The 72,089-nt window shown below is 35.3% G+C and overlaps 5 protein-coding genes across 5 annotated transcripts; 1 reads left to right on the forward strand and 4 right to left on the reverse strand.

Annotated features, from left to right (window-relative positions):
• The first annotated feature begins 8,413 nt into the window (after window positions 1-8,413).
• Window positions 8,414-8,923, forward strand: LOC123530996 (putative uncharacterized protein FLJ46204). The gene has a single exon (XM_045311771.2). The coding sequence runs from the start codon at window positions 8,414-8,416 to the stop codon at window positions 8,921-8,923; it is 510 nt and encodes a 169-aa protein (XP_045167706.2).
• Window positions 8,924-9,975: 1,052 nt separating this feature from the next.
• Window positions 9,976-27,944, reverse strand: LOC123532188 (U-reduvitoxin-Pr11a-like). Its single transcript, XM_045313556.2, has 3 exons — window positions 27,785-27,944; window positions 22,281-22,412; window positions 9,976-10,167 (listed from the first exon to the last, which is right to left on the reverse strand). The coding sequence occupies exons 1-3, from the start codon at window positions 27,828-27,830 to the stop codon at window positions 10,019-10,021; spliced, it is 327 nt and encodes a 108-aa protein (XP_045169491.1). The 5' UTR covers window positions 27,831-27,944; the 3' UTR covers window positions 9,976-10,018.
• Window positions 27,945-42,292: 14,348 nt separating this feature from the next.
• LOC123530997 (uncharacterized protein F54H12.2-like) lies at window positions 42,293-43,228 on the reverse strand. Its single transcript, XM_045311772.2, has one exon. The coding sequence runs from the start codon at window positions 43,226-43,228 to the stop codon at window positions 42,293-42,295; it is 936 nt and encodes a 311-aa protein (XP_045167707.2).
• A 1,267-nt stretch (window positions 43,229-44,495) lies between these two features.
• LOC123530998 (uncharacterized) lies at window positions 44,496-44,963 on the reverse strand. The gene has a single exon (XM_045311773.2). It carries the CDS (start codon window positions 44,961-44,963, stop codon window positions 44,496-44,498), a length of 468 nt encoding a protein of 155 aa, XP_045167708.2.
• Window positions 44,964-45,046: 83 nt separating this feature from the next.
• LOC128546782 (uncharacterized) lies at window positions 45,047-46,159 on the reverse strand. The gene has a single exon (XM_053518110.1). It carries the CDS (start codon window positions 46,157-46,159, stop codon window positions 45,047-45,049), a length of 1,113 nt encoding a protein of 370 aa, XP_053374085.1.
• Window positions 46,160-72,089: the final 25,930 nt, after the last annotated feature.

Consider the following 72,089-nt stretch of genomic DNA (forward strand, 5'->3'; position numbering starts at 1 on the left):
GTTATTCTATTATTCTAAGACCTGGATGCCCAGGTCAAACCTAAGTTATGATTATTTTTTTATATGCTCCAGTATACCAGCATGTACACCTCATTCAAATAATTATTTTTATAATTTGGCTTTAATGATATTTTTTTTATTCTGATGTTACTTTGTTCCCAAAAAATTGCTTTACAATGTGCTGAAAACCGCAATGAAAAATAACCACCGGTTAAGGAACTACACATGGAATAGCATTATTTATTGAACGACCCTCGTATTCCTGAGTGTCAAAAAGTTATCGATGTTTTAATTCCATGTGTATAGTGTGCGCAAATTTTAGCAAATTTCTGATTTCCTGACTTATGTAATGATAGCACATTGTTATGGTACATTACAATTTTAATTACAAATATTAGCGAATTTTTACAATTTGCCAAAATTTCCACCTTGCTAACTTTACCACTTCTACGGTATGTTTCTGTGCATCTAAAACTCTGTCTATTACTTGGATTTTTTTCATTAATTTTCACCATTGTGTGTTTATCACAGGTAACTAAACTACCTTCTGGAAATATATTGGGCAAATAATTCAGTTAATTTATTCCTATTTCATCTATATACATACATATCAAAATAAAATACATGTAATCTTAAAATCTCAGCCAAGTTTGATTCTGGGCTACATCTGTATACTCTAAGTCAAGAGCTGTCGGCCCTTCAGGTTAACACAATTTGTTACATATCACCTTGTTAGATCTAGTGCATTACATGTATCTTGACTTCTTTAGGAATCATAATCATATTTATATACAATACGAAATGATCTTAAGATTTAGATCAGGGGTGATTATAAGGCAAATCAGACCAAAAAAGTCTAGCAGAGTCAGAGTTATAAGGCCTTGATCAATAAAAAAAATGATTCCCACGTTTACACTTTCATTTCTGCATCAATCCAAATGATATTTATGAAGAATTAAAATCTGGTGCAAGTGTGATGGTAAGATCTGTTAAGAAATAGGGCTGTGTCCTAACCATTTATGCTTGTAATGTTTGAAAGAAAATTCTCTTCAAATGGTGACATTGACCTAACGATTCCAATAGCCCTGGGATGCATTTCACAAATAAGAAACATGTATTTTATAAAGTTTCACCTTAACGTCTGTTACTTTTAATTAACAAGAAAAAAAACAACAACAAGAAAAACAACATGTTATCTCCATGTGATGAACATTTAATATATAAATACAAATGCCATTTCAAATTGAAATTATAAATCCAGTGCTACATCATGAAATGCTACAATTTGTTTTATCATTTTTAATTGGAATTGACACCACCATGATAATGCACAACCTTTTTCCTGTCACTTAAAATGAAAATTAATGTAGGCAACAACCATCAAATATACCCTAATTAAACCTTCAAATATCTAATCAACCACATGGTAGATGTTAGAAATACATGGAACTAGAACATAGATTTAGACACTACATTTATTATTTCAGAAATATATTATATATATACTGACTCGCATTTTCTCTAAAGGGCAATAAATCAATATTTTGTTAACAGGAATTTAGATGGAGTTCCACAGGCTTAATACAACATTTCAAAATTTTGACTCAACGATTCCACTCCAAATTTGACTCCACTCCAAAATTTGACTCCACTCCAAATTTGACTCCACTCCATGACTCCACTCCAATTTTGACTCCACTCCACGACTCCACTCCATGACTCCACTCCACGACTCCACTCCATGTTTTGTAGTATGACGGAAAAATAAGGCGACTGTCCTCACCGTAATAACAAGCATTTAAATTTTCCGCATGGACTGTACTCGGGGTGTCTTACTTTAAAGTTTATTAATTTATACTAGATTTTTATCTGGTAGTTATATATTTTTTTCAGAAGATCTTTCTGCAGACATGTCATAATGTGTACGTGAAATGGGTATATACTTGGAAAAATAAATAACTAGCATAAGCATTTATGTATATTGTCCATTTATCGGTTTACAGACTTTATTTGATACTATGATAGCTTAAAATAAGCCTTCTAGGATATTATATTGACATTTCTGGAATCATCATATTCCATATAGTTGGTTGGTGGTCGTTTACCCCTTCAGTTAAAATTACTCAAATACTTATACGAAATTTCAACTCATCAAATAAGTTTGACATGGATTAGATTACAAACAAAAACATCTGATGTAGAAATAACTGTATTTTTTACTTTTATGAAAGTGTGCGTATATGTTTTCGGATGCATGAAATCTATTTGACTTTATATTCTTATCATAGTGAATTCAAAGCTCTATAAATGATTCTTGACCTTTGAAACATAACAGTAATCGAATAAAATTGAATCAAATACATAATGTACATGGTCTAGCTGTGTCGCATAGCACAGATCATAATCAAAACACTCTAGCAATAGAGGGGGTGGGATAATGCATATTTAGTTGTTTCTTTTAGTTTATATATATATTTCTTTATTTCCTCCAATGACGAAGAGCATATGAATCATACAATACAATTAAATACAAATACGAGAACAGTATATACAAAATATATGTACATGTGTACAACAAATGCATTTGAGATATAATATTCCATAATGACATGCTGAAAGAGACCTATATATAACAATTTCGTCAGCAAAATTAAGTTTCTTATTCACTCAGTTTATGAAATTTAGCATACATGAATGGAAAGGGAAAAAAATCTTGTAGAATGGAGAAGACCAATGACCGTAGTCTACGAGCGTATATCACAAACGTAAGGGTATTGCTCATTAATCTCCGCCTCCTGTACCCTCCCCTGAGTTGAGAAATCTTTTTACTAAGGGAGCTATCAAGCTGGACTGCGAAAACAAGTTAACCACGCCTATCAGAACTAATGTCCGAAAGGGCGCATGGGATCTTTCTGCAGCGTTGAAATATGCAAAGTTACCATATCAGTTGAATACAATATAATTATAATGTGACTCAAACAGCATTAATTCATTAGCAGTATTGAAAGAAGTGCGTTTCTAACCATGTAGCTATGCACATGCTCTATTTCGACAGCGGTTTTATTTGTTTTAACATAAAGTGTAATGCCTCATGGAACCTTAAATATAAATTTTACTTAATACACAATTTATTTTCGCTGTTGAACGTGCTATGTAATTCTAAGGGAGAAAGCAAAATAAACGATGTTTACAAACAAGTGTTTTAGAAAATATCAGAAATGGATGTTTGTATAGGTATATCATTATCAGTAAGGAGGTAATATTCATTATTTTGTCATTAATGTGAATTCTTTGCCTTTGATCTCTATTTTTACCGATGATCTGAATGACAGAGCCAAAGTTATCTTAAGAAAAGAAAAGCAAACGCTAATTAATCTGTTGTAAGATGTTGTGTTCAAAGGATTTTCCTTTTAGTGATAGCTGCGCAATGTCACCAAAGTACAATATTACTAAAAACATGTTAAGATTTTTAACCGGTGTATTGAAATCATACATCATTGCCTGTGACTAAAGGTAAAGCGCCAGATTTGAATGAGCACTTTATGGTTCGACACTTATTTATCCCTTAATATGAGTAACCAGTGTTATTTGACTTATATTGAGAACCATCCAAATCTCTGGCATATGTCCAAATAACAAAATTTCAATCATATCTAGTAGAAAAAAGTCGACTACCTGTAAATATGCTCACTTCGCATGACTTTACCTGATAAAACCTTCAACTGCAAAATTCTTTCAAAGTGCATACGAAAGAACTTATTTCATAGGAATAGTATATGACAGTGTCCCACTGAGTAAAAGTCAAAAGTGTTTACCCCAGGTGCCCCTTCGAGCATTATTTCAGGCCCAGATTAGTACCTAGATAGAACCACCGGCATTCCGTAAGCAACCTGGGTTTCTCCAAGCGAGGTTTTAAACACACAGCGGTGAAGACAGAAGCCCTTTTAATCATTTGCCTTTTACTTTTGTTGGGTAGCTGGAACATTACCAAATAACCTTAATGTTAGCGGGTATTATTTCCTTAATCTGATATTTTTGTTTCATCCATATATCTTTTTCTTTTGATATATAAAACAAAACAGGAACACCAATACCATCTAACAAACGCAGAGTGTAGCATTTGAGGTGAACTTAGAGGAAAAGTTTGTGCTAGAATCCATACTAACATGTTTTATTGTATTGGTATATTTCCTCAATTATTGAAATGCAGGACAAACATGAATTATCACAAATGCAGACAAATCACATTTACAAAATATAGATAAAAAAGATAGTGTAAAACATATGTGGATTAAACTAATATACTTTTATATGCAGTGAGTAGATTTTAAAGCAGCATGTCTCCAGATTTGGCTAAAAAAATAATCTTTCTTTCAAATTGAAGTTTTGGTCATATTATGAACATTAGAATATGAATTTTTGTTTCTAAAATATTCTAAAAATTCCAAATCAAGAAAAAAAGATGACCGCGTCGGGAGTCGAACCCCGGACCACCGCGGCAATAAAGACATTTTCCGGTCGGCGTAACCAATAGCGCTATAGCTGAAGTAGTGAATAATGATTTCAAAATATAGATATTTATAATCGAGACAGTTTACCTGGAGTAAAAGCGTGACAAGAGACAGTTTACCTGGAGTAAAAGCGTTACAAACGCTTTTCGATTTTCATCGTAAAAAGTAGTAAAAAACAGCAAATCGTATGTGTTTCCGTAACATAAAGTTTGTTAGTAATTAAGTTTTGAAGCCTTCTTAAAAAATATAGCATTTATTTCAAGATATCTAAAAAATGTGTGTGTGTTTTTTTTTGTTGTCGAACCATCTGGAGGCATGCCGCTTTAAATAGATAAACATGTTGTAAAATGCAAACGTCTAGTCTAGTGCACTCATGCATATATGGAATGCCTAATGAGCTTGAAAAACGATATACATATGCATGAATTTGGGAAAAGTCAGGTGATTATTTTGCATCATTGTGACTCTCTGCTGAAACAAAGTGCAAGGATGAAACTTTTAGAGCACTTCTGATAGAAACAAACTGATAGGAATTTTCAATTAATTCGTAGACTAGCTTTACAACTTTGTTCCCGATCTGCGCAATCTAGTATAAGTAATCCAGTAAAATATCTGCTAGCAAATAAAATGACTTCTACTGTACAAAAATATTTGTTATTTAATAGACATAGTCACGCGCATGTTGCCCAGTCTTGACTGTAAAATCATCGTTAAGTGCAAAAAGATCTATAGATCATTAAGCAGAATTTTTATGATCTATAATATATGAGATATCATTGATAAAAAAATATAATATTTACATGCTTAAACGTACTTTTTTACGTTTACCGAGATGATATCTTGTTGAAAATGAATATTCTTGTTCTTGAAATGATACACATAGTTTCAAATAAAAAATGTTCATTATATACTTAAGAATTATAAAAATAAATCAACTACGAAACATATCGTACACAAAGACGTTAGTGACATAGGCCAGTTTGCGTATCCCTTACTTAGACGACTAACAATTTCAGATTTGGTACATTTGTAGCAGATTCATTATCTTTTAAAATGATATAGATTTAAGACGTAGATGTGTTGGCTAGTTTTAAAATTACGATATCAGTCTACGAATTATATGAACGACCCTCATATATAGCTAGCAATATTGTAAACATAGCGAGTAAGATCAGTTTACAGGTCATAGGCTAGAGTAGGTTATAGAGAATTAACACCTAGAGTAGATTATAGAGAATTAACACCTAGAGTAGATTATAGAGAATTAACACCAATTGTTTGCATAGGCTAGAGTAGATTATAGGGAATTAACTCCAATTGTTTGCAAAACGTCTTGCTACGTTTCGCATCTGATTTATAAAACAAATTTTAGCAATAGACGCCCAAAACGATATTTAGAAGAGTTATGGCCATTGATTTGCTGTAATTCAACTTGTCTACACCAAACTTTACAAAAATGATCATTGCTAAGCCTAGTTGTGCATATCATCGGTATATTCCGGTTCATTGTTTTTCAGCATTATCAGTTATTGCACGTAATTCGTTATTTTTTATGATGTTTAGTCACTTTTTTTTGTATAATCCGGCGGATTTTGACTAAACCTTACTGGAATCATCAGTACCAAGTGGCATTATGCACACTTTCGGCATGTTCTGCTTAATTTACTTTCAACAGATTACACTACTGCTGAATACAGTTAGGCTGAATTTCACCAAAACCTCACGAGTGATTCGTGTGAAGCATAGATGTGCATATTATCTGCTCTGACTAAATGATTTTTAGAGGAGTCTTGGCCCTTAATTTTTCATATACTTTGATCTGTGTTACTTGTCCTATACCACTGATTGGAATTCCACCTAACTTCGCATGAGTTACCACCACCAAGCCTAGTTGTGTATATCATTGAAATGTTATGGCACTTAAGTTAAGTTGTGGCATTCTACAATTTCTGCATGGTGTGTGGTGGGAGACATACGTTTTTCGTGAAAAATAACCTCTAGTTGGTGAATAATGTTTGCGTCATAGACATCTCGCTAAGGTGTTTGAATATTTTCGGTTATTACGAGTAGAAGAAGTCACACTGAATATGTCATTTAGGTTGTCAATATTTAAGCATCGTGAAAAGCTTTGCACCTGCGCATAAAAGTTCAATGGTCTGATTTTTAATCACTACCATGGTTGATAATAGTTTGGTTAACTTGCGTTACTACAGGACCAAGAAACTTTCTACGAAATTAACTTTACTGAATTAACAACTTAAGTCACCCTCAAGATGCAGGAGTATCGAAAGTTACACTCTGAGTTAAAACGTAGCTAGCATATGCTACCTCTTCGCTATGAAACTGACAAATTGTATTACGACACTCGTTCGATATCAAACTAAGAAATTGGCCAAATTACAACATAATTAACAATGAAACTAATAGCTTAAGTTAGCCTCTAACTATGAAACTATAAACTTTTTCAGTTACATTTGAAAGTGGGTGCATGTTATTGGCAGTCATATTTACAACATGCATTTTGTGATACTGTGAATATGTTTATTCTATAAATATATTGATATTACTTTTGTCACAAGAAATAAAAAATATTGACAATACTAGTATCATAATGTGGCACAGATGGGTACCATGGTATTACAAGTTGCATTTAACAGTGTCCTCAAACGGATTATCAATGTTAATCCAACTGAGCTGATAGGTCATGACCCAACCATAAAACTAAACAGAACCGTAAATTCAAAACAGAAACACTAGTAAAATAAATGGTTATTTAACTAGAGCCTATAGTGTCTGCATAGCTGAAAAAAAAATGAAATAAATACTTTGCAAATTCAAATATAAAATCCAGTGAGATCCTTTAAAACAGTTTGTTTTCTATGACATGCCTAAACGAAAGGCATATTAAAGACGTCAGTATAGCTTATTTACAGTGGCATAAATATAAATCAATCAGGTAAATAACATCGGCAGTTTGATGCTTCATGATTTGAGAACGGTTCAAGACCTTTTATTGTCTCAAAATGGTAATAATTAATTAATTCGTTCAACAGTGGGTAATAAAGAATAAAAAACGGCAACCGTTGTTCAGATATGGGCTGAAAAATCAGACAGATCGTTGAAAGTGGCTGTAGGGAAAAGTCTGAGAAAATTTGAGACATTGATCGCGGTGCAAATTAGACCATAATGTTACAATTATTTGAATTTCTTCTTGTTACTGTCGTGCCGAGTCACTGTTGAATAATATTTAGTTATGGAATAGACGTCTATAAACAATAATTTTGAAATTCTGTACTTTTTTCTATTATTTTGAAATAGATTATAAGACATTCAAGACGAAAGTTGATGGTAATTTCGTGAGAATAACAATCTTGGCGATGAGCTTGTTTCAGAAATAATGACGTGTATGAAGGAGAAACAAATTGAAATCAAGTTCATTCTAATACAATCCTAAATATTTTTTCTTTTGTGATTTTATCATAAAACTGTAGAGCTCGTTTTCTGTTTACTGTGAAATTGCAGATGTTTTATAATTCTACTTTTAAGAACTAAAACTCCAGAAGCTATAATTTTCAGATGCCTAAAACGATCAATAACAATTGCAAGTATTTCTCAATTATACACTATGAAATTTAAATGAATTACGAAAGAGCTTTTTCTTTTATAAAACAATGGAAATGCCAAAAGAATAATTTTCCTGATTTCACGTGGCGGAGTGTTTCAAACGTTATACAATTTTGCTTTAATATCTATTATTTTTTCATAACGAAAATGATAAAAGTGTTGTAAGGACTTTTGACGTATATATTTTTTTTTTAAATATAATGCAATGATGGATGTAGTCTTAGCTTTTTGATGCTTACACCGGACCGCTGTGAAATACTGAGACTCAATGGAACAATATGTCAGCGTTTTTATCAGAAAGAAGATCTGCACCAAGTCACGATCTCAGTCATTGTCACCTTGTTAAACCAACTCACGATCTCAGTCACTGTCACCTTGATACACCAAGTCACGATCTCAGTCACTGTCACCTTGATACACCAAGTCACGATCTCAGTCACTGTCACCTTGATACACCAAGTCACGATCTCAGTCACTGTCACCTTGCTACACCAAGTCACGATCTCAGTCACTGTCACCTTGCTACACCAAGTCACAATCTCAGCCACTGTCACCTTGATACACCAAGTCACGATCACAGCCACTGTCACCTTGATACACCAAGTCACGATCTCAGCCACTGTCACCTTGATACACCAAGTCACGATCTCAGTCACTGTCACCTTGATACACCAAGTCACGATCTCAGTCACTGTCAACTTGATAAAATAGAGAGAAGATCTGCACCAAGTCACGATTTCAGTCACTGCCACATTGATAATACACGATCTCAGTCACTGTCACCTTGATAATACACGTTATCGCATAGTGCAGCAGTTTTCCTTTGATCTTTGCAGTATGTTAAACATGGTAACACACATTAATACTACAAAATCTGTGCTGATATTTTACAAAACTGTTACGATATATATCAACACAGAAATCTCTATAGTGTTTCATTGGAAAAAAAAAACTGTTGCGATATATATCAGCACAGTAAAACTGTTCAGATATATATCGCAACACTTTTTCTCTATTGAGGTCCTATCAAGGGAGTATATTTTTTTCCTTTCAAAGAAAAGATTATTTTAGCTCCAATTTACAGTTCACAGAGAAAGAATTATCACAAACACCTACATTTATAAAGTAAAAGAATAAATGAACTAGAATATTTCAAAAACTCGATAGTTCATGAAATATATGAAATTCTGAGATTTCCAAATTTGACTTTTTTTTTTACAAACAAAACAACAAGTTTTACAATGTTTGGCCAATGAAATGCAAAGATTTAAAACCAATGCAGACATCTGTTGGATACTTTTATCTGGGGAACACATTTTCTATAACAGAAGTTTTAGTGTTTCAGTCAGCGAGGCGCAGAAAGGGAATCAAAAGAGTAAAACTAATAATTAACAAATTTAAATGAAAATAATATATAAATTTTAATGATAAAACTTTGTGATAAAACAGTTATAATATGTGATGCTCGTGTGTTACGAGGATATATCAGAGCTAGGGGAACATCTCGGTATTTTTCTCTGCACATATCGTCGAGGCCGGTAGGCCGAGACAGATATGTGCAGAGAAAAATACCGAGATGTACCCCTAGCTCTGATATATCCTGGTAATACACTCTCACACATACTATAACTATTACATATCAGTCTCTGTCACCTTGATAATACACGATCTCAGTCACTGTCACCTTGATAATACACGATCTCAGTCACTGTCACCTTGATAATACACGTTCTCAGTCACTGTAACCTTGATCTACACCAAGTCACGATCTCAGTCACTGTCACCTTGATACAATTAATCAGCCTTACATCGACACAAACGTAAAGATAAGGTACACCGATAGAAGTAGAGTCGTTTATTTTGGTTTTTATTTTCCATATCATTTAAACATTTTCAGGAACTTTTTCCACTGGTAAACAGAACATCTCAGTGCATATTATCATACCCTGATGACACCCACATGTGTTGCAACCGTCTAGTGCCTTGAAAGATTCTCCTTCGTGGTACGTGTGGTTTCCATAGTTACACGTGACTTGAAACAAAAGAATAATGTGGATTCAGCTTTAAAATGACGCTACGGGTAATACTAAAAGAGAAAAGTGTTTTGAAATTATCAAATTACAAGGTCAAAACATGTAAATATGTAAAGTTGTATATTGAGGTAGTTCTGCACGTCTTGATTAAAATCTTTTCTACTAGGTGGAATTTGAATAAACCCTGATTTTCTGAACTTCAGAATATACTTACAAAATTCGCTAAATAAAAAATGGGGTCGCGCGTGTGATGTTCTGCCTGACAGATTTGAAAAAATATGATTGACAATAATATATATATAAAATATTATTTAACGTTTAAATTCAATATTTCATCTTAAGAAAGTTACTAACTGGTTGCCATTTACTCATAAACTTCTTTCTTCTTTTAATTTCTGTATACCAGTTCCAGGCTATGCCATTGCTCCAGTTTATCAAACGCGCAGAACTATCTTAAAACATTGCCTAAAGGCGTCAAACTATTGTTGGAAGAACATAACTTGACATTCAACGTAAACGTAAATCAACATTGAGAAAAAATACATGAAAACCATTCTTATGCAGCAGAATCAAAACATCAGCAATTAAATATGTTAATACAATTAAATCTGTACATAAACTGGAACAACGTTTAAACATGAACTGTCGTTATATAGGCGAGCATGTCCTCAAACCTTAAATAAACCGAGTTAGATGAACGAAGCTATAATGTATATAAAATTGACAAATGAAATGTATAGACATAATAATAGTTAAATGTACACGTGTATTCCAATAGCAAACAACTTTCTGCGAATACATAACTACGTCTTAACGAAAACGTTATAAATGAACATGTTACCATACCACAATCCATACACCATAAACTTTTAGTACATAGAAATCGAATTTCAATACACAGTTTGTAACACGAACACTTCTAAACACTAAAATACAGCTATGGCACCATTTGCACATAACACTGATGTTAAAGCATAGTTGATATTGTTATTATATGTTTAGTTAAGAAGAACCTATTGGAACACTATATATCACTACTGAAATAGTTGTTGACGCGGTCATCAGAACCATTGATATTGTCAACTCATAGATGGAACATCCATATATATATGCTGCAGCATCATTTATACAAAACATTTAATAATATTAATCTTGTCAAAATACCTTTAGGATGGTAGAACTTGAGGGGCAACATTTAAGTACCATTTAAAAAGCTTATTGTTACTGATATTGTTCACTTACATTTAGGCCAACATAGCTCGATGGTACAAACTACAAAATGATTGGTACAAAACATTTGTTAACGACATTGACCACGTACCAACAGGTTCACAGAGCTCGACGGTACAAGCTGCTGTACCATTTGTACAGAAACAGTTGTTGCTGCCGTCACTTGATGGGAAACTTACCTTTTGGTAAGCAGAACCTAAGAGTACAAGCTTCAGTACCATTTGTACAGAAACAATTGTTGCAGCCGTAACTGGATGGGAAATTTACCTTCTGCTTAGCAGAACCTAAGAGTACAAGCTACAGCACAATTTATACAGAAACAGTTTTTGCATCCGTAACTGGATGGGAAATGTACCTTCTGGTAAGCAGAACCTAAGAGTACAAGCTACAGCACAATTTGTACAGAAACAGTTGTTGCAGCCGTCACTGGATGGAAAACTTACCATTTGGTAAGCAGAACTTTAGAGTACAAGCTTCAGCACCATTTGTACAGAAACCGTTGTTGCAACCGTCACTAGATAGGAAACTTACCTTTTTGTAAGCAGAATCTAAGAGTACAAGCTACAGCACCATTTGTACAGAAACAGTTGTTGCCGCCGTCACTGGATAGAACGCTTACCTTTTGGAAAGTAGAACCTAAGAGTACAAGCTATAGCATCATTTGAACAGAAACAGTTGTTGCAGCCATCGCTGGATGGTAAACTTACCTTTTGGTAAGCAGAACCTAAGAGTACAAGCTACAGCAACATTTTACCGAAACAGTTGCTGCAGCCATCACTGGATAGAAAACTTACCTTTTGGTATGCAGAACCTATGAGTTTAAGCTACAGAAAAAATTGTACAGAAACAGTTGTTGCAGTCGTCACTAGATAGAAAACTTACCTTTTGGTAAACAGAACCTAAGAGTACATGCTACAGCACCATTTTACAGAAACAGTTGCATCAGTCGTCACTAGATAGAAAACTTACCTTTTGGTACTGAGAGAACAAGCTACAGCACCATTTGTACAGAAACAGTTGCTGCAGTCATCACTGGACGGGAAGCTTACCATCTTGTATGCAGAAATAAAGAGTACAAGCTACAGCACCATTTTGCAGAAACAGTTGTTGCTCTCGTCACTATATAGGAAACTTACCTTTTTGTAAGCAGAGCCTAAGAGTACATGCTACAGCACCATTTGTACAGAAACAGTTGTTGCAGTCGTCACTGGATGGGAAACTTACCTTTTGGTAAGCAGAACCCAAGAGTACAAGCTACAGCACCATTTGTTCAGAAACAGTTGTTACAGCCGTTACTCGATGGAAAATTTACCTTTTGGTAAGTAGAACCTAAGAGTACAAGCTACAGCACCATTTGTACAGAAACAGTTGTTGCAGTCGTCACTCGATGGGAGACTTACCTTTTTGTAAGCAGAACCTAATAGTACAAACTACAGCACCCGTTGTACACAAACAGTTGTTGCAGCCGTCACTGGATAGAAAACCTGGATGGGATATTTACCATTTGATAAGCAGAACCTAAGGGTTACAGCACCATTTGTTCAGAAATAGTTGTTATACAGCCGTCACAGGAAGGGAAACTTACCTTTTGGTAAGCAGAACTTAAGAGTACAAGCTTCAGCACCATTTGAACAGAAATAGTTGCAACCGTCACTAGATGGGAGACTTACCTTTTTGTAAGCAGAACCTAATAGTACAAACTACAGCACCATTTGTACACAAACAGTTGTTGCTGCCGTCACTGGATAGAAAACCTACCTTTTGGAAAGGAGAACGTAAGAGTACAAGCTATAGCACCATTTGTACAGAAACAGTTGTTGCAGCCATCACTGGATAGGAAACTTACCTTTTTGTATGCAGAACATAGGAGAACAAGCTAGAGCACCATTTGTACAGAAACAGTTGTTGCAGCCATCACTGGATGGGAAACTTACCTTTTGGTAAGCCGAACCTAAGAGTACATGCTACATTGTCATCTATACAGGCCGTCACTGGCTAGGAACTTACATTTTGGTAGGCAGAACCAGTGAGTACAGGCTACAGCACCATTTTACAGAAGCAGTTGTTGTAGCCATCACTGGATAGTAAACTTACCTTTTGGTAAGCAGATTGAGTACAAGCTACAGCAAAATTTGTACAGAAGCAGTTGTTGCAGTCGTCATTAGATAGGAAACTTACCTTTTGGTAAGCAGAACCTAAGAGTACAAGCTACAGCACCATTTTACAGAAACAGCTGTTGTAGCCATCACTGGATAGTAAACTTACCTTTTGCTAAGCAGAATGAGTACAAGCTACAGCAAAATTTGTACAGAAGCAGTTGTTGCAGTCGTCATTAGATAGGAAACTTACCTTTTACAGAAACCGTTGTTGCAGTCTTCACTTGATGGAAAACTTACCCTTTTGGTAAGCAGAACCTAAGAGTACATGTTACAGCACCATTTTACAGAAAAAGAAGTTGCAGTCGTCACTTGATGGAAAACTTACCTTTTCGGTAAGCAGAACCTAGGAGTACATGCTACTGCACCATTTTACAGAAACAGTTGTTGCTGTCGTCACTGAATGGGAAACTTATCTTTTGGTAAGCAGAACCTAAGAGTACATGCTACAGCACCATTTGTACAGAAACAGTTGTTGCAGCCATCACTGGATAGGAAACTTACCTTTTGGTAAGCAGAACCTAAAAGTACAAGCTATAGCACCATTTTACAGAAACAGTTGTTGCAGTCGTCACTAGATAGGAAACTTACATTTTAGTAAGCAGAACCTAAGAGTACAAGCTACAGCACCATTCTACCGAAACAGTTGTTGCAGTCTTCACTGGATAGGAAACTTACCTTTTGGTAAGCAGAACCTAAGAGTACAAGCTAAAGCACCATTTTACAGAAACAGTTGTTGCAGTCTTCACTTGATAGGAAACTTACCTTTTCGTAAGCAGAACCTAAGGGTACAAGCTACAGCAACATTTTACAGAAACAGTTGTTGCAGTCTTCACTAGATAGGAAACTTACCTTTTGGTAGGCAGAACCTAAGAGTACAATCTACAGCAACATTTTACAGAAACAGTTGTTGCTGTCGTCACTGAATGGGAAACTTATCTTTTGGTAAGGAGAACCTAAGAGTACATGCTACAGCACCATTTGTACAGAAACAGTTGTTGCAGTCGTCACTGGATGGGAAACTTACCTTTTGGTAAGCAGAACCTAAGAGTACAAGCTACAGCACCATTTGTTCAGAAACAGTTGTTACAGTCGTCACTGAATGGGAAACTTATCTTTTGGTAAGGAGAACCTAAGAATACATGCTACAGCACCATTTGTACAGAAACAGTTGTTGCAGTCGTCATTGGATGGGAATCTTACCTTTTGGTAAGCAGAACCTAAGAGTATAAGCTTCAGCACCAGTTATACAGAAACAGTTGTTGCAGCGGTCACTCGTTGGGAAATTTAACTTTTGGTCAGCTGAACCTAAGACTACAAGCTACAGCACCATTTGTACAGAAACAGTTGTTGCAGCCGTCACTGGATGGGAAATTTACCATTTGGTAAGCAGAACCTACTGCACCATTTGTTCAGAAACAGTTGTTACAGCCGTCACTGGATGGGAGACTTTCCTTTTGGCAAGCAGAACTTAAGAGTACAAGCTTCAGCACCATTTGTACAGAAACAGTTGTTGCAACCGTCACTAGATGGGAAACATACCTGTTTTTAGCAGAACCTTAGAGTACAAGCTACAGCATCATTTGTACAGAAATATTTGTTGCAGTCGTCACTGGATAGAAAACGTACCTTTTGGAAAGCAGAACGTAAGAGTACAAGCTATAGCACCATTTGTGCAGAAACAGTTGTTGCAGCCATCTCTGGATGGTAAACTTACCTTTTGGTAAGCAGAACCTAAGAGTACAAGCTACAGCACCATTTGTTCAGAAACAGTTGTTACAGTCGTCATTGAATGGGAAACTTATCTTTTGGTAAGGAGAACCTAAGAGTACATGCTACAGCACCATTTGTACAGAAACAGTTGTTGCAGTCGTCACTGGATGGGAATCTTACCTTTTGGTAAGCAGAACCTAAGAGTACAAGCTTCAGCACCAGTAATACAGAAACAGTTGTTGCAGCGGTCACTCGTTGGGAAATTTAACTTTTGGTCAGCTGAACCTAAGACTACAAGCTACAGCACCATTTGTACAGAAACAGTTGTTGCAGCCGTCAGTGGATGGGAAATTTACCATTTGGTAAGCAGAACCTACTGCACCATTTGTTCAGAAACAGTTGTTACAGCCGTCACTGGATGGGAGACTTTCCTTTTGGCAAGCAGAACTTAAGAGTAAAGCTTCGCACCATTTGTACAGAAACAGTTGTTGCAACGTCACTAGATGGGAAAAATACCTGTTTTTTAGCAGAACCTTAGAGTACAAGCTACAGCATCATTTGTACAGAAATATTGTTGCAGTCGTCACTGGATAGAAAACGTACCTTTTGGAAAGCAGAACGTAAGAGTACAAGCTATAGCACCATTTGTGCAGAAACAGTTGTTGCAGCCATCTCTGGATGGTAAACTTACCTTTTGGTAAGCAGAACCTAAGAGTACAAGCTAGAGCATATTTGTACAGAAACAGTTGTTGCAGTCGTCACAAGATAGAAAACTTACCTTTTGGTAGGCAGAACTAAGAGTACAATCTACAGCAACATTTTACAGAAACAGTTGTTGCTGTCGTCACTGATGGGAACTTACTTTTGTAAGCAGAATAAGAGTACATGCTACAGCACCATTTTGTACAGAAACAGTTGTTGCGTCGTCACTGATAGGAAACTTACCTTTTGTAAGCAGAACCTAAGAGTACATGCTACAGCACCATTTGTACAGAAACAGTTGTTGCAGTCGTCACTGGATGGGAAACTTACTTTTGGTAAGGCAGAACCAAGAGTACATGCTACAGCACCATTTGTACAGAAACAGTTGTTACAGTCGTTACTGGATGGAAATTTACCTTTTGGTAAGCAGAACCTAAGAGTACAAGCTACAGCACCATTTGTACAGAACAGTTGTTGCAGCGTCACTCGATGGGAATTTACTTTTTGTAAGCTAGAACCTAAGATACAACTACAGCACCTTTGTACACAAACAGTTGTTGCAGCCGTCTATACCTGGATGGGAATTTACCATTTGTATAGCAGAACCTAGTACAGCACCATTTGTTCAGAAACAGTTGTTACAGCCGTCACGGAGGGAAACTTACCTTTTGGTAAGCAGAACTTAAGAGTACAAGCTTCAGCACCATTTGTACAGAAAAGTGTTGCAACCGTCACTAGATGGGAACTTACCTTTTTGTAGCAGAACCAATAGTACAACTACAGCACCATTTGTACAAAACATTTGTTGCGTCCGTCACTGGATAGAAAACTACCTTTTGGAAAGAGAACGTAAGAGTACAAGCTATAGCACCATTTGTACAGAAACAGTTGTTGCAGCCATCACTGGATAGGAAACTTACCTTTTGTAGCAGAACTAAGAGTACAAGCTAGAGCACATTTGTACAGAAACAGTTGTTGCAGCTCCATGATGAAAACTTACCTTTTGGTAAGCGAACCTAAGAGTACATGCTACATTGACCATTAGAACAGGCGTCACTGGTAGGAAACTTACATTTGGTAAAGGCAGAACCAGAGTAAAGCTACAGCACCATTTTACAGAACAGTTTGTTGTAGCCATCACTGGATAGAAACTTACCTTTTGGTAAAGCAGATATGAGTACAAGCTACAGCAAAATTTGTACAGAAGCAGTTGTTGCGTCGTCATAGATAGAAAACTTACCTTTTGGTAAGCAGAACTAAGAGTACAAGCTACAGCACCATTTTACAGAAAACTGTTGTTAGCCACACTGGATGGAAACTTACCTTTTGCTAAGCAGAATGAGTACAAGCTACAGCAAATTTTACAGAAGCAGTTTTGCGTCGTCATAGATAGGAATACCTTGGTAAGCTTTACAGAAACCGTTGTTGCAAAGTCTTCACTGATGGAAAACTACCCTTTTGGTAAGCAAACCTAAGAGTACATGTACAGCACCATTTTACAGAAAAGATGTTGCAGCGCCACTGATGGAAACTTACCTTTTGGTAAGCAGAACCTAAGAGTACAGCTACTGCACCATTTTACAGAAACAGTTGTTGCAGTCGTCACTGAATAGGAAACTTACCTTTTGGTAACAGAACCTAAGAGTACATGCTACAGCACCATTTTACAGAAAAGTTGTTGCAGCATTCACTAGATAGGAAACTTACCTTTTGGTAAGCAGAACCTAAAAGTACAAGCTAAGCACCATTTTACAGAAACAGTTGTTGCAGTCTCACTAGATAGGAAACTTACCTTTTAGGTAAGCAGAACCTAAAGAGTACAAGCTACAGCACCATTCTACAGAAACAGTTGTTGCGTCTTCACTGGATGGAAACTTACCTTTTGGTAAGCAGAACCTAAGAGTACAATGCTAAGCACCATTTTACAGAAACAGTTGTTGCAGTCTTCACTGATGGAAACTTACCTTTTCGTAAGCAGAACCTAAGGTACAAGCTACAGCACCATTTTACAGAAACAGTTGTTGCAGTCTCACTAGATGGAAACTTACCTTTTGGTAGGCAGAACCTAAGAGTACAATCTACAGCAACATTTTACAGAAACAGTTGTTGCTGTCGTCACTGAATGGGAAACTTATCTTTTGGTAAGAGAACCTAAGAGTACATGCTACAGCACCATTTGTACAGAAACAGTTGTTGCAGTCGTCACTGGATGGGAAACTTACCTTTTGGTAAGCAGAACCTAAGAGTACAAGCTACAGCACCATTTGTTCAGAAACAGTTGTTACAGTCGTCACTGAATGGGAAACTTATCTTTTGGTAAGGACAACCTAAGAATACATGCTACAGCACCATTTGTACAGAAACAGTTGTTGCAGTCGTCATTGGATGGGAATCTTACCTTTTGGTAAGCAGAACCTAAGAGTATAAGCTTCAGCACCAGTTATACAGAAACAGTTGTTGCAGCGGTCACTCGTTGGGAAATTTAACTTTTGGTCAGCTGAACCTAAGACTACAAGCTACAGCACCATTTGTACAGAAACAGTTGTTGCAGCCGTCACTGGATGGGAAATTTACCATTTGGTAAGCAAACCTACTGCACCATTTGTTCAGAAACAGTTGTTACAGCCGTCACTGGATGGGAGACTTTCCTTTTGGCAAGCAGAACTTAAGAGTACAAGCTTCAGCACCATTTGTACAGAAACAGTTGTTGCAACCGTCACTAGATGGGAAACATACCTGTTTTTTAGCAGAACCTTAGAGTACAAGCTACAGCATCATTTGTACAGAAATATTTGTTGCAGTCGTCACTGGATAGAAAACGTACCTTTTGGAAAGCAGAACGTAAGAGTACAAGCTATAGCACCATTTGTGCAGAAACAGTTGTTGCAGCCATCTCTGGATGGTAAACTTACCTTTTGGTAAGCAGAACCTAAGAGTACAAGCTACAGCACCATTTGTTCAGAAACAGTTGTTACAGTCGTCATTGAATGGGAAACTTATCTTTTGGTAAGGAGAACCTAAGAGTACATGCTACAGCACCATTTGTACAGAAACAGTTGTTGCAGTCGTCACTGGATGGGAATCTTACCTTTTGGTAAGCAGAACCTAAGAGTACAAGCTTCAGCACCAGTAATACAGAAACAGTTGTTGCAGCGGTCACTCGTTGGGAAATTTAACTTTTGGTCAGCTGAACCTAAGACTACAAGCTACAGCACCATTTGTACAGAAACAGTTGTTGCAGCCGTCAGTGGATGGGAAATTTACCATTTGGTAAGCAGAACCTACTGCACCATTTGTTCAGAAACAGTTGTTACAGCCGTCACTGGATGGGAGACTTTCCTTTTGGCAAGCAGAACTTAAGAGTATAAGCTTCAGCACCATTTGTACAGAAACAGTTGTTGCAACCGTCACTAGATGGGAAAAATACCTGTTTTTTAGCAGAACCTTAGAGTACAAGCTACAGCATCATTTGTACAGAAATATTTGTTGCAGTCGTCACTGGATAGAAAACGTACCTTTTGGAAAGCAGAACGTAAGAGTACAAGCTATAGCACCATTTGTGCAGAAACAGTTGTTGCAGCCATCTCTGGATGGTAAACTTACCTTTTGGTAAGCAGAACCTAAGAGTACAAGCTAGAGCAATATTTGTACAGAAACAGTTGTTGCAGTCGTCACAAGATAGAAAACTTACCTTTTGGTAGGCAGAACCTAAGAGTACAATCTACAGCAACATTTTACAGAAACAGTTGTTGCTGTCGTCACTGAATGGGAAACTTATCTTTTGGTAAGGAGAACCTAAGAGTACATGCTACAGCACCATTTGTACAGAAACAGTTGTTGCAGTCGTCACTGGATGGGAAACTTACCTTTTGGTAAGCAGAACCTAAGAGTACAAGCTACAGCACCATTTGTTCAGAAACAGTTGTTACAGTCGTCACTGAATGGGAAACTTATCTTTTGGTAAGGAGAACCTAAGAGTACATGCTACAGCACCATTTGTACAGAAACAGTTGTTGCAGTCGTCACTGGATGGGAATCTTACCTTTTGGTAAGCAGAACCTAAGAGTACAAGCTTCAGCACCAGTAATACAGAACAGTTGTTGCAGCGGTCACTCGTTGGGAAATTTAACTTTTGGTCAGCTGAACCTAAGACTACAAGCTACAGCACCATTTGTACAGAAACAGTTGTTGCAGCCGTCACTGGATGGGAAATTTACCATTTGGTAAGCAGAACCTACTGCACCATTTGTTCAGAAACAGTTGTTACAGCCGTCACTGGATGGGAGACTTTCCTTTTGGCAAGCAGAACTTAAGAGTACAAGCTTCAGCACCATTTGTACAGAAACAGTTGTTGCAACCGTCACTAGATGGGAAACATACCTGTTTTTTAGCAGAACATTAGAGTACAAGCTACAGCATCATTTGTACAGAAATATTTGTTGCAGTCGTCACTGGATAGAAAACGTACCTTTTGGAAAGCAGAACGTAAGAGTACAAGCTATAGCACCATTTGTGCAGAAACAGTTGTTGCAGCCATCTCTGGATGGTAAACTTACCTTTTGGTAAGCAGAACCTAAGAGTACAAGCTAGAGCAATATTTGTACAGAAACAGTTGTTGCAGTCGTCACAAGATAGAAAACTTACCTTTTGGTAAGCAGAACCTAAGAGTACATGCTACAGCAGCACCATTTTACCGAAACAATTGTTGCAGCCATAACTGGATAGGAAACTTACCTGCTGGTAAGGAGAACCTAAGAGTACAAGCTACAGCACCATTTTACCGAAACAGTTGTTGCAGTCATCACTGGATGGGAAACTTACCTTTTGGTATGCAGAACCTATGAGTACAAGCTACAGAAAAACTTGTACAAAACAGTTGTTGCTGTCGTCACTAGATAGAAAACATACATTTACCTTTTGGTAAGCAGATCATAAGAGTACAGGCTACAGCACCATTTGTACAGAAATAGTTGTTGCACTGGATGGGAAACGTACCTTTTGGTAAGCAGAACCTGAGAGTATAAGCTACAGCACCATTTTACAGAAACAGTTATTGTAGCCATCACTGGATAGGAAACTTACCTTTTGGTAAGCAAAATGAGTACAAGCTACAGCAAAATTTGTACAGAAGCAATTGTTGCAGTCGTCACTAGATAGGAAACGTACCTTTTGGTAAGCAAAACCTAAGAGTTCATGCTACAGCACCATTCTACCGAAACAGTTGTTGCAGCCATCACTAGATAGGAAACTTACCTTTTGGTAAGCAGAACCTAAGAGTACAAGCTACAGCACCATTTTACAGAAACAGTTGTTGCAGTCGCCACTAGATAGGAAACTTACCTTTTGGTAACCAAGACCTAAGAGTACAATCTACAGCACCATTTTACAGAAATAGTTGTTGCAGTCTTCACTAGATAGGAAACTTACCTTTTGGTAAGCAGAACTAAAGAGTACAAGCTACAGCACCATTTTACAGAAACAGTTGTTGCAGTCTTCACTGGATAGGAAACTTACCTTTTGGTAGGCAGAACTAAAGAGTACAAGCTACAGCACCATTTTACAGAAACAGTTGTTGCTGTCGTCACTGAATGGGAAACTTACCTTTTGGTAAGCAGAACCTAAGAGTACATGCTACAGCACCATTTGTACAGAAACAGTTGTTGCTGTCGTCACTAGATGGGATATTTACCTTTTGGTAGACAGAACCTAAGAGTACATGCTACAGCACCATTTGTACAGAAACAGTTGTTGCTGTCGTCACTAGATGGGATATTTACCTTTTGGTAGACAGAACCTAAGAGTACATGCTACAGCACCATTTTTGTACAGAAACAGTTGTTGCTGTCGTCACTAGATGGGATATTTACCTTTTGGTAGACAGAACCTAAGTGTACAAGCTTCAGCACCATTTGTACAGAAACAGTTGTTGCTGTCGTCACTAGATGGGATATTTACCTTTTGGTAGACAGAACATAAGAGTACATACTACAGCACCATTTTACATGTACAGATACAGTTGTTGCAACCGTCATTAGATGGGAAACGTACCTTTTGGTAAGCGGAACCTAAGTGTACAAGCTTCAGCACCATTTGTACAGAAACAGTTGTTACTGTGGTTACTAGAAGGAAAACTTACCTTTTGGTAAGTAGAACCTAAGAGTACATGCTACAGCACCATTTTACAGAAACAGTTGTTACTGTCGTCACTAGATAGAATACTTACCTTTTGGTAAGCAGAACCTGATAGTACAAACTACAGCACCATTTGTACAGAAAGAGTTGTTGCAGCCGTCACTGGATGGGAAACTTACCTTTTGGTAAGCAGAACCTAAGGGTACAAGCTACAGCACCATTTGTACAGAAACAGTTGTTGCAGCCGTCACTAGATGGGAAACGATCACCACTTTTGTGGATTGTACCATCATAGTCGCAGTCCTGGAGAGCTGTGTGAGCAATATAAACATTTTTTATGATATGTTAAAACATAATAACATGCAAAACAGCATTTTTGCTACCCAATGATACTTCTATTTACGTTTTAAAAGCATTTTCTTTTAGACGTGGGTTATTTGTTTACGTGACCGTCCCGTCTTTCATATTCGAGAAGACTAAGGTATACGATTAAAACTTTTGTCATGTTGTCAAAGTTACCGTCTCTTAAATATTGTGAAAAGATTTAAAAATTAACAGATATAAAAGTTACTTAAGTCATCTTGAAGATTAAGCGATAACTTCAGACAAAGGACATAAAGTTATATATCCATGGTGACACATTGAAAAGAAATGCACGGCATATGTAATAAGGTTATTGTAATAGTAGCTCGATCTAGGATGCTGTATTCAGCTCGAGTTGAATTATGCCAGACCGGATTACACGAGACGCGCAATCGCCGAGTATGATCCGACCTTGCAGAATCCACGAGAGCCGAATACAAAATCCCAGATCTAGCTACTGTTAAAATGACCCTTTTATTATATACCTCCACCTTTTTGTCTGTTGTTTTGTTATTGAACGAACGATGTTAAAATGGAACTTTAAAGTGAGGATTTTATTTGCGCTATTTATAGAGCTGTGTCAGGTCATGCATATTAATAAAAGTAGTCTGGCAACATAAAATACAAAAGGTACAACACGGATTTTTTTCTGCCTGTTCGTATTTACTTGTGAAATACAAGCCGTTTTTTTACAGAATTTATACAGGTATATAATAAAACAAAATATTGTAACTTTCTTTTTGTATTGCATTACAATGTGGAATGGCAGCAAGGGGGTTTGGAGGGTGGTTTTAGGGCTTCCAGCTTTAAAGTCAAGAGAACAAGGGTTCAGTATGAAGTACAATTAATTTACATATCCCTGAGCTACTGTAGCACAATTATAATACAACAAGAAATAAAGTCCTTCGATCATAACCGACTGTTTACCATTTTAGACCATATTTTATCGTTTTGTCAATGCCTACATTCGGAGCAGGATATTTAACTAGAGCTATCACTAAATGTGATAAATGTACCACCCCGCACGCACTGACAAAGTATATTGCAATTTGACCCTTACAAGATTGCATAATTATGTGGACTCTATGTATATAGACTGTATATATACAGTGTAGTAACAAATAACAAAGTCCCATAACTCTGCAGCATATTAATCTAAAGAACGTAACATGCACCATACACAACTAGGGTTGGTACTGATCACTTGTGTTAAGTTTCATTAACTTGTGTGCAAGGGTTCGGAAGATTAGGCGCGCACAAGATTGCATATGCAGACTGTATGTACATAGTTTTTTAACAAAAAAAAAACAAACAAAGTCCCATAACTTTGCAGAATATTTATCTAAAAGAACGTAACATGCACCATGCACAACTAGGATTGGTACTGATCACTTGTGTGAAGTTTCATTAAATTGTGTGCAAGGGTTCGGAAGATTAGGCGCGCACAAGTTTGCATATGCAGACTGTATGTACATAGTATGTTAACAAAAAACAAAGTCCCTTAACTCTGCATTTTTTTTCCTGAAAGAACCTAACATGCCCCATGCACAACTACTGTTGTTACTGATCACTTGTTTGAAGTTTCATTAAATTGTGTCAAGGGGATGAGGAGGGATGGTGTGCACAAATTGTGTTTATGTATATAGTAAAGTAACAAAAAACAAAGTCCCATAACTCTGCAGAATATTTTTCTGAAAGAACCTAACATGCCCCATGCACAACTACTGTTGTTACTGATCATTTTTGTGAAGTTACATTAAATTGTGTCAAGGGGATGAGGAGAGTTGGTATACACAAGATTCTGTCTACGGACAGACAGACGGACAGACATACAACCTGAAACCAGTATACCCACCTTACAACTTTGTTGTCTAGGGGTACAAAAACATAAACCAGAATAGAAAGAACAGAAATACAACAATGCAGTAACTAATGTATTTATCTTTTAACAATGCCAGATTACAAGAGTGTATAAATGCCACTGTATTCTCGTTACATCATTTGTTATGAAGCTGCGTACAACGACTTATGATATATTTATCATTGATTTTGTTTTAGAGCATTTTATTTGTCTTAATCGAATACAATATTGATATAAATAACTACCTGTGCTCAATGTAAAGAAAAGACAGACATTGGCCACTTTTCTAACCAACCTTTAAGGCAAAGTTACATTGTACATTAGCATTAAAATCACTTATCTTATCAAGTTACTGAATAGGAAATAGAGGATGTTTGTTTGTTTTAGACTGAATTTTTTTTCTCGAGTGAAAACACTCGATGGTATATTTTCACGCATGGCATAGCATGGCATAAAATATAAGATATGGCGTTCATAAGTGAAAGATATTTTAATATTACATGTAAAACAAATTTTGTTTTTATTTTATTTTTGACTACATTTATCCATTTAATAGTTTATTACCAGTGAAAAGTAAATTTGATATTTTTCACTGTGAAACTATCAGATATATTTCACTCTTATATTTTGATAATTCTCTGAAAAACATGTAATGAAGAAAGTTGTATCCATTCTGTTGAATGACATTGATCTCGTCTGTTTTGTTTAAAAGAATCATTACATATTTTTCAAATGTATTGACCACTTTCTTTAAGCTATTTGGCGGAACATGTTATATTTTCATTTACTTAGAATTTCATTTAAAATATATATCTGCCACTAATAATAAAAACTGTATTCGAAATCCATATAGAATACTGCTTTTTATGAAGGTATAACAAATGTCTATTTCACAAAATACAATACTTGGTAACAAAAGAATGTGTTAATCAAAAACCAAAATTAACGAAGCTAAAGTAAAATATAACACCTCTTAATATTCAAGATTGTGTGTGTTTTAGAGTGATGAAAAATTGGCGAAAATTTAATTTGATTCAAAGTTTACTGAAACTGCATCAACAGCATAATATTTTTCACAGCCGCGCGACCAATTTAATTTGATAAATGCTTACTAATAAACACTAACCTGTTAAGTGTTTGAAATTATTTTTTGTTTACAAATTTAAGCTCCGCCTACAGTATATGACTTACTGGGTAATAAACGTCTGGAAGTAAATGTTGATTTACCAAAATAAATTTCCCGATAATTTGAAAAATACTGCGATGCCATTGGACAAAAAAAAATTTCAAACACTAAATATATATTGCATTGATTAAATGTAGGATAACCGCGTTTATAATAATTACTGTTGTATCTGGTCTTTGTCGCTGTCGTCCCGGTTATTTGGAGTTCAACGACCGAGATGATTTAATTACATTTCTGTATCAAAGAGAAGTAATTCATCAAGAAGAAAATGGCATAGCTATATGTATCCCCCCCCCCCCTTGCTGATATTTACCATTGAATTAAAGCACAGGTCATCATGTTCGTTTTAAATTATCAGCTGTCCTATATCTTATAAATACAACACTGACAAAATATCCAAAAAAGTCCTGAATATTCTATCTTGTTTTTTTAATCCCCCGCCGTGGCGGAGGGATTATAGGAATGGTCTGCGTCCGTCCTTCCGTCCGTAACAAAATCGTGTCCGGTCCATATCTCCTAAACCCCTTGAAGGATTTTCATGAAACTTGGATCAAATGATCACCTCATCAAGACGATGTGCAGAACCCATGAGTCAGCCTTGTCGGTTCAGGGTCAAGGTCACAACTCAAGGTCAAAGGTTTGAGCCTTCCATTTTTGTGTCCGCTCTATATCTCTTAAACCCCTTGAAGGAATTTTATAAAACTTGGGTCAAATGATCACCTCATCAAGACAATGTGCAGAACCCATGAGTCAGTCATGCCGGCTCAAGGTCAAGGTCACAACTTAGGGTCAAAGGTTTGAACCTTCCATTTTGTGTCCGCTCTATATCTCCTAAACCCCTTGAAGGATTTTCATCAAACTTGGGTCAAACGATCACCTCATCAAGGCGATGTGCAGACCCCATGAGTCAGCCATGTCGGCTCAAGGTCAAGGTCACAACTGAAGGTCAAAGGTTTGAACCTTCCATTTCGTGTCCGCTCTATATCTCTTAAACCCCTTGAAGGAATTTTATAAAACTTGGGTCAAATGATCACCTCATCAAGACGATGTGCAGAACACATGAGTCAGTCATGCCGGCTCAAGGTCAAGGTCACAACTTAGGGTTAAAGGTTTGAACCTTCCATTTTGTGTCCGCTCTATACCTCTTTAACCCCTTGAAGGATTTTCATCAAACTTGGGTCAAACGATCACCTCATCAAGGCAATGTGCAGAACTTATGAGTCAGCCATGTCGGCTCAAGGTCAAGGTCACAACTGAAGGTCAAAGGTTTGAGCCTTCCATTTCATGTCCGCTCTATATCTCCTAAACCCCTTAAAAAGGATTTTTATAAAACTTGGGTCAAATAATAACCTCATCAGAACGATATGCAGAAATGATGAGTCAACAATGCCAGCTCAAGATCAAGGTCACAACTAAGGGTCGAAGGTTTGAGCCTTCCATTTGGTGTCCACTCTGTATCTCCTTAACCCCTTGAAGGATTTTCATCAAACTTGGGTCAAATGATCACCTCATCAAGAACTCATGAGTCAGCCATGTCAACTCAAGGTCAAGGTCACAACTGAAGGTCAAAGGTTTCAGCTCTGTATCCCCTAAACCCCTTGAAGGATTTTCATGAAACTTTGGTCAAATGATCACCTCATCAAGACGTTGTGCAGAATTCATGAGTCAGCCATGTCAGTTCAAGGTCAAGGTCACAGCTAAAATCAAAGGTTTTACCCTTTCACTATCTATAGCAGTGGCGGGGGATTTAGCTGTCTTTCAGACTGCCTTGTTTATAACCTGTCATGAACAGCATATTCAGTACTATGGAGTAAAACCATTGAACACTTACGATCCCTGTGGACCAAATTGCAGAATTCTGATGTTCGCTTGCCAACAGCACGACAGACGGTTATAAAGAACTTCATTCGATTTTACTGTTATCAATTATTCAAACATGCATTTATTCTTTGTCTCTTCTGTAGATAAGTGACTTATTGATTTATTCACGAATGGCTTCTGTATAGGATTTAATATTTGTTTTGTCATTCACAGAGGACCGTACGACAAACAAGTGCTGGTCAAATCACAGTTGAAAAATCATCTAGTATCATCAAGTTCATTCTTTAATCTTTTGAGAAAATCCGACCATTTCTATGAATATTGGGCTTACGTATTTTTGAAAAAATGTCTGCACTCATATAGGTGGTATTCATTAATAAGACATACTGTTAATTGAAAAATCATTTATATGCATTAGCCAAGTAAGGGTTGTTGTCAAAAGTATGACTTACCGTTTGCTGACAGTGCAACGCTTAATAAACACAAAATTTTCAACATCTCCCGTTTGTTTTACTTCTTTAAACTGAACAATTCCTTTAAGTTAAAATGTAGATGAATATGGAACAATATAATTATAAGTGTGCTGACTGAATTTATGATTTCTTATCTTAACTTGAACAATAACTGGAACATAGTACTTGGTGGACCCAGCCAAATCGAAACATGTTTTTCAATGTATTATTGTTGACCTTGGATTTTGTTGGACGCAATTGATTGTCGGCATTACAATGTAACACTTCTGCCAGGTTTAGAATTATGCCGAATTCAACAATGTTTAGACCATCCTGTCTTTGACCTTCAATATAAGGAAAGTAGATTCAGACTATATGTAATAAAGATATGACACAGAACAGAAGTGCAATATCTTATACAGCCTTTGATAATCCCCGTGACCTCGAAATTGGACAGAGGAAACTAAAGCCTCTACAGACGGTAGGTTTTTGTTGTACAACACTAATTATCTCAAAGATGTACAATTTTGAAATTGTACATTTTTCACATACAGACAGTATTCCATTCCCATATAAATCACAGATATTTACCTAGTAAACATAGTGCATCAGGTACTGAAAAGAATGTAACTATTAATACTAAAAATAATGTCCCATGAATTTTATTACGCATGACACAAATGAGCCGTGCCATGAGAAAACCAACATTGTGGCTTTGCGACCAGCATGGATGCAGACCAGCCTGTGCATCCGCGCAGTCTGGTCAGGATCAATGATGTTTGCTTTCAAAGTCTATTGTAATTAGAGAAACCGTTAGCGAACTGCATGGACAAGACTGCGTGGATGCTGGTCGGAAACGCACTACGTTGGATTTCTCATGGCGCGGCTCAAATCATTTAACTTTTCAGTGTCATCCTTTTTCCATTATGCATTAGAAGCCATTTTATTGTATCCAGATTTGTGTTAATTTTTTGGGCAGTTTTTTCTGGAATTTCATTCACTTGCCTCTTATCAACTAATCATTTACCAATTTGTTGCTTGTCAACGTGGGTGGTACGTAAGGCAAAACTTACGAAATAGAACAGGTCCTAATCTGTAAGTCAAGACTTAAGATTTACGAAATCAAGGAATAGCATCATACACACGATAATATTTGGCTGTACATCTTGAATTTAATTGGTGTTGTACAACAAAAACCTACCGTCTGTAGAGGGCTTACAAAGATCACATACTGCAGTACTGTCACTTATCTTGCTACGTAGTAAAAATAAAAAAAGCAAACCGTGATAAAGCATTTGGTTTGTACATGGACGTTTGTTAAAAAATCACATTATACTCCGAGTCACTTTGACCTTGAAAATGTAACCCAGGCATCGAACGCTCATATCAATTTTGTTATAACAAATTATTACATAAATGTAGAATAAAATCTCGATAAGGGTTACAAAGATATAGTTTAAACACGAAAGTGCAACATTTTAAAGACCTCTCATGACCTTGACTTTGAAGATAAAGAATGACTGGTTCAAAACAATGAACACTGTTGTAATAAATGCTTATATCATTGCATGCTACAATGTTAACAATGTTAAGAATAATTAGAAATGGTACCTACCCAAAAAGAGTTTAAAGGAACAACTTAATCAGAAGTGAAAGAAAAGAAAAACTAAATAGTCACTTTTCCAAACAACTGCACATGTGAACAAAATGTGCGGATACAGAACCTCAAATTTTCAAAGATAGACACAGTAAGTAAAAGTCTAAACCTTCACTTGTAAGCTCATCAAATAATCAGAATTTTTTTTTTTCATGTGCATATTATGCAAGTGAAGTTTGTCTTATATCTACGTTCGCAGAGAAAAAATATCGCCTCAAGCAGATATTCTGCAAGTACTTACAAGCAAATTATTTATCAGCTTACTTCCGTGAAGCGGCTTCCTGTCCGAGTCGTTAAGGTCGCTGACTTCGAATCACTTGACCCTCACCTATGTGGGTTTAAAACCTCTCTTTGGGTGTAGAATTATTCATTTGAAAAAAAAAATCATCCAGCGGGCTTACAAAAGGTAGGAGGAATTACCTAGGTCCCCACCATGCCCGAAATTTCCCTTGCACTGTCACTATCGAGTGGGGAATAGAAACAGATGTAGATACGATATAATATGTTTTCATCAGAAAGACAGTGTATGGTTTACCTTAGTAAACTATTTCTGATTCAATCGTCAACATAACTACTGAAAATTAACTTTAAACAACTTAATAATGAAGTGAAATATCATTTACTATACAAATGTTTTGCTCATTTATAAACAGGTGCTGTAGTACATATCAGGCAAGACGTATATTATCTATGCTTATGCCAATGTACGTCTTTATATTTCGCTTATTCGGTATTGTGTACAAACAAGTTCTTTCTGTCAAGGAAAATAATGAGAAAATATGCGAAACTCAGATTGATTAGAAGGATGAGACTTATCTTTAACAGACATTTTGATAGCGTGGACTATTTGTGCAATGATAAATAGCGATTCACATGCTGGAAAGTGGATGAATGAATTGGCAAACACGAGTGTAAGTTGTAAACTGCAAACAATTTCGGATAAGAATTAAACGAGGCATGGGGGTGTAAAATATGTGCTTGGTTGTATTATCTTGATCAACACATATGTGTACAATTTTGTGTCTCGTAGCCTGCAGCCTAAAAGGAAATGACTTTTAAAGCAGTTTTTAAACAGTTCAAATGATAAGATACTCACTAAAGAAAATAAATAGGAATTCCAAAAAATAAGGTATTAAAGTTCTAGTTACTCTTGATTATATCGCATCAAAAATATCTCTCAAAATTATTCTCAAGTACCTACATACAACTCATTCTGTTTTACTGGCGAAAATGATTATGATTTCTACAATAAGTCTAAACAACTTGTCAAGATTTTTCACCTGAACGTGCATAGCTGTCATAAGGTAACTCGCAGAGTTCTTACGGTGTTACTGCCAACAGTCGAAAGTTAAATAATAATATTATCATTAATCAAGCGATTTCATATTGGCCAAGTTATTTGTCCTGGGCAGTCATATTGGCCCTCGGCCTACGGCCTCGAGCCAATACGACAACCCTTGGACAAATAACAAGGCCAATATTTTAACATTATAATATTCATCTTTTCATTTACTCATTTTGTAACATTTCTCAGACTAAATTCTTTGCAAAAAGTAAGCTTTAAGGGCTGTTTTCAGCCAGAATTTGTGAGTTTTTTATTTCTGATTTTACTAAAAGATTACAAAGTGTTGAAAGCAGACTAAACTTACAATATAACATATTGAATATATTAACATGTAGGGGACTTACAGACTCCCACAATCACAGTCATGGAAAAACTGTCGAAACAGGAATTGTAAAAGTTTTGCTAAATTTGCTACATATAACATTTCTGTGTATAAAGAGATGGAAAAATAATCTCTATATTAGATAAATCATTTGATCTCGAAAACAATCTCTGAAAGGTCGAATTTGATCATCATTGTACATTTAATAGGTTCAAAAATAAATCTGATTATTGGTTACATAGTTATATCCCTGACACGAACTCGCAATACTTCAAGACATTTTCGACTCACCTGTCCTTGCCATTGAAGACAACTAGAGGCATTTGACACCGCAAGTACTTGAGCCAAGTTTAAATAATCGGAAAAGTAGTTATAAATTTATGCCTCAGACAGACTGACAGACAAACAGACATACAGACAAATGGACAAATATAAAAGGGCCTGGAAAAACTCACAGATTTTAAGAAAAGTATACTATCAGCAGGACCAAACTAGCAAAATAGTCCAAGCTGTGTTTCATTTTAAAGCTGACAAAATATTACAGTATAAGACTAGGTTAGTGCATTTTAGTAGTATAGGGGCCTCTTTTGCGCCACGACTGCGCATGCGTGAGAATGACGTCATGCGCGGCGGCCATTTTGAGTTCTATTTTAAGAATGACATCATCTTTCTATTTTAAGAATGACTTCACTCTGCTATTTATATCTCCCAGATGTATATAGAGCTGACTTATATACCTATCTAGGGCGTGATCGCGCACATTGAGGGTCAGTTGCTCAGCCCTAGACGGGGAGATATCATGAAAACAAAATATTTCAAGAAAGTCAAATAAATATTAATTATATTTGAACATATAGATTTATCTATAACCTAAATGAATAAATACATTGTATGGTAATCAAAGAACTTATTAAAAATAATTTAAAGCAAAATATTTAATACATTTTTTAATTAAAACCATTAATCTTTATTTAAAATAGCTACGTTAGAAGTAACGTTAACTGGAAATAAAGTATTACATTTTTGTCGACGATGTTTCCTCCTTGGCGTCCACTGACAAAATGACTCCAATCATAAGCGTATTTTCCCTAAATGCGCATGCTCCGACCTATTTTTCATAATGACTTCATAAGCTATATTTAGATAAGGTCATGAGTGCATCAAACGTGATCATGGTCAGAATGTCTAGCGTGTGTTGATTTAAGGCCGGATAGACGGACAATAAAAAGTAAACATGTCAAAGTTAATCCCTTTAAAGTCGTCACAATGTCTGGCGTGTATTTATTTAAGAGCGGATGCGTTAACAATAGCCTATTCAACTGTCAAAGTTAATCCCATTAAAGTCGCCACAATGTCTGGCTTATGTTGATTTAAGGCCTGACGCAGTATAATGGATATTGATTTTATCAATAAAGTATTGACATAAAGATTTAATCCTCTAACAAAGGGAATTGTACTCTTTTCAACTTGTCCATTATTTGACGGTTCAAGTTTGACTAGTTTAAACCAGTATTACTATTTTTAATTGACCAATCAGAATTAAGATAAATGACGTTCTTACTAAAAATACAAGCCTCGTTTTGAAATCGAGGCTTTGTGGCGAGTATATAAGAACGCGCTCGAGTCAGTTAAATCATTCTAACTTTAGAATTCATACTAGCAACATGGAAAATATAGCAGCAACGGTTGAGATGATGGTGAATACTTTCACCGACGCAGATGAGCTGATGAATTTTGCGGCGACGTGGGGGGTACAGGATTCCCCGGGGGTGCGGTTCCGTTTGTTTCAATTGAGGAACCCACAATATGGTAATGACTTTGTCGAGGAAGAGCCGAATAACATACTTCAACATTTTGGAGTGCCAACTGATCAGAACACAAACGATATGGAGTTAGCCCTGGAATACGTAAGAGAACAGGGAGAAGTTGAAGAGTATATTAAAGCGTTACTATTTGATGACGAGATGGAAGAAACGGCGGCTGCTTGTATTCAAGATGGGGAGTGGCACCCTACATCACAAGGGTTACAGATAGGTGGCGGAGAAGAGCCCCAGCCGAGTTCGTCTCATAGACCCGACCCTAAGGGACTCCAGTATACCATACGAAAGAAAAAGGAGAGATCGTATGCGAAAAGTGCTGCAGTCGATCGTACGTATCAAGTCAAAATCAATGAACAGTATAGAGGAGAAAGACTAGAAGATGTGAGGCAAGGTCTTCATCAAATGTTTGACGAAGTGTTAGAGGAAGCCCGGGGCGATTTGGCAGGGAACGATTTAGGGCGTGTTGTTATACATCACCAAGGACTGCATGACCCCATTATTGTTCCCCTCCAGCCCTGGGACGAACTGAATGCCGATAAAGTGATGGGGACTATTGAGAAAGTGCTGAATAGCAACAAAGACTTGTCCAACGACGAAAGTTTTGACATATCCGTCGGAACAATAGATTTACATAAAGGAGGGGCTAGACGAAGAATCACTAAACTAAAAGGTAAAAACAATTCATTACAGTTGAAAAAATCTATAGTTACCATTGAAAATGACGACCAGATGTGTATGGCGAGAGCAATTGGAATAAGCTGGGCCAAATTAAAAAGATGCACGGAAGATGAATGGAAAGAAATAAGCAAAAACAGACAAAAGAAGAGTAATTTACAACTCATACTAGAAAATCAGAAAGTACCAGAAAGTTACTATAAACATTTAAGGGCAAAGAAAAGAGACGAACAACGTCAGTTGGCGGTTGCAATAAGTCAGTTAGCTCAAATACCATTGGATAGACCAGCAGGTTTAGAAGATATCACGGCATTTGAAGAAGTCCTTGGAGTACGCGTGGTAGTGATTAGTGCCATACTGGGCAACAAATTCATTACAAGTCCCAGTTCTGACGAGCGTCCATGCATTTATATATACTTAGTGGATTCCAATCACTTTCACGCTATCACCAGTATCACCGGTTTCTTTAGCGCCAGATATTTTTGCGAAAAATGCCTCAAACATTACAATAACAAAGAAAGACACCAGTGCGAAACACATTGTATCATCTGTAAAAGAGACCAGTGCCCTAAAACGGAAAATGAAGTAACTTGCGGAGAGTGTAATATGGACTGTAGATCAGAAGAGTGCTATCAAAAACATAAACAAATACCAGTACATAAGAAAGGAAAAAATAAAGGAAAACCCAGCGGAACCTCACAGTGCGACAAATGGTGGAAGTGCCCCTTATGCTATAAAGTTTTAAGATTAGATCAACGCAAGAAAGAAGAACACCAGTGCGGAGAGTATATGTGTAGTTCATGTAATGAATATGTATTGGAGGGACATCTGTGTTATTTAAGAGCCACCCCAGCAAAAGAAGATCACATACCAAAGTTTATATTTTTTGATTTTGAATGTAGCCAGGATGAAACATCAGTGTGTGAAAATGGATATGTACCTAATAGGAAAATTGATTGTAAAGACTGCCAATCGCAACAGGTATGTAAATCTTGCTCCAAATGTCAAAATTGTAAAACGTCATGGTGCGGTAAAACTACGCATCGTCCCAATTTTGTAGTGGCCCATACGGTGTGTCCAGAATGCATTGATAAAGAATTAACGCCCGAGTCTATATGTAAAAAATGCGGTACCCGTTGCAACGAATGTGACAACTCAGAGTTGCCTGCTAATGAAGATGAAGGGCCGTGCCCCGGAACTTGCGGGTTTAGAGAAGTCACGTTTGAAGGAATGGATACCGTGGAAAAATTTGGCGAATGGTTGTTTTCTGATCAACATAAATACTTTTAAGTTGCTGCCCACAATATGAAAGGCTACGACGGTTATTTCCTTTTAGAATACCTTATAGACCAATCCCTTAGACCCGACAAAATCATTTATAGCGGATCCAAAATTATGTATATGACGTTGGAGCAAGATTTGCATATTAAAGTGATTGACAGTCTCAATTTTTTACCCATGAAATTATCTGCGTTACCGAAAGCCTTTGGCTTAGATGAATTGAAAAAGGGATGGTTCTCTCATTATTTTAATACAAAAGAAAACCAAAATTATATAGGACCCTACCCTGAGGCTAAATTTTACGGACATGATTTTATGAGTGAGAAAGAGAGATCTGATTTGTTAGCATGGTTGAGTGAGAAAAAGAATGATGTGTTTGATTTTAGAAAAGAAATGTTAGAATATTGTAGAAGTGATGTTGATATTTTGAGACAAGCGTGTTTAAAATTTAGAGAATTATTGATGAATGCTACAGGTGAAAGAGAGTTTGAAATAAATGAGAAAGGGCAGGAAGAAGAAAAGTTAGTACGGGCCGTAGATCCATTCGATTCCGTGACTATAGCTTCCGTCTGCATGAACGTATTTAGAACCAAATTCTTAGAAGAAGAATGGAAAGTAAAATTAGAGGGCGAAACTGATTGGGTACCCGCAAAATTAGTAGATGGAAAGCTGTATGTATTACACGAAAATGAATGGATCCACGAAACCGAACTGACCGGAAAGGAAGTGAGAGAGAAAAAATTTGTACGTACAATGATAGCAAAAATTCCTCCTGGTGGTTACAATGATCAATATAGTAAGGTCTCTATAGAATGGTTAGAATGGTTGGCACATACTAAAAATATCAAAATTCAACACGCATTAAATATTGGCGAAAAATCTTTACCAGGTACACGATATAAATTAGATGGGTATTGTGAAGAAACAAACACAGCGTATGAGTTCAATGGGTGCATCTTCCATGGGTGCAGAGATTGTTTCACTGATAATCGCGAAAATACGTGTCATCCACTCACCAATCAATCTTTAGACGAACTATTAGCGTTGACATTAAAAAAGAAAGCTTACATAGAACAATTAGGAATGAAATATGTTTGTATTTGGGACCACGAATTCAGAAAACAAAAGAATCAAAATTCTGAGATGAAGCGTTTCATTGATAATTTAGATTTAACAGACAGATTAGACCCTAGGGAAAGTTTCTTTGGGGGACGCACCAATGCCAGTAAACTCTACCACCAAATTGATGAAAGGGAGCAAGTCAAATATGTGGATTTCACTAGTTTGTATCCTTGTGTCAACAAGTATTGCCAGTATCCTGTAGGTCACCCCGTCATAATAACAAAAGATTTTAATGACTTAAAGGAGTACTTTGGTATTGCCAAAGTTAAAATAGTACCACCAAGAGGTCTATACCATCCCGTCCTTCCTTATAGGTCAAATGGCAAGCTGAAATTCCCTTTATGTAGGACCTGCGCAGATAATGAAATCCAAAACCCCTGTGATTGTCCGGATGATGATAGACCGTTAACTGGCACATGGAGTACTCCAGAGATCCAGACCGCTTTAAGATTAGGTTATACCATTATGAAAATATATGAAGTATACCACTGGGAGGAAACCACTCAATATGACCCTAAAACCAGTGAAGGGGGACTGTTTGCCAATTACATAAACACATTTTTAAAGTTTAAGCAAGAGGCAAGCGGCTCCCCTGACTGGATACAAAATGAACAAGACATGAAGAATTACATAACTCAATATATGGAGAAAGAGGGTGTTTCATTGGATCGGTCAAACATTAGGAAGAATCCGGGTTTGAGAGCACTGGCTAAACTATGTCTCAAAAGCTTTTGGGGTAAGTTTGGTCAACGTCTCAATATGCGTCAGACAGAGTTCTTTCACGAAACGCAGGCAAACCTTTTCTTCCAACTGTTTTCTGATTCTACGAAACAACCACTCAATTTTCATATCCTTTCCAATGACATGTTACAAGTAGAATGGCAATTCAAACAAGACTGTCAACCCGAAGATAATAAAACGAATATCTATTTAGCTACTTTTACAACTTGTTGGGCCAGACTTAAACTTTGCAATGTACTAGAAAAGCTCAATAGGAGGGTTCTGTATTATGATACAGACAGTGTGATATATGTAAGTCGCCCAGGACAGTATGATCCTCCATTAGGTGATTACTTGGGGGAGCTTACGGATGAGCTTGACGGTGGGGAGTACATTGTAGAGTTTGTGTCTGGTGGCCCTAAAAATTACGCTTACAAAACCAGTAAAAATAAAGAGACGTGTAAGGTTAGGGGTTTTACTTTGAATTATAAGAATAGTCAGTTGATCAATTTTGAAAGTGTAAAACACATTGTTACATCCGAAAGGTTGTCCGAACATTACAGTGACTAATCCGCATAAAATTTGTAGAGATAAGAGAAAAAGAAAAATAGTCAATCGAGAAGAAAACAAAAAATATCAAGAGGTCTATACAAAACGTAGAAAAATAGCAGATTTTGACACTGAACCGTACGGATATTAAGTTAGATACAATGTATTGATGTTAATATGTGTTAAAATTTAATTTTTGTCATCTGCTTTACACGTTTTTGTCATCTGCGTTACAGTATTTGTAATCCACGTTACAGTTTTTGTCATCTGTGTTATAGTTTTTGTCATCTACATTTCAGTTTCTGTTACCTACGTTTCAGGTTTTGCACTTTAACTCATTCTTCCTGCGTGACGCATTAATGCGTCGACCAGTTGTTATCTGAATACCGCAGGCCACATCTAGGTGGTGTTGTTATCTACATCTGGAAACCGCACGCTGCGTACATGCGTCTTCACAGTAATAGCTCTGAATTCCGCATGACGCATTCAGTCGTCCTATTTCAATGGTCTTAAATAAAATCTTTTAGTTTTTTCTAACAAGTTAGACCAATCAAATTTTTTGTTGCGTAACATTTTTAAAACATAAATAAAACCGGATGTTGTGAAAAAATAAATGCTTCCATTGAAGAAAGCTGTAAAAGCGAGCGTCGTTCGAGTTATAATTTGTGATTTCTCGATGCCTGAAAATTACGGATGATTCTTTATATGATCGAATCATAAAAAAAAATGAATAAATAAAATAAAAAATAATAGATACCAACAAATATTCATTGAGAAATGACAGTTGAAATAAGGCAACCCAAAAGTATATACTTTTTCACTCGTCGCTATGCGGCAAATAACGCCATCTGCGGGATCAAACAATTTTACGGCTAAATGAGTTTATTCTAATTATTATCATTCTTACATTTTATTACAAAACAATTATCATTAAACATTGTACCAGAATTTCATTTAAATCTGTCAAAGTTTAACAGAGATAAATATAAAAACATAGCTATGGAGCTATAAAGGGCGTTGGGTATATTCTTTATAAGTACGTTTCTAAATATTTGAGTGTGGAAAAAAATTGAATTATAAATGATTGGGTATTGTTATGAAAAATTCACTTCGGTAAAGACAGACGTACATAATTACCGCACAAAACTAACGTGTAAGTATCATACAGAAATGCAAAACAAAAATTTCATAGAATTATTTTACACTTTCATACCGTGTGAACATTGTCACATCTTTGCGTCGTGACAATGCACACAACACTGCCTGAACAAAACTGGTAGAATTGTGGATAATATCATTGAAAAGAAAAGATCTAAAATATTTTCTTTTACATGTAAGATTAAACTATCTTCAACTCATGCACACCAGATCTTTAATTTTTACCTATGCGATATAACAATGCTCATGTGTGTATGAAAAAGTAAAAATATCTTCATTGGTATCTATTTATTTATTTGTTTATTCATCCATTAAACTTCGAGACTGTCTCTTGATCTATAGAATAAAGTGTTAATAATAACTCAGTCATTTCGACAGTTTGTTTCTGATACTTTAGAAACTCCACAAAACTGTTTCAAAATTCAAATTTTCATAAAGTACATGTACATGTTTTCTGAAAATTAGCCCAAAATGATCTCATTTTCAGCTCAATAGTTTCTGTCTAAAATAGCTAAAATATTCATTTTATTACATATTCATACTAAACACATACGCTATTTTTTATGAGAAATAACTTTATTTTGATGCGTTTTGATTGCCTGGATGCGTATAAATGAGTAAATTCAGTGTTAGAAAATGACAATAATATGTATTTAAAATTATTTTTAAGAATTGTTCATATTTGTTGTTTAAATATGTGCATGATAAAATTTAGCATTTTATAAATGTTGTTTAGCCAAAACAAGATCTGATGAGAGAATACGGTCATTTGGATTGTGTCTTTAATTCAACAGTCTGTTGTAATGACTGTACTACGAAGCTGCATGAAATTAACTTTGTTGCGTAGCTACTTCAATTTACATACAAAGAGTGCAAATTCCATACCTATTAGCACATATTTAATGTCATATGTCACTAATTAACAACAATATCCCAAGCAAAAAACTACAAAATCAATGTTATCTCTCAAAACATCTCTCGGTATTCAGGGTAGATTGGCTTATCGGCCTCCTAGGTGGCTGAAAGAAAAATATCAGCAGAGTAGAAGTGGAGATAACGCTTTAGGGCAGAATGAGTTAACATGTAATTTTCCATAGGGTCTATTTCAGTTTTTGTCATCTGTGTTACCGTTTCTGTCATCTTTGTTACAGTTTTTGTCTTGTGTGTTATTGTTTTTTTCATCTTTGTTACAGTTTTGTCTTCTGTGTTAATGTTTTTGTCATCTAAATTTTAAGTTTTGTCTACACTGTTTCAATTTTTGTCTATGATGATTAAAATAATTGTATAACTTTGTTATTGTCTTATATCATGAATAAAAATTTGTAAGAACAACCTATCTTCTCGATTTTATTATTCCAATTTGTACGTAAGAATATGAATGATCCCGAGTCTCACGAGCCTGAAAGGGAAACCTTTATACGTTTCCCTGATTCCAATGAAGACGAAAACAGGTCGATGGTGATCGTTGGCATTTATAGAACTCGTGTTCCACAAGCAGAAATCGCTACTTTTGCCAAATGACATTGTGTATGTAATATCATCACCTCAATTGTCAACTATCCCTTCAAAACGGCACTAGCGAATTGTGGATAAGTTTACTAAGCATTGTATCGGGTACGCATTGCCAGTCCTAAACTGAAGAACATAATGAATCGTCTCTACTTCGAACTTGTCAGTAATGTATTATGGTCAAACTGGAAGCGGTAAAACAAAGGGTGTATAACTTTTTGAAACATTAAAGACATGTATCGAGAGATCCACCTTCGCACGTATTATACTGTTTACGGTAACATCAAGACTGTTGACGACATGGAAAGGCTATTCCAAACTTTTAAGTAACAGGCTGCCAACATTGAAGAAGTGGATGACTTTACCCGTGATAAAAGACACAAGTTGATTATTATTGATGATCTCATGCACGAAGTAATGCAAAACAAAGACATGGAGTTGCTTTTCACGCAAGGTTGTCACCATAGGAGAGTATCTGTCATACTGATTACCCAGAACCTATACCCCGGAGGTAAGCACGCCAGAACGACTGCTTTGAATACATGGTATATGCTGCTTATGAAAAATTTGAGAGACATATCACAGGTGGGCATTCTAGGTCGTCAACTCTACCCTGGTAAAACAAAGGGATTCATGAAAGCCTATCAAGATGCGTTAACCACAAAACAAGGTTACTTTTTGGTGGATATGAGCGGAACCCTCACGCCGAGGATAAATATCGTCTAAGAACCCATATTTTTCCGGGAGAAGACCCTATCGTTTATAAATTAACGTAAGAAGGAAGACGAAATCAGCGTAAGAGTAACCATGGTTGAACTAATCAAACAGCAACGTCATTTCTTAAACTTACTTGTGTACACTACAGCGTCGCAAAGGAAGGCACTGTTGAGTACAGTTACTAGAAATCAACTGAAAGCACTCACTCAGATTGCCTACAATATTCTCAGGTTTAAAATACGTCTGACACCTTCTGAAAAAGCTCGTCTTAAACGTCAAAGACGGTTCATTCATCTTTTGGGAAACAGAAAAATTGGATTCAAACAAAAGAAAGAAGCCATTCAACATAAGGTACGAACGGTCAATATTTTGGTGAAAATTGCTTTTGTCTATTTGGAACCTGTGCTACAATAATGGAGAAGTTTATTTTGGTTCCCTATGAAAAATATCAGCGTATGCAGCAGTTCAAGTATACAGGATCTGGAGAAACAAAGGATGATGAGCCCATATCTCCTAAAGTGAGCAGAACCTCATTAACTCCACCGGGGGAACGCGCGATCAAGAAAGAGAAAAAAACTAAAAAGACTCATAAAACAAATATAGACTGGATCTCGTTTTAAAACAAAGACAATATTTTGTTTTTGATTTCTATTTTATTGTTATATACATACAAAATAAACGAATATAAATAGATTCTATAGTTTGTTTTTGTTTACAATTCTGTCAATGTAGATATCATTCCATTTTCTATCATACACATTAAAAGGTTTGACAATGTCTTTTAAAGTCATTCCTGTACATCTAGTCATGACGTAATACACGCAATAAAGTCCACAGGTGTCCGATTTAGAGTCTTGAATAGGATCACGAATCATCCAGTACTCGTTTGTTAATATGGTTTCAAAGCCAACATCGTAGTCGTTTGGCATTTTTCCTAGAGAATCAAAGAATACATAAGGTCCTTGTATCGGAAAATAAAAAGTGACCCAGTGCTTTCCAGGTCCATCACTCGTATCCGTGTTAGAAATAACAAACTGTCCTTTTTGAACTTTAATTTGATCAGAGGCGCATACAGTTACTGGATATCCTATGAGTAAACGTTCAAGTTCTATATTATTCATTTGAAATAGACTCCCCTGGCACTGTTGATATGGAGTACTTCTGGGAACGTGGCGTACATAATCAGTGTCACACTCTCTGGTAATGCCTCAGCAAATTTGATTTCTAGTCGACAATGTCCCTTCTTTTTAGTGCTAAATGAGTAGTAAGGATCTACATCAATAGCGTACAGACAATAGCCCTTCTTATAATCTCGGTCTGAAATGTTAATGTCGTTCCTAAACAGAGTCAATGTTCTGTAACACTCCATGTATTGATCCGCCGAATAATTTGGTTGCATCGGTTGTGAAGGCACGGATTGTCCATCGACGTATAGGCCGATGGAACTACAGTTATAATGCTTGATTTTGTTTGTTTGTTTTGGGTTTAACGCCGTTTTTCAACAGTATTTCAGTCATATAACGGCGGGCAGTTAACCTAACCAGTGTTCCTGGATTCTGTACCAGTACAAACCTGTTCTCCGCAAGTAACTGCCAACTTCCCCACATGAATCAGAGGAGGAGGACTAATGATTTCAGACACAATGTCGTTTATAATGCTTGAAGTTGAATGGGTTGTGTGCATAATCGCCATTAAATGCCACACTAGGAACGAGGCCTACTATCAATTTACATGGTACAAGTCCTTGAAATATATCGTCTGCGCTGTAACTAAATTGACCCGAAGCAATGGACGTCGTCTTGATCTCTGTACGTAAGTAAGGGTAAATGGCTGACATGTCTTGAATGAGATTGTCGTGCGCTACTAATACGTCACTTTTCATCCGCTGAATACAGAGTTTGAAATAAGCGTCCGCTATTTTCACGCGATAGTCAGGAGAAGGGCTGTCAGTGATTAATGTGAAGGCGTCACGGTTAAGATGTAGTTTAATGCCTACAGCGACTCCATTGATGAGTAATCTGGGTTGTTGAAACAAATCAATATGTAATGGTCCTTCCATTTCCACAATTTTACTACCTTTAAATAGCGCACATCTGAAAAACAACCCGTTATTATTTACTGTTTTACCGTCATTGGTGCCAACGTTTCCGGTATCTTTATAATACTGTTGACTTGTTAACAGATTTTCCTGTATGTTTCGGTTTGACTTTAAAATCGTGTCTATGTAGGCTTTGTAGGGGTAATTGATTCCTGTATGTGACAAAAGGGTCTGCTGTAAAGATACATCAACCTGACTGAAAACGGTGTGAAATGGTAGATTGATTGGACCAACTATTTCGTCGGCGCTAACAGCGGCGCCATCGCCTTTCACAATTTGCAGTTTAAGGTTCAACACGCTTCTTTTCAGATCCAAATACGCCGAAGACTGACCGGGTATGTTAAATTCAAGTGCCGATAAGGTGGTGACTTGATTTACTGGACGATAAGTGATCCACTCTCTCGATTGTACTGTCGTGGCTGCTGGGGGTGAAGTGAACAAAGATAACTCTTCTTTATGAAAATTTTCCATGTTGTTTTAGAGCTGAAAGTCAGGATTTGCAAAGTTTGATCTCTTTGGCTTAGTATACGTTATTGGTGACGTATTCTTACGTTTTTTCGTGTTTCCACTGCCCTTCTTACGAGTTTAACCCTCTTCTTCCTTCTTACGTTTAACTTCTGACTTGGCGATTTCGGTCGCCTGTGCTACGGGGGATACCAGTTGTACTGCTGGCTGCTGTTTCATTTCGGCCATTTTCCTAAGATGAGCACCGCTACCCACAATGTAACGACCCATATGATCAGGCCGTACGTATCCGTCCCTGAGGTCTTTGAAATGTTGTATCCATTTTTCGGGGTCCGGTTTATCTGGTACCCATTTTTCTTGTTTATAATCGTACACTTCTATGGAACCCATACCTTCTTGAAATGTAATACGCAGTGAACATCGTTTGCTTTAATTTCCACAGGTTGTAAATCTTCGTCTTTCAAATAGAGTCTCACCGAGTTAAAGTAATTCACAGTCACAGGTAGGTACACAGGACGAATATATTCTATATATTTAAGCTTCTTGTATCTGGTTTCTATCTCTATGTTTCTTAGTACGGGTAATAAAGTGTCTCTAACGTAAGATTCTCGCACCAAATCGCAGCACAAATACAGTCGTTTACTTCTGGGTGTAAAATCGCAGGTAAGTGAAATTTCAGTCACAGCGCATGTCCAGCGATCCTCTAAAGTGTATGACTTGGGAAACTGAATGTAAAAATCTGAGGGTTGATTGTTCTTACGTATGTTCTGAGAGTCCCTACTGCTAAGATAAAGGTAAAAGTTGGTCATGTTTTCATTTGCATTCGTTTGATATTTGGCTTCTTACGCTTCTCTGTTCGTCCTGACTTCGTCCAGAATAGTGTCAAAAAGATGGGGAGCTCTCAACAATACGGGTATAAGTGAGTGATGACGTCTTAACAATGTTTTCTTTCTAGTTAATGATACGTTTCCAGAAGCCAGGGACCGTAGCAAAAGTCTTTTCCTTTCAAGTAACTGTACATATCTTCTTGCTGGATTAATCGTTCCATTAATCACTCTCCTGGCCACTTGAGCTATCGCCTGCATTTGACTCGTCGTCATATTGATGATCATGTTTTTTCTAACTGCTACAGTAGCATCTTTCAGTTGGAGAAGATAGTTGAGTTTAAGGTACACTTGAGACTGATTCATGTTTGTTTATTGGTTTCGTTACTCTCACTCCTTCTTACGCGTGTAGAGTTCCAGTTCAATTAATACTGGGTAGACCACATCATCTAGCTGAGTGTGATCTTTGATTCAGTAATGACCACTTTACCACTGTGAAAACAACAAAAATTGACTCTATCATTTTTTAAATTCACCGCTGAAAATAGTTCGGGTTCATACACGGTCTGTCTTTCTTTTACCAACTGATTTAAGTCTAGGGTGGTACTTAAGGTGTGACTGGCTGACACGGTTATGCATTTGATCTCTTTCAGACACACTGTGTACCCTAATCGCTGTATACGTCTGGCATAACGTCTTAGTCTTTGACGTCCCTGTTGAATACTGGTCGCTTTTCCATTACAGTTGATAACGCCGTTGGAGAAGACTAAGCAATTTCCTCCTATGGTCTTGTGTTGCCAGATCAGTCCAGGGAATGTTCTAGGATCGTAACGAGCGTTTGATATACGATAACACAAGCGCCTCAAGTCAATAGCACAGTCCAAATGGGCACTGTACACAACGTTGGTGATAATCATGGTGTTGACTCTCCAATAGCTCGGCTATAAATGAAGATAAATGAAACTTATCTGTCATATAAATACAAGTCAGATCACGTGGTCTAGGAGTACTGCGTCACGTCTTTTTCGGGAATCCAACTATCGTATTTCGTTGGCCAGTGTAACCACCTTACAAGGACTTGTCTTTGTTTGTTTCGAACTCTTTTCTTTAGTATTTTTTCAACATGGTACTCTGTGGTTTCGTCAACGTTGACCGCTTGTATTTCCTGTTCATAAAATGTCCCGTCTACCTGATCGTCATTATCCCAGTCAGCCAGAGTATACACAGGTATACCTTCTCTTTTGAAACGCGTTTTAATCTTAAATATTTCACCCGTCCACTTTTGTGAGTATTCCCTATCGAACACACTTTTCACGTGAGATACACGTACCGTTTGACCTATTTTGAACTTGTACTTTTTCTTGATTAGTTTTGTTTTACCCCCTTTGGTTCTAATTAAATATTGCTGAAGCCTACTTTCTCCTTCATTCTCTTTCGTTATGTCTACGGGTCTCTTTCCGAGGCTCCTGTGAATTGTGCGGTTATATCCTTTTAATGTTTTTTGGAGGACACTAATATAGCGCTGTGTTCTGTTATGTAACATGTACCTGAATAGCCTGTGCTTTAGATTTTTGATTAGTATTTCCGCGTAGTTAGCCTTTGTCTCAGTGTTTAGGGCGTAGAAATGATGAATTCCTTCATGTTGAAGATACTTATTGACCTCCTTGCTTCTAAATTCCATACCCCTGTCGGTTCTCACCGTATTAGGTTTTCTTGGGCCTGATAGTATTCGCTCTAGTGCGTTCACTATTTCCGTACCTTTTTTACTTTTAATTGGATGACAATAAGCAAAACGGGAGAAAATGTCTATGGACACCAACACGTATTTGTAGCCTTCATTTTGTTTGGCTAAGTCAACCATGTCCATTAGATCCATATCCCATTGGCTGTCTATCCCTTGGACAATTACACGTGATCGAGGAAATTTACGTCTGGCTCCTCGAGTCAAAGAAAAAGACTGTTGACTTTGAAGCCATTTCCTTATTCTATGTCTTCCGATTTTATATTTACCTTCGGACTTGATATATTGGTAGACTTTTTCAACACCTGAAAAACTAGCGGGGTGTTTGGGGTCAAAATACAGAGAAGATAAGTGCTCCTTCCAGTTAGACATCTTTTATTATTGATAACATATAACGAGTTTATTCATACAAAGTTACAACAAATGTATAGCATATTCTTACAAAGTTGTTATTAATATATTATAATACAGTAGAATACAGAGTAGGTGTTGTTCTACAGTTTTCTAAATACTGTTCCAAAATATCGAGTAAATGTTCAGCAGCTTCACAATATTCTTGTCTAAACTGATACTGTCTAATCCAGCCATTTATCATTGTCACAGTCATATAAACAAATGCAAACATATCTTGTTTTTATAAGTTTGTTGCGTTATTTGTACTGCATCTATTATTGACAAATAAATTTGCCCCTGTAGTAGTTGAACTGAATGCTCCAAACCCACCAGATGGTCTCGTTGCTGTTATTGTTCCAAAGCCACTATACTGTATTTGTTGAGGGGCTCCCACTATTCTTATATATTCGCAGTTTGGAGACCATTTAAAGTGTTCCCTCAATGCACAGTCCGCCCTTTCCCAAGCGCTCAACTTCACGTGACATCGAAAACATTCACACATGTCCGATTTTCCGCTGTAAAACAGTCCGGCACTTGCCAGCTCATACTTGTTTGGAAGCATTTGTTTCGGGTAAGTTTCGAACGTCTTCAGCCTATTTTCATAATATTCCATATTTTTGTTTAGGGGTGTGCAGTCGATAACGTTCATTTTGTCAATGATACAGCCTTGTAGTACATTCGTTTATATACATTCAAACCGATTTCTGATTGGTGTCTATTTTTAGAACTTCTGTCTCACTGGTTGCTATTTTTAGACATGGTACATCATTGTTATTTTTAGAATATGACCTCAGTAGTTCCCATAATCATTTGGATTACATTCTGTACATTGAAGCGCCCCTAACTGATTCATATGATCGCTTTGTAGATAACAGGGTACCACTGCATCTAATTCAGGGAGCGTCCTTCCTATCTGTGACACAACTTCTTTCAAACAGACATACTCTTTTGGTCGCAAACATATACCTTTCTTTGTCGGTACCACTTCATTTTCGGGCTTCCAATACTGTCTTATGTCCACGCATACGCTGTTTTCTGTAATGTTACAATAAACATTACCTCCAAGGTGACTCCAATAGGACTGCTTATCTTGTAACGCCTTATCCGCATAGGTTAGTTGGTCTACAAAATTCCTCCATCGCATTAATGTTAAACTGACACCTTTCTTCGTTGGTTTGTTGCCTTGCCACTCCCTAATGTCAACTCTCATTTCCCCTTTCCACTCGTTCACCTGCACATAACGATCATTTCCCAAAGCGAAATAACATCTGGAAGTTGCCATGTTTCTTGGTTGAGTATCAAAACTCTAATGACGAGAAGAAATATTACAGCGTATTATATACAATGAGCCCGCATTTGATTGGTCCATAAATACGAGTATTTGATTGGTTGTCTATTTATAGGTATTCCGTTCTTTCATTGGTGGATATCTTTAGAAACCGATGTCATATCTATTTATAAAATGACAAGTTCAAACATGTGCTGGCAATAAAATCAGGCAATGGGATAGGCCGTAATGACAAAAAGTACCTTCTTTGTTTTGGTGTACACAACTTTTATCTTGTGAGTCGGCTGATCTGTGTATCCTTGAATTCCAATATCATAATTAAACCGTTTTGTAAGTTCGAAACGTTTTCCACGTTTTATCACAACATCAGGTTCTTTCAAACAGCTCTCAATTGCAGTATACATAACACGCTCGTTAAAAAAGACAGAAGCTTTTAAGTTATTTACATCCAAATGCTTTTCTACCGCATGAGTAGAAAGTTTAAACGTAGTCATGTTGAAGCGTAAACAACAAGTAATGTGTAATGGGTCTAATTGAAGGATTAAATACATTAAATAACCAATCAAAATGACGATATTTATGCCAGTTACAACAAGTAGGTTTAAGAAAATTCTCAAGCGTAACATTACTTGACGTCTCAAATAGAGAGATTAAGGTCAGTTAGTCATTTAATAGCTGAACAATTACTCCATTGGGTCAGAAGAAGGATTAAAATGTCATGATTTGTGCATGAATGCAATAAACGTTTAGTTCTCGCTGAGACCTTCATTTTAACACCAAAACCAAGAGAATCGGTTCATAAATAAGCAAGATATAACATTTTAAAGATTGAAACCATAAATTTTGAATTTACCGCCAAAAGGTGACGTCACTTCAATCTTTAAACGCCAATATCTTGGGAACGGATCAAGATAGAGGTAAATATCTATACATTTTCTGAACCTATGCGACGAGATCTTTCCAATTCTACCTGTTTTAAGAGTTTATTGCAAAGTTTAAGAAAGGTTTAAAAATCGCTGTTACGTCATAACTCGATAACGGTTGAAAATCGAATCGAGAATGGGGGTTGTAAATGAAAGGTTTTTATGAATTCTATCACATGAAATTAACATCTCAGAATTGATGAATAGAAAGTGTGTCACGAAATGGGGAAAACTGATTGTTCAATGTTAACAGTATTTATGTTTATTGAAAATCTTGACGATTTCCTAGAATGGTCGAAATAAGCTTTCTAGAACCTATCTGTACTTAAGACAGTATCCGAAAGACTATAAAAGTTTTATAACACAAAATACTTGTTTCTATAATTTTCTCCTAAAAGTCATAAAATTGACCGAAATTTAATCAGCTTTTACAGTTTTCAAAGTATTAGTGTCAACATTGGCCAGTTCTCTTTCATACATTATCTTAAGCCGATCTCAAGTCAAAAAATAGTAATACTTAATATCCGCTGAAGGTTGAATTTCATGCCTAGACTTGTACGATTATATTGAAGTGTATACTCTGTTAATTCAAAATTCTGGAAAAATGTTCCAAATTATATATATATGAAATATTGTGTGATGTGTTGGAGTATCTACACCGTAGTGGAACTGGCATGTTCAATTTCGGAGACTATGATGTTGTTGTAATAACTATAGATGACAAATGTAAAGTTACAAAGGAAGATATTATTGTGATACCTGTTAATGAAGTTGCAGACACAATCTGTGTATCAGGGTAATAGGCCCGAATGATTTTGATAATTTTGAATATTTTGATGATGTTACATATATTGTTTAATGGAGCGTACGTGTGTGCGTGCGTGCATGTATGTGTGTGTGTGTGTGTGTGTGTGCGCGTGTGTGTGTGTGTGTGTGTGTGTGTACTTGTGTGTGCGCGTGTACTTGTGTGTGCGCGTGTGCTTGTGCTTGTGTGTGTGTGTGTGTGTGTGTGTGTGTGTGTGTGTGTGTGTACGTGTACGTGTGTGTGTGTGTGTGTGTGTGTGTGTCGAATCGTCTTGTAAAGACTTTTCCAATGGTACCTTACTTGACCAGGTTCGAGTGCGCAGAAAATGTAAATTTTACGCGTGATTGATTTCACTTCCGGTTTGAGTGTACCAACTTATAGTACTAGTCGAGAACTTCGGTTAGATACCCAACATGCCTAGGTTATCTTTAATAATAAAGGCATGAAGCCGGGTGTTTCCGGATGAATGATTCTGGTTTAAATCTCAATATCTGGAAAACGGATAGAGATAGACCCGTAATTGTACATATTTTCTGAATCTACTCGAAAATATCTTTCTAACAGTACCGGTCCCGAGCCTGTAAGATGACTTTGAAATTTTAATGACTTCATTTCCGGTTGGCACCTAGTTTATGGTAAAGTACAACTTTTGGGCTTTTCAAAAATGTCAGATACCCAAAATGTAAAAATGGACCCTAAAACGTCTTATTTTGATGATTTTAGCAACCTTCTTAAAAAAAGTCCTTTACAGGTTCTAAAACTCTGGATGGTCATTAAAAATGTTGGCAATTGTTTAAGAAAAATGTTCTTTAACATCATATCATTGATGGTATGAAAGAGGCACTTCGGTCCATATGCGACCCAGACCTGATGTCACCTTCCTTCCCGTACTCAATACATGGATTAACTTGCACAGATCAATAGGCCTTTGTTAATGCATCCGTCCATAAATCAACATAAGCCAGACATTGTGGCGACTTTAAAGGGATTAACTTTGACAGTTGAATAGGCTATTGTTAACGCATCCGCTCTTAAATAAATACACGCCAGGCATTGTGACGGCTTTAAAGGGATTAACTTTGACATGTTTACTTTTTATTGTCCGTCTATCCGGCCTTAAATCAACACACGCTAGACATTCTGACCATGATCACGTTTGATGCACTCATGACCTTATCTAAATATAGCTTATGAAGTCATTATGAACAATAGGTCGGAGCATGCGCATTTAGGGAAAATACGCTTATGATTGGAGTCATTTTGTCAGTGGACGCCAAGGAGGAAACATCGTCGACAAAAATGTAATACTTTATTTCCAGTTAACGTTACTTCTAACGTAGCTATTTTAAATAAAGATTAATGGTTTTAATTAAAAAATGTAATAAATATTTTGCTTTAAATTATTTTTAATAAGTTCTTTGATTACCATACAATGTATTTATTCATTTAGGTTATAGATAAATTTATATGTTCAAATATAATTAATATTTATTTGACTTTCTTGAAATATTTTGTTTTCATGATATCTCCCCGTCTAGGGCTGAGCACCTGACCCTCAATGTGCGCGATCACGCCCTAGATAGGTATATAAGTCAGCTCTATATTCATCTGGGAGATATAAATAGCAGAGTGAAGTCATTCTCAAAATAGAAAGATGATGTCATTCTTAAGATAGAATTCAAAATGGCCGCCGCGCATGACGTCATTCTCACGCATGCGCAGTCGTGGCGCCAAAGAGGCCCCTATACTACTCATTTTGTATATAAAACAAGCGCTAAGTACATGCACTCACATAATAGATACAAGGACTAAACAACTTACAGTTTTAGTTATATATTTGTCAGTTTCAATAGTATTTTTGTCTTGTTTAATATTCATAAATGTAGTTTTGAAAGAAAGGCATAAATGTGAAAACGCCACAATATAAAAAATGAAAATCATTGGAAATACCTAGACATAGAATTTAAGCTGACCCACGTTCCAAAAATATTTAAAATATTATCCAATAAAAGTGATTATAAAACCAACATGCTTGTCATTTATCTAAACCAACAATACGGCTTTGTCAGTATCTGCCTGTGGTTGCTGAAGTGTCTTGATAACTGAATATGATAATGTTATGTCCCTTTAAGACATTTTGATTTGTATGACTGCGAAACAGTTACATATTTCACTGGAAATTAAAAATAGAATAGAACTATAGTGTGACTATAAAGGTAGTCCAGTGACTGATAAAATTGACCGATCGTGAACAATTGCTTATAGACACCATGACATTGGCATTTTTATTAAAGACGAGGTTTTATTGGCATCAAACACACTCCTCCAAAATGGCCGTGACAAAAAAGAACAATTTCAATTACTTCATTATCATTCCCGATGCGATTCCCGCTGTAGATTTACCAGACGCCACCAGAAGTCTAAAGTTCCATATGATTAGCCCTTTACCATTAGGAAGAAATAATATTTTGAAATATATGTGTACTCACCAACAGTAGGACAACTTAGTAGTTGGTGGAATGACGTAATGGATTAAAATATCTAACGGCTCCTTAAGTAAATTACTGAAGCAAGATGCAGTCTAATCCTTTCGTTCAATATTCCACAGGAGTTCGTAACAGTGTTGCATTTGGTCTGTAAATTCTACACCAGTCAATGCTATAGTTAAAACAGAATGACATCGCGAAATTCGCCCAACGAAATGTACAGGCTTTGAAAACAATTTTGCTACTCTTTTTGGCATTTTTAAAACTAAGAAACTCTCGATCCTTGTTAATGTCATTCGTTTGATGTACATTACGTTTAATAAAGTGTACCGCATGATGTTATCAACTTGCTTAAATTTTAACGAAAATTAATGCTGCTCGAGACAGTTTTAATTAAGTGAAACAAAGAGAATCCTCATATCTTATCATATTTTAGAAAAATCATGTTTGGTTTGATATTTACCTTTACCTTCACATTTATTTAATTCCATATTTTCAGGTAAGATTATTTTCAACCATTTTCGGGGATGATATTACAAAACATCACACTTCTTGGAATAAATACTAAATATGGTGTAGACCATTCTGGAATATACTTGTCAGCTTCATGTCATCGAGATTATCACTGTCACGTCTCAAAGGAAACAATTCATTCCTAACTGTTAACGCAAGCGTTATTTGTATAATTTCCCTTTGTTCAGTGGAGCTATCATAGTTTAAATCCTTTGGAAGCATAGAACGCAACCAAGCAAAATAATACCAGATTCGGGTTTGTTTCTGCGGGGTATTGAAATGTGAAACACCACTAATGCTCGTTAGCATTTTTTTATAAATAGCCGCCTGTATCTTTTTTGTCACGTAGGTATTTGGTAAATTTAGCCTATATTTATACGCGCTTCACAAAAATGGAAACTGTTTTAAATCGTTATATTTACTAACCTGCTTAGAAGTTAGTATGAATGTATTTCATATCAGTACTAGTTTTTTTGTAAATCTGTATGGAAAGATTGCAGTTGCCATTGTAAAAACGATTTTGCCATGGCAAGAAATTTTATGATTTTGCCATGGCAATTTTTTTTCTAATTTTCTGAGAAACATGTTTACTCTATTTCTGGACATATGTACAGGTAGACTTATATCGTTTTATAACTTTATCTCATATTTTAAAATTTTGCCAAAAAGTCTGCCATGGCAAGTGCATGACAAAAAATTGCCATAAGAAGTCGAGGCAAAAAACCTGCTACGGCAAGGTAATTCTGAAAAATCATGACAAATTGCAGCTTGAGAAATACAAAAATAGTCGTAATGTCGCTTTAGCACGGGAAGGTGTTGGAACGCTAAATGATACAATTTCGCTAAATGATACAGTTGACGTTTAATGATATAAACATGACTCTAAATGATGATACAACCAATGCTAAATGATACAAAATCGAGGCTTTCTAAAAGTTAGAAAACTAACAGTAAATAATACAATAATTTTGTGCTCTCTAAAAGTTACAAAACTTGACGCCTAAAGTATTGTTGAATGTTGACTTTAGCAGATGTTGCTTAAATCCTCGAAGAGTTCATTCAATTATTGTATGACACGTATGTTTTTGTGCTAAAGAGGATTAAACATATTCACATGTAGTGTCTTTACAACAAATGTTATAGTACGTCATTACAAATCTTTAATTTCAGCATAATTTCACGATCAGAATAGAAGGAAAGGAAGAGAAACTCCCGAAATGGGTATCATCCCGTGACGTATCGCACGAATTATGTAACAATCTTCGAGTAATTGCTTCAAATTCACTTCTAAAATGTCTCTTTTCTGCTATATTTTGTTAATTGTTTTTAATAGGCATAAAATCTTTGAATCTATGAATGGGCGTAGGAAGGGAATAAAGTTCTATAAATTGAATGATTACACACATCCTAACCCATCCTAGCACTAGTTTTAAGTAGGACATTTTGTTAAAAGTAACATTAGACAATTTACATTGGAGTTTTCACTTGATAACTACTCAGTTAATTGGCTAACTGAAACAATAAGTAATGCAAAGGTAATTCCAACCCGCACACATATATCCCATTTGTCTTTGTTGTATGAAACAAATTAAATTAATATTTGATGCATTTTTATCCTTAACCTAAATACAACCTCACATGTAATATAAACAAACAGTACCTCATAAATAAATACCTGAGACAATGGTATATTTTAATCGCGGGTAAAAAGTCATCCATAAGTTATTATCAATATAGATATTTTTTTCTTATAATCCTATTTTAAATTTTGCATTATTTTTTAGTAATTACATAAGAATCAGGGGGAGCAAGGTATCTATAGCCTCTTAATCCGCAGACTGCGAGCTCAAATCACATATCGCTCATAAAATATATTACACATTCCCGAATAATGCGACAATATCTTTATCCCACAGTGATACGCTTACACTTGACAGACACGACACATTTAATAGTTATGGCACGTATGCTTAAGAGCTTTCAAATTGCTTTTTTGCCAAATTTCGGTACATTTACACACGGATTTTAAGTTAGCTAATGATACTTTAAGCACTTATTCTTCTTTTGGCTACTATTGACGTAAAACGACGTCATTCCGGTGATGGACAGTTCGAGATTCTTTACAGTCTCGTAATTGGAACTAAAAGCATCATACTTAATTTTTATCTTGCCTCCTACAAGATTTTTGCATTTCTATTGGTCTATAGACGTTACCTGGAGACAGGATATATTCCAAGTACATTTCAGATATGAATTTTGATTAAAAACAAAATGGCTGCCACATCGCTGGCGTAATTGAATCAAGTCAGATTATAAGTTCCAGCTATAGATATCGTTTCCGAGATAAATTTTTTTAGTGTTTTCTTGCCGTTCTATTTTTTTCCTATCTAAATTAGGTTCGTGAAGTTAGTGGAAATAGAAGAACAGTAACTCTGTATGGGACGGCCGCGATTGCCACCTTGAAATGTTGTTTTAGTTAAATCATCGGAAAGCAAAGGAATTAACACATTTGTAAGACAGCAGTTTGTTGTAGGATCATTTAATCTACCTGCAAGATAAAGGAATTAACAGGAAACGGGACGAAAGCATCTGTGTTTTGTGATTCAGTCAAAATACAGTTCATTTTGCATTTTATGGCTGGTGTTAATCAACTATAATCAAAGCATGATGACCTGAAAAGATTGCAGAATTCCAGTCTGCACTGTAACTGTAATAATATTAAGTAGCTTTATTGTTAAATATTAATGTAAAAAATATGTTAATTACAGCGAGGATGTAAAAGGTAGTCGGCTCTCGCCTGATATGGATTTCCTCGACAGCGTATATCCCGTATCCTGTCACCAACAAGCATTGTAACTAATAATATCTACATTATATCGGCACAAGATATTTAACATCCTGTATAAGAGAAGGTCAAAGTTTACACATTAGATACTTTACATCGATTATACAGAAATGTGTTTCATAAACTACAGCAGCTTTCAAACCGATACCCTTGCAATGGAAACTGTCAGAGAACACACCAATACCCAATTATTCCTTTTCAAGCCTTTGCAAGTAATTTGACGCATAACGCACAATAAATAACATTTACAACTTCTTGATCTTACACATCACCTTGCAGTGACGTCAGTTAATAACATGTGATTCTCTCTGACGCCAACGAAGCAGAAAGAAAGTAATGGAAGGAAAAGATGGATGATGACGTTTTAAACAGACGATAGAGTTAACTGCTGCAAAATATCTCTATGACCAATGAGATAACCTAATCAAAATGAATGATGTCGAGGTTTCATTACCGAGAAACATGTCAATAATTTGAAATACGTTGCTAAACCTATTTCCACAAATTCGTACGGGAAAATGTAATGTGCCTTTATCATTTGCTGCAAAACACTTATCAAACGGTCATTAAGAATCACAGACTGACATGCTGTTTTCTTTTCATTTATATTAACTTACAAATGGAAGTGTTGTGTATTGGCCTGAACTATATGACATAAGTGTCAGATGGTAACATCTTGTTAAAGGTGGATAATCAGATTTTGGCCATGTAACGGATTTGTTCGAAACTTTAGCATCTGATCATTTACACTCATTTATGTTCACTTAATACTTAATACAAATTAGATTTTCACTGAGTTATTTTATCATAAGTATAAATTTGATAAACATATATTGCCTAAGGAAATGTATAAATATTAGACATATTGTAATATATTTGTAAAATATTTGCATTAAAAATTATGTATTTAGATGGAATTCATTAGACACGCAAGTTTGAAAAATTATTATTACCTCCCTTTGCCTATCTTGGTTGCGCAACCAAGATAGATTGGAAATAAATGAATTCAGAAGCTACACTTAGCTTTTAAACTTGCATTTTGGTTCAGATTGTTCAATAGTTGATATGTCTATCAAATGCAAATGTAAAACTAGACATTGTATCGAAATAAAAAGAAATACTCAGCTTTTTATATACTTTCATATTAAAGGGGAGTAATTACAAAATTTTATAAAAATAATAAAATATACATTTCAAATAGGAATCTAACTCTATGTAATCGGTCTTTTTGTTCCTTAAATAATTCTCTACCAGAATTTACAAAAAGTAAAAAATGTCGTTAAATGTTGTTTAATGTGATTGACCACCTTTAAAAAGGACGAAAATCACATTGATATAAGAAGTAAAGTGGTACGACAACAAAATCTAAGATAATATATTTTTCATCTCAAATCAGAAAATATAAGGAACAGCAGCAGCAACAACAATAGCAAGCCAAGGAACAGAAAAACGTTCCAATTTCTTTACAAAACTGTGTTAAAATGCCGAATCACTGGTGTTATGTCTTTGGAACAAAACGTCTCGTTCTAAATACTTGTATAGGCATAAAGTTCGCCTATTTCCCAAGAGTATCGAATCCATATTCATTTAGAATACACGCGAAACGCAAAATTGAGTTTATAACATCTTTCAAGGGTTGAAAAAGATATAACATCTGAACACAAATTATTACACATTTCTTGTGGGACATATAAATTCCCTTTCTGTAAGTGGGAACTTATTATTAATTCATGTTTTCGGGTAAGTGATTGGTTAAATGTTGGTCATATCAATTAATTCAATAAGAGGACTTAAATATGTTTGAAATCAATATTTTTTTTTGAAATTAAGGACGTATGCTAGAATTTGGTGCGAAAATTTTCCCAATAACAGAATTTCTTCAAACTTTGGATATTGAAGGACAATCATCTAAGAAACAAAAAAATGCAATAAAAATCATAGGTCACCGGTATCGAAAAAGATTTATCTGCCCTTGAAAACCGCATTTCCCCCAAAAATGGCGTTTTCAAGGGCAGATAACTCTTTTTCGATACCGGTAACCTATGATTTTTATTGCATATTTTTGTTTCTTAGATGATTGTTCTTCAATATCCAAAGTTTAAAGAAATTCTGTTATTGGGAAAATTTTCGCCCATCTCATATACAGGGAATTCTAGCGTACGCCTTTAATACATATAAGTTCTCTGTATATTTATATTTCATCATTATTTGACTAATCCGTAGCAGTATCTACGGAATTCGGAAACAACAACTACAAATAGATTGTCTACCATAGCAATGCCGCATATTTGTAACAGCTGTTTTATAGATGTTTGAGAGGAAAATTAGACATTTTGTCACGTACGGAGAACTCGTTTCGTCTGTATTATTCTATATATAATATAATTACAGACATACCACTTCTGATTCGCTGTCAGAGTTTTCTTACTTCAGGAAATTCTAAACAGATTTATTGCAAAATATCGGTGGTTATATACACAGCTAGAGAACCTAGCTTGGAACACAGTTGGAAGAGAGATAATAAACTATTGTCCTATTGTGTCCTTAGCATACTTGATGGACTCCTTCTTTTGTATAAAAACACTAAAAGGAGTTAATGCGTACATTCGCATATAAAACGCAATAATGTCTAGAAAGTAATATACCCGGCATTAAATTCAATACATACCGTTTAAGATATATATAAAATATTTTATTCGTCTTAAAACAATGCATTTAAAGATTATCAGTGGAAAACAATACATCATTTAAAGTTTCTGGTTTCATACATGGGATTCTTTCTAACCATAGTGTTAAATATAGGTTTAGACCATTGCCAGAGGCAGTAATATGCAAACGATGGAAAATGAATCACTTAATATTAGGCTGAAATGAGAATTTTTAATACTAGATAGTTTTGGGAAATGCGAAACTACGTAAGATGTGAGCAAGTGAAATATTTTTGTTGACATGTTTTACATGTTCATGATACATTTTGAAGATGACTGAAAATTTATTTGACAAGTGTGATCAACTTCTGTAATGTCGCTCCAATTCTCTCTGGAGTCTTGCGGCTAAGCAGGAAAATCGAACTTGGTCACGAACTTGGGGACATTTATTGTTTCTGTTTGAGCATCTTATGTCTAGAAGACATGCCATATTCTATTTGAATGTAGCAGAATTATTACCTGAAAACAAAAGACCTGATGTAACATATATTGACTTTTATATTTGGTTTTCTATTTAATATTTTGTAAACATTGTCACTGTGTTTTTTCCTATCAAACAGAATTCAAATAATTCAATAAATATAATATTGGCATTCTGCGCGTGTGCATGTAATACATGGTGCTATACAAAAGGTTTGCAATACTTGTCAAAATTCACGTTTGAATGCAATTTTTATCAATGAAATTAAGCTTCCGATTTATAAACTGTCATCTGTCGTAGAAAATCGACAATACTGTAATTAAAATCAGACTTAATAAAGTTGGAACAACTGATTAAATAATATCACCAAGAAGATATGCCATCAAAATAATAATACAACAAATAGGTATAAAGATTCTTCACCACCACTTCTATCCCTCTCCAACCACTATCGCCAAGAAAAGTTACTAAATTTTAATTTGTCAATCATTTCTTTGAAACTTTTACACAAGTCTTCAATCTTTATTTCAAAACTTACGTTTTTGATGACACACAGACGTTTACAACTGGAGTGTTAAGTTGAGGACTTGAATTTTTGGAGGCTAAAAGTTGTTCAAACTGAATGTGAAGCATTCAAAGGGCTATTTAGATAATGTCGCATCACTGGTCAGTAGGAAAAATTGCTTTGTGCCTTGCTCTGCAAAATTATGCCATTTGGGGAATCAAAATTCATTATTATGCTCGTTATTATGAACTTTGTGACTTTTGGTTACGATGGTGGAAATATTTAGACATCTATTTCAATTTGATTGTAACTTGCAATGACCTATATGCTTATGAAGATTACAAATACATTCCCATATAATATACAAAAACAACAGCTGTCCGAGTATTTGCTGCGTTACAATGTGCATTCAAGCAATTTAGGAATAATGAAACGATAAAAAAAAAATAACGAGAAGATATAAGGTTGAGTCTTTTTCAGGAAGGCATCAACTTGGACAGTCCACGAAGCATGTTGGCAACATTCATGACCCATAAAAGTGTTAATCACATCAACCCTTTAAAATAAACCATTATGAAATATGGTCAGATAGTATATGTTTTCATAAATCTTGAACTGTTGTTCATATATTTGACGGACAATGTCATTTGATAATTCGTCCCGTGTTTTCCAAAACATGCGTATAAATAGAAATTATCATTTGCTTTCAGACATAATATAAGAGGTGTTAATCTGAATTGAATTGAACGGTATAAAATAGAAATGTCTAAGAGGCCCGAAACTATGTGTTAATTTATTTATTCTCTATCAAACATCGGGGCATTTACAATACAAAAATAAACATCACCACTAAATATTTGAGAACACGATAAATATGTTTAATGGTTTTATTGAAAGTAATTTAGAAAGCTTTGTCTGCTAACTTATATTGATTCAGACATGGTAGTAACTTACTTATAATAACCAAACGGAAGTTATGTTGTTCACCTACAAGCTGCTATAATTGTCTACACAAGTGGTAATTCTGGTAACAATGACGTCAAACAAGTAGCAGCTATCAGGTGTATTAACACAAATGGAACCAAATTATCATCAAGATTTCCATTTCTGAGAAAACGCTTTCACAGATCCATTTAGATAATCAAATCAACAAGGAGGATTGCTATAAATCATACATACACAAAACATCTTTCAAAATTATTTTTACACTAGCATGCGTGAAATGGGGAAATATTCTCTTTTTTGTTGATTTATAACAATGAGATAAGAGGTTTACGCAAAGAATATTTAAACGGAATATTTAACTTATGTAACAGCAGTTAACTTAACAAATGTTCCTGAATTTTGTACTAGTATTGTTCTGTTCTCAGCAACTAACAACCAATACCCCCCAACATGAATCAGAGATGGAGAATGAGTGGTTTCAGACACATTGTGTTAATTATAATGGGATCCACGGCTCTGTACTCAGCCTGTTGAGTTTGCAGGGGCGCATTTTTTCTCTATCATCTAGGGCCCGTAAATCAAACTTGTGATTGATAACCAATTCTTTCTAGAAACCCCCTAATCTAATTATCAGTTATCTTAGTTTTTTTAATAAAACATATACAAAGATTCCTTATCCATTTGTTACAAAAATAGATACATATAAATAAAAAACAATCACAAGAATATGTTTTCAATGGCACTGTAAACACTACTTATGCAAAAGACAACACATTGCAAACTATCAAAAAATACAAAATTCAATAATTTTGAAATAAAATATGTACAATTATAAGATGAAGGTAAAACAATTTCAATTTTACTTAGTAGTGCTATAGGAGTGTAGAGTTTTTGTACGATTTTTATACAATTCCGTTATTTTCTTACAAAAAGAAGACCTCCTCAGGAGGACTTATTAATCACATTCCAGTAATGGAATTATAACCTCTAGGCAAGGGAAACCTTACAAGGCGGGAAACAAGATTTAGTTGCAGCATCTTATCAATGAAACCTTACAACATACTAGTAGTGCTTTAAGCCAATGTCAGTACATGTTTCTTCCTAGTGCTGTTTGTGCTAATACTAATGTTATAATAGTTATATCGGCTCCTTCAAATGTCCCGCATTAGACATAACATTCCCTTCCGATATATTCTATAACGGGTTAGTAATAACTTTACGAGCAACGGCAAGATATAATAACGTTGCAGAGACACGCCGCTTTTTTATATTTTTGTCACGAAAGGTATGCTTAAAAATCATTCCATATGTAAATTACGTCTCATTTCAAAGCAGTTGTTTCAATTACAAGAACTTTACATTGTGAAAGTTGCATAGATGTTCCAAATTCATCTTCCACGATTGATCAAGTAAACAAAAAACATGTGTTTTAATTAAGCCTGAAAGCAGATGACTTTGAAGCATAGATCACTATTTAACTGCAGGCTCGGTTTGACCAAGTCTTTTAAGGAATTGTGCATTAATCTTTTATCCCTTACTCCACATTGTACCGGCTTAAGATCTAGAGGAACTCTGGTGTTCAGCTACAATGAATAGACTCTATGATCCCAAAGGACAAAGTATATAAGATGACACGTCTATGTTCGTGACCGCCACATCACATTAAACAAACTTCTGTTGTGAAAGTTACAAACCAGAATCTCAAGAAGTTTTTAAATAGTTACCAACGTTCCCCGCCCAGGAACATTTTTTACAAAACATAATGTAAGATTGTTTTACAAAACATAATGTAAGATATAACAAGTACAGACTAAGAATCAACATTTATCTTAATTCTACCATCAAACTGTAATGCATATAATATAATTAAAGAAGAGACAATCAGTAGGAAAATGTCTGGAAATCCTTTTTTGGTTGTTGCTTACACACATTTATACCCTTATTCTGAAGACTGAATTTTAGATTAGCGAGAATATAGAAAGAATATATATTCATAGTGTTAGAAATGTAATTTACAAACAAATCAATGGCTTCCCGAGACAGCCTTTATATGGGCACTTACGGGGTTTCTTTTTTTTCGGCGAAGCAAATTAAGACGAGGTTTAATGTTTGATTTCCCGTGTCCTATTTTGCTTTGAAAGCAAGGCAAATTTAATACCGAACAACGTTGCTAAACGGGATGCTGACTGGTAAAATAAGCGTTCAGAGAACAAATAAACAGATGTTTGTTTATCAAAAACCGTGTCATCTTTTTATTCTCCCGAAGCAGAAAAAACCCAAACCCAAACATTTTACCGAATAAACATATTGCTTGTTAATATAACATACAGTGACTTTATTGTCATCACTGTAAATAAAGAAACAGTAAATCTGGTTAATGCGGTATAGTTTGCTCCTGAAAGTATAGTCTATTTCTTAGATTACATAAATCGGGTGTAGTCATTCTACAGGGGAGTGAATCGTTAAACTATTAACCATAATTAGCAGAGTGCCAATTTCGAAAGATCTATACAGGCTGAACAAAAGTACCAAATGTACAACGTTAACTTTGGACAATATAAAACTTTTGGCAGTAAAGGCCAAAGTCACAGCTCTTTGGAATTCTATTCTTAGAACATTCAAAATGGCCGCCATTGAAACAAATAGCTATTTTATTAAAAGTTAGTTTTTATTTCATTCTTGATACATGTTTATGTATAAACTGGTACATACTTACTCCTAGGGTCAAGTGTTGCATTTGCATAAAGTTAGGTCATGTTACATATCGGTCTGTCTGTACATCCGTCCATAAGTATGTCAAAACATTTCTTCTGTTTTAGATAATACAACTTTGCGTACATTCATCATAAACCCTGTAACGTGCTGCTTGATCTTCATTCTTTATTGACCTAGAGGTGATGAATATGTCTGACTGAATTTTTATGGGAGATATGTTGTTTTTGTTCCGGTCGTCTATCGTGTCCACTCAGTATATTTTTATCCCAAGAAGGATTATAAAATAACTTCCCACAGATGTTTATTCTAATGAGACCACATGTGGAACGCAACATTCAGTCATGTCGGTTCACATTTATGGTTGTACAGTGTAGATATAAAGGTAACATTTCATGTCCGCTCGTAAATGTTTGCCCTAAGATAAATACAGATGGAAAGTCCATGTACCCTTCAAATGAAATAAAGCTATATTAGGAGAAATGGGTCATTTCATTTATTGTTCATTTTATATTTAAAATCAATTACATGTATCAAATAATAAGCTTTGTTCTTTTGTTTTTGTTAGTTTTAGCATCGCATTAACACATTTATAGGTCATATTTCGACTTAATAAGCTTTGTAATACTAGTAAGATTTGTAATTTTTATAACGGAACACATATTACATATATGTATGTAAAAAAAAACTCAATACAAAATCATTGCATCAAAATAGTTTAATTTTGATACAGTTAAGTATCAAAATGTTCATACCTATATTTTGTAAAAAGCTTTATTGCAATGAAAAGTTAAAATGTTCTACTCAATAACTATATCTTTATTTACTGTTTTCTTGTTATAGTTTATTATATAGATAGTAATTCTGGAACAGCTATCAAACCATGTAAAATCCTTGACCTTTAAATGCAACTTATACCTTTTAATATTTAGGATATTGGTTTTATTTTGCTATGGGAAATAAATTGTGCCAAGTAATATCATTATGTTTGATTTATTGTGAGTTTTGAAGCGGACATGAAATAATCCCTAACGTTTGATCTACGAGTGTGACCTTGACCTCTGAGTCTTGAGGGATTTAGTAAATAAATATAAAAATGAACTTGAAATATAACCTTCAACAATAAACACTTGTTCAAAACTCAATGTAATATCCTGTTAACCCATGATTGTTCATTCCAAGGTGTACCAGCATCTTATATGGAGCTCAAACTTATAAGCCAAGTAAACGATATTAAAAATGCATATTTGACGCGCACTGTCAAGTACATGTAATATACAATCACGTGTATTATTTAACTTGCACAACATATATGCTGGTTTTTAATTGCAGAATTATATTTCAACTGAAATATAAATATGCGTTCAAAGTACATGGCCGAAGACAACCCCGCCCAAAACAGAACTGAACATTTTATAATAATAATAATAATAGTAATAATAATAATAATATTGATGATGAAACTGATGATGATGACGATGATGATGATGATGATGAAACTGATGATGATGATGATGATGATGATGATGACGACGACGATAATGTTAACAACAATAATAATACACTCTTATTAGGAATCCATTTACTGTAATGATAACCCACGAGAAACGGTACCAATTTATGTTAAACAGGATATATGCTATTAGCAGACCCAGTGATCAATTAGGGTTTCAGGAAAGTGTCCCTAAAACCATACAATAAATTCATCCATACAAAGAGACCAACATAATAAGATATATATCGAAAAGTATTATCTAAAATATCATAAAAAGTTTGAAATTGGCAACGATGTGAACTCCTCTAAAGTTTTATATAAAAACGTCTACCGTAACAGACAAGTTAGGTCTTTGATCTTGCCTGATACACAGATACATATTACAACAACCAGTTCTGATGCTACTTATTCATTTGAATAGCATAACAGATGTGTTCTACATGAACAAAGAACAAATCTCACATACGGATATTTTTCTATTATTTGTTGTTATTTTTCTATAGTACATTTTTTGTTTAAATTTTGAAAATGTTGGCGTAGTGCTACCTTACAAATCTTTAAATAGATCTTTACGAAGAACCTTTGAATGAATAAAATGCAACCAATGTACTAGATTCTAGCAGACTCGATTTGATCAATTTGTTCCTATATCCCTCACGCTTAAGCAATATAAAGAAAATTGAACGGCCTCCAAAGGAATATAAGTAATAAAAACAGTGAGTCCAATGCAGTTTTGTACGGCCAACAAACGGCACTGAGACACTTTAAATGTCAGAAAAAAATAACAAATTGTCGAACTGCATTTAAACTGATGTTTGATCTTCACTTAGAGGACGCATCAAGTATTTTTTTTTCAAAATTACCAGCCAGTGTTTAAAAAGAAAGCAGGCAAAACCAATGAAAAGGTGAAGCATTTGTTCTTGCGCTTGACGCATTCAAATTTATTCACAGTAAACCAATATGCTGATTCTGTTTGTATGAAGCTTTTTTCATATGAGGTTACAAAATATGCTTTCAGGCTTTATTAAGAGAGTATATGTTGCGTAAGTTCAGATTTTCTGTCAGAGAGCACATGTTGCATAAGTTCAGATTTTCTGTCAGAGAGCATATGTTGCATAAGTTCAGATTTTCTGTCAGAGAGCATATGTTGCATAAGTTCAGATTTTCTGTCAGTGGGTACATGTTGCATAAGTTCAGATTTTCTGTCAGTGAGTATATGTTGCATAAGTTCAGATTTTCTTGCATAAGTTCAGATTTTCTGTCAGAGAGTATATGTTGCATAAGTTCAATGTCAGTGAGTACATGTTGCATAAGTTCAGATTTTCTGTCAGAGAGTATATTTTGCAAAGTTCAATGTCAGTGCGTATATGTTGCATAAGTTCAGATTTTCTGTCAGTGAGTATATGTTGCATAAGTTCAGATTTTCTGCATAAGTTCAGATTTTCTGTCAGTGAGTATATGTTGCATAAGTTCAGATTTTCTGTCAGAGAGTATATGTTACATAAGTTCAGATTTTCTGTCAGAGAGTATATGTTGCATAAGTTCAGATTTTCTGTCAGAGACTATATGTTGCATAAGTTCAATGTCAGTGAGTATATGTTGCATAAGTTCAGATTTTCTGTCAGAGAGTATATGCTGCATAAGTTCAGATTTTCTGTCAGAGAGCATTTGTTGCATAAGTTCAGATTTTCTGTCAGAGAGTATATGTTGCATAAGTTCAGATTTTCTGTCAGAGAGTATATGTTGCATAAGTTCAGATTTTCTGTCAGAGAGTATATGTTGCATAAGTTCAATGTCAGTGAGTATATGTTGCATAAGTTCAGATTTTCTGTCAGTGAGAATATGTTGCATAAGTTCAGATTTTCTGTCAGTGAGTATAAGTTTATACGTTAAAATTTTCAGTCAGTGAGTATATGTTACATGCGTTCAAATTGTCTGCCAGGGAGTATATGTTGCAAAAGTTCTGATTTTCTGTCAGAGGGTATATTTTGTAAAAGTTCTGATTTTCTGTCAGAGAGTATATGTTGTAAAATTTCAGATTTTCAGTCAGAATGTGTATTTTGCAAAAGTTCAGATCTTCTACCAGAGAGTATATGTTGCATAAGTTATGAATTTCTGTCAGAGAGCAATGTTGCCAAAGTTCAGATTTTTTTTGTCAGAGTGCAGTGGTGCATAAGTTCAAATTTTCAGTCAGAGAATATATTTTTGCAAAAGGTCAGATTTTCTGTCTGAGAGTATATGTTGTAAAAGTTCAGATTTTCAGTGAGAGCATATAATATATTGCCAAAGTAAAGACTTCAAGTCAGGCAGCATATGTTGGGTAAGATCAGATTTTCGGTTATAGTACTATGCTGCCAAAGTTTAATATAGTCTAGATGTTCTTAAGCATGTTTAAGCACAAAAGTCATTTATGTCTGGGTTTTATAAATATCACAAAAAGGAACAGAGTTTACTTTTCTTAAACCTCATATATTTGCAATATTATGCTCAATATATTTTGTTCAGTCATCACACATATACAAAGGTACAAAATAAAGTAAAGAATTACCACTATTTGCTTCCAGATTTATTATGAAAACTCAGACAGAATTGGAAAAAAAATCCCGTCAGATAAAGATAATTTCTCAAATTAGTGTTATAATTTCATGAAGATTTAAAATAATGTCTTATTTTCTTTCCCTTAAAGTAATTCATTGAAGTGAATCTCTGCTACTTTCTGCAGAATGCTGGGCTCAGCTAGTGCATTTAGGAGATAGCTTTCAATATTTTGTAGCTGGTATAAAGGAGTTGTTTTCGTGTTTTCTGGACTTATTGGAAGGTTTCGAGGTAAAGAAGCCGCAAATATGTGAGAGAAGGAGAACTTATCAATTTAAAACAACTGTTGTACATATTCGTTATAACATGACTTTAGGGTGGATTAAAAATGTAATTGGAGTTTGTTTGTATAATTACAAACTTTTATTACATTAGTCAATTTTTCTACAAAATTTAATTAGAGAATAAAAAGCAGTTTCAGAAAATAAAAAGAAAATTTTGGGTCGTTGTGTGCGTGTGTGCCCCCCGCCCCCTCTCTCTCTTTCTCTGTCTCTTTTAAATATGCATCACCTCCCGAAGGTGCTTAGAGAAACCTAAACATACAGGATCCTCCTGTCGAACTTACGGGCTGCCACCCACTGGAAAGGAGTGCATGGAGATACAGCCTGCATCTTTCCACCCCGCAGGCAAGGGGCCACAATGGTACAAAGTATGCTAGACTTTATACAGAATGTGTGTAAGGAAATAGCGTTGGAATTAGATATGAACGATTACCATGTGGAACGCAAATCAGTCAGTATTTTTCGTCTACATCTATAAACTTATCTTGTTATCTTTATCATGCAAACGCAGCAAATTCTAAGTATAATCTTATATTAAGAAATCAATAAATACAGTGTTTGAAAATAAAAAAGCGTGCAATATAAATATATATTGTCGATGTGGGAACAGAAGTTCTGATGCCGAATAAAAAAAAGTAATTATACTCCACTCCATTCTTCTTTCTGATTCAGTGATAAACTGCTGACAAATCTCATATGGCTGTGTTAAGCGGATTACTTGTGTAGCTGTAAAACGCTTGATCAGCTTAGGTCTACGAGTACTTTCCAAATATAGTCATAAATTCTAGATGCCACATGGTGGTGAATGGGTAGAAAACTTTTACAAAACCATCGTTCACTTTAAACATATATGCTTTCAGTCTCACTGAATTTAAAAGAAATACATACATTTATTTCATGTCTCACTGTATTTCATGTATATAACTTTCACAACTTTTAAATTAATTAATACTTACATTGTGGTAATGTTTTGCACTATCGTATATTAAAGACTCACCGGAACAATATATCATATATCTAAAAACACTTATTTCATACCTATTGTAAGAAAGACAAGAACATATATCAAGAACTCAGTCCCTCAGATCATATGCCCATAACTGTGTAAGTTCAAATGAGCGCATAATTAATATTTACACAACAATCACAGACAAAGTAAATATATAGACCATGAGAACCAGACGAACATAATGAAGGAACACAGTAGGATATCGTCATTGATCAGCCAGTGACAAAAGTCAAAGAGTGTGTTTTCTGAGCCACGTTTAAGGTCTGTTTACCATAAAAATATAAATGCAGTTTAAACGAACTTCAGCAAATCACAATGCTACAATGGAACATGTGACATGTATAGCAGTTATCATTTACATGGTATAAATTACATAAAGAACATGTAGCTATGCACTTTCATGAAAAAATAAAGCATGTATAATACAATATTTCCTTTAACTTTAATGACCTTTTACGTGTTATTTGTCAAAATGAAATGAAATATCAAAAAGGAGGACAGAAAACAACGCGAGTGAAATGGAAAGTAACATTTACAATTTTGTTTCCTTAATTATCTGTAAGATATTTATTATCAAGAATTTGGATTAAAATTGGTAAATGTTGTCCCAAAATTTACAAATTTATCTAAGCTTCCACTAATTTTGGCTATATATTTTAGATGTTTATACCTCGTATATATATATAAACCTATTTAAACAGTTTAGATTGGTATTTAATGGTGTTAAAAATAAAATATCTGTTCCTTAAGTAAATGTCTAATAGAATGAACGAAAAGATGAAACGATGTTTCTTAATAAAAATGATCAACAAAATGTAACGAATATGCTATTAAATTGAAAATAAATTAGCAATTTCACATAACACGCATTTTTGAATTTTATTATCAAATTGACATATACCTTAGTGATACTTAAATCACTTTTAAACAAGAATTTGTATGATCTGATTTGATACAAAGAGGGGCTATTCATGTATAGCTAGTCTGAAAAGGGGGCATTTCAGCGTCCGCCCGGGCACAAAGTTCTGTAATATTGTGCTGTTTTTAAATACGAATACCATCTCATAATTCTAACACTGAAATTAAATTGAAAAGGGCGCCGGTGCCGCTAGAAAATTTTGTCCGAGAGGGTTCTCGTGCCGGGTGCAGAGAGTCAAGAGGGCTCCTGTGAGGCAATATTGCACCGACTGAGAGGGATCCCGTGCATTAACGAAATCGAAAGTAGGGCGTTTTCAAGGAAACATGATGAAAATAACCACAAAGTGTATTTACAAATAAGACAGGATCAATGGCTTTATATCTAAAGTACTAGATACTGTCTATATTCAAGAAAAAAAAGTCGTATTTAAGTTTCATAAACATCGCACGATATTCATCCGAACCAGTGCCCTCCGTCTACATTCCATCTTCGTTTGGACTCATGTCAACTGATAAAACAAATGTAACGATAAAAAAGTAATGGCAGAAAGCTACGTCTTCCCGTGGTTCATATGTTTTTATGTTTTTATGCACAAACCTGTCAGGACAAAAAATATGATTTTCGACCTCCCTGCCAAAGCGGAGACGTTTGATTTCATTCTTTACCACGAAAAAGGTCAATAAATTCTGTTGTGATTTCAGACCTTTATGAAAAGTGCTATTAATATAGTATGTAAACATCAACGCAATTGTTTCTGACTCAAACACGTTGGTGTGTAGAGTTATTACGTTCTTTCTATCCATGAAACACTGATTTTTCCTAATACTATTACACACTATCATTAATTTAATTTTCCTGACAGCACACAGCACTACTGTTTCCATCGAATATTACTTTATTCACATTCAAAATTAAAATAAAATAGATAAATGATATTATTATTAAATCTATCCTTATAGACCTTTCCATTGGTCTTAATATATAATAACATGATCAATGATAGAAAGCCGTATTGCCTCAAAGGCGGAGCCAAAACACGTATTGACCTCCAGCTGTGCCGTCATTACGGTTTGATGTCAAAACAATGCGGCGTTGTAAACAATTTACTACGAAAAATGACCAAAGGCTGCAGATATTTGTATTTATTTTTTATACTTATGGATTTAATAATAAAACAATTTTTGCGTTTTAGGTTCGGCCGATATGTGGATTTATCGATTTTTCTACCTCGGGCTGCGCTTTCAGTCTATATCGCTTTTATGAGGTCAATAAATCCACATATCGACCTCACCAAAAAGCAATAATTGTATAGTAATACATATTTTTGGAAATATATTGAAATATAATTCCGCAATTAAAAACCAGCTTATCTGTTGTGCCAGTTAAATAGATAGATAGATATATCTTTTATTTTCAGTTGCATTTAGAGGTAAACAATTTTGCATGGTTGGATAGTCAAGTAATTTGAACAATCAACCACCATAACAAAACAATATGTCGAATGAAAGATCCTGATCCCTATCTCAAATGTCAAGATAACACTTAGAGATAAAAAATCAGGTCGTTCTTTGTCTGCACTTTTTTGCATGGATGGTTTCACTATCTCCTATCATTCATTTTCCTACCAAAGACTCTTCATCTCTCCTGGGTACAAACAACACCAAAATGTCTCTATAGTAATTTTCTTGATCGAGCATAAGTTGCTTACGCTCATAACGTACTATATAAGAATTCAATTGCTAATTTTAACTCACCAGCATTTTTGTTTAATTTTTCCTTTTTGATATTTTTATCCTGGAATGTGTTCGCCTGAAATGTTTTAAGTTTGAAAAAAATATTTGGAAAATGACAGTTCTGCTTTGCATTTGTCGTCACATGGCAATTTTGGAGGACGGTTTCTTTTCTCACCATAAAATATTGTTGGAAAATGAGAGTTCTTCTGAATATTTATCAGTAAAATATTAGTTTTCCGTTTCTTTTTTATTTTCTCTTTTCTTTAATCTGAGAATAATTTCTGACTAGTTGATTATGTTCTTTTTCAATATATGAGGGGTGATCGCGAAGTTCGTATAAATTGCTCATAACTTATTTAATTTTATTCCAAAATACCTGAAACTGCATTATCAAAAAGACCAATTTAATTGCAGATAATATATGGAGCGAAATAATAATCGGCCAACTAGAGCAACAATTAACGGAATCCTTGGCAACGTAAAAGGCCCTAGTCGGTGTGTATATTTTTTATCATTCATTCACCTTAAAAAATAACGGCGAAAATCCGCGCAAATCTTACACGTTAAACGTCAACGTATTGACGTCATTCCGTAAAAATTCGCATGACGCATAGTGATTGTTTTGGGAACGATGTAACTATCAAACTTTTAAATGGATTCGTATAATATTTATTGGGGAGCATCGTAATTCATCAAACATTCTTATGGTATATTTTTCAATTCTTTGTTAGCAATAGAACACAAATCACAGTATATTTATACGAACTTTGCAATAACCCCTCGTACTTAATGTCCAAATTAGTTTTTTCGAACATTTTCATTTTTCCTCTAAGTCTAATCTTGTCTGTTTTTCTGCATTTTTGTTCTTTCTGTTCGAATTCCGAACTTTCTCTTATTTCTTTTTCTATTTTTCTCTGTTTTTCTGATATTCTGATATTCTCAATTCCCCTGCTTCATTTTTCGCTTAGGGTTTGAGCTTTCCATTTTTCTTGTTTTCAACCGTTTTGAATGTCTGAATGTTTTGTTGTTGTTCTTTCTGTCTGGACTTATTCGATTTTTTAATCTCTTTTTTCCTGATATCCTGGCAATTTTTGTCTGATGAATTTCTGTTTCTGTCTAGACTCAGATCTTTTTTCTTGTTTCATTTTTGTCTGTATGAATCTAATGTTCTTTTATTATGATTATTTCTGTCCGTTTTAGTCGAGGCACAGGATCAGAATGAATAATTGAGTGAATATATTACTTAAACATGTGATTTATTGAATTTCCCACATCATTTCTGTCACTGTCATGTGATCTGTTAAACTTCCAAAACGGTTTCCGTCATTGTAGATCTGAAATCAATAAAACTGAGATTTAGGGAATTGTATAATTAAACATTTGACATCAAAATTCCCTTGTTACAAATAAAAACAATAAACAGGAACTTTCAAGGAGGAATTTCTTCATCTGTTATTTAATATTGGATAATTTATATTTCAATTATTGTTTTTTTGCAATGTAAACATATTTACTTTCGTACTAACAAGATGTGAGATCTGAAAAGAAATCTATTTATATGTTAAAGCTTTGATAACATTTAGCAGTCCAATCAGTTAATGTACGAAAAGTATTTTTTTCTGCAAATATGAAGGATTTTAGTTCCACAAATCACAGTTTATAATATTTCAGTTTATATAAACTTATACAGTATATAGATATCATTTCACAAAGTACAACATCTACA

The sequence above is a fragment of the Mercenaria mercenaria genome, chromosome 11, assembly GCF_021730395.1.
Source record: "Mercenaria mercenaria strain notata chromosome 11, MADL_Memer_1, whole genome shotgun sequence".
NCBI lineage: Eukaryota > Metazoa > Mollusca > Bivalvia > Venerida > Veneridae > Mercenaria > Mercenaria mercenaria.

Excerpts from the sequence above, each read along its gene's own strand:
- LOC123530996 (XM_045311771.2), top strand. The coding sequence starts at position 8,414 with ATGTCAGCGTTTTTATCAGAAAGAAGATCTGCACCAAGTCACGATCTC.
- LOC123532188 (XM_045313556.2), bottom strand. The coding sequence starts at position 27,830 with ATGTTGAAAATTTTGTGTTTATTAAGCGTTGCACTGTCAGCAAACG. Across the intron at positions 22,413-27,784 it reads CGTTGCACTGTCAGCAAACG|CTCTCCAGGACTGCGACTAT; the intron begins GTAAGTCATACT and ends TTGCTCACACAG. Across the intron at positions 10,168-22,280 it reads TAGGTTCTGCTTACCAAAAG|TCACGTGTAACTATGGAAAC; the intron begins GTAAGTTTCCCA and ends TTTTGTTTCAAG.
- LOC123530997 (XM_045311772.2), bottom strand. The coding sequence starts at position 43,228 with ATGGAAAATTTTCATAAAGAAGAGTTATCTTTGTTCACTTCACCCCCA.
- LOC123530998 (XM_045311773.2), bottom strand. The coding sequence starts at position 44,963 with ATGATTATCACCAACGTTGTGTACAGTGCCCATTTGGACTGTGCTATT.
- LOC128546782 (XM_053518110.1), bottom strand. The coding sequence starts at position 46,159 with ATGTCTAACTGGAAGGAGCACTTATCTTCTCTGTATTTTGACCCCAAA.